Source organism: Clinocottus analis, unplaced genomic scaffold (genome assembly GCF_023055335.1).
Source record: "Clinocottus analis isolate CAN_PGR_092001 unplaced genomic scaffold, fCliAna1.0.p SCAF_3, whole genome shotgun sequence".
In the NCBI taxonomy this organism is placed as follows: domain Eukaryota; kingdom Metazoa; phylum Chordata; class Actinopteri; order Perciformes; family Cottidae; genus Clinocottus; species Clinocottus analis.
This window is the reverse complement of record NW_027176042.1, coordinates 14,960,610-15,021,557: the sequence shown is the minus strand read 5'-3', so window position 1 is coordinate 15,021,557 and position 60,948 is coordinate 14,960,610. Positions and strand designations below refer to the sequence as shown.

At 39.7% G+C, this 60,948-nt stretch overlaps 3 protein-coding genes across 6 annotated transcripts in view; 2 read left to right on the top strand and 1 right to left on the bottom strand.

The window, feature by feature from the left end:
- Positions 1-3,345: 3,345 nt before the first annotated feature.
- On the bottom strand, positions 3,346-35,533 carry LOC137796303 (SLIT-ROBO Rho GTPase-activating protein 3-like). Of its 2 annotated transcripts, none has more exons than XM_068594167.1 (22): positions 35,080-35,533; positions 28,271-28,466; positions 24,362-24,524; positions 22,028-22,090; positions 19,031-19,222; positions 18,592-18,720; positions 18,250-18,471; positions 18,037-18,138; positions 16,378-16,575; positions 16,203-16,287; positions 14,944-14,971; positions 14,042-14,144; positions 11,235-11,295; positions 10,287-10,364; positions 9,795-9,929; positions 9,598-9,703; positions 9,297-9,524; positions 8,234-8,307; positions 7,957-8,137; positions 7,104-7,250; positions 6,414-6,729; positions 3,346-5,989 (listed from the first exon to the last, which is right to left on the bottom strand). In XM_068594167.1, exons 1-22 carry the CDS (start codon positions 35,144-35,146, stop codon positions 5,528-5,530), a joined length of 3,336 nt encoding a protein of 1,111 aa, XP_068450268.1. In that variant the 5' UTR covers positions 35,147-35,533; the 3' UTR covers positions 3,346-5,527. The 2 variants fall into 2 exon arrangements, with proteins under 2 accessions (XP_068450268.1, XP_068450267.1); XM_068594166.1 differs by lacking the exon at positions 14,042-14,144 and adding an exon at positions 11,634-11,664.
- A 3,835-nt stretch (positions 35,534-39,368) lies between these two features.
- Positions 39,369-46,642, top strand: ptgis (prostaglandin I2 (prostacyclin) synthase). Of its 2 annotated transcripts, none has more exons than XM_068594171.1 (10): positions 39,369-39,410; positions 41,009-41,132; positions 41,551-41,717; positions 41,815-41,949; positions 42,062-42,174; positions 42,282-42,463; positions 44,253-44,415; positions 44,721-44,902; positions 45,357-45,529; positions 46,453-46,642. In XM_068594171.1, exons 1-10 carry the CDS (start codon positions 39,406-39,408, stop codon positions 46,613-46,615), a joined length of 1,407 nt encoding a protein of 468 aa, XP_068450272.1. In that variant the 5' UTR covers positions 39,369-39,405; the 3' UTR covers positions 46,616-46,642. The 2 variants fall into 2 exon arrangements, with proteins under 2 accessions (XP_068450272.1, XP_068450271.1); XM_068594170.1 differs by lacking the exon at positions 39,369-39,410 and adding an exon at positions 40,230-40,388.
- A 1,214-nt stretch (positions 46,643-47,856) lies between these two features.
- kcnb1 (potassium voltage-gated channel, Shab-related subfamily, member 1) overlaps positions 47,857-60,948 on the top strand; it is a 30,669-nt gene continuing 17,577 nt past the window's right edge. Inside the window, exons 1-2 of one of the 2 annotated variants that reach the window (XM_068594169.1) lie at positions 47,857-47,917; positions 49,989-50,643. In XM_068594169.1, coding sequence (XP_068450270.1) covers positions 50,068-50,643 — 576 coding nt within the window. In that variant the 5' untranslated portion in view covers positions 47,857-47,917; positions 49,989-50,067. Of the gene's footprint in view, positions 48,222-49,988; positions 50,644-60,948 lie in introns of both variants that reach the window. The other variant, XM_068594168.1, reaches the window with a different exon arrangement.

Below are 60,948 nucleotides of genomic sequence, written 5' to 3'. Positions count from 1 at the left end.
CCATGAAAAAAAGAACACAGGTTGTAATACTCACAGGGCATACATAAAAAAAAAGAAGGCAAACATACTCTAATAGATAACCTACTGTGATGTTACTAACCGAAACTAAATAAAATTGGTCATAGAGTGATTAATTACAGAAGCTGACGCTTCATCTGAAGTATGAATTATAATATACAGCAGACGTAAGCAGTGCAAAAAAGATACACACTGCTGATGTTGCTGTTTCGATGTTTGAGGAAGGCAGATGAAGTGAAAACAGGACATTTAAAAGTTTGTTATGAGTCACATTGCATGGTTGGTCTGTGGTCAGCAATTAGTTCAGCTCAGTTAAACCCGTACGCTCTAAGGAAACCTAATGGTGTGGAAGATGGTATGTGGAGGGGCTAGAGAACAGGATTGGTCCAGTAATTAAAGAAAGTCATGCGTAGTTGATAAAAAATAAACACAAAAATGCATCAAGTGACTGAATAATTGTTTGTTTCCTTGGTACACATGGTTTGAAATGTAGTGTAATTGCGTATAGGTTGGAACTTAATTTTGATTACTGTCAACTCGCTCGTGTGAATGGCTTTTTCCTGTCAGATCGAACTTGTTAGAAATGCACTGATCAAACAGAAACATGGAGTTAATCACATGTATGACCCTGAGATGAATTTGGGTTATTTGCACAAGTGACTGAATCAATGTGGGTGGTAAGAAGGAATTCAAACTGGAGCCATGTAATAAAATATAGTTAGTAAAAAAATAGTTTCAGATGTTTTCTACTGAAAAACATATTATTGATTATTACAACCAAAAACTCGTAATGTGTAAAAGTCTGTTCATTTTGAATGTGCATCTTATCAGTTATTTGCATGGGTTTAATCCAACAGTTTAACTTGATTTAACACAGTCCAATCGATCAAGCAAGCAGCTGCTGACAAACGCTACAACAAACCCATCAATCTTAGACTAACGCACAAACAGACTTGATTATACCACGGACAGATTTGTTGTAAATGGAGGAAATTAGTCTGCCTTAGGATTGTTTACAAATTACATGGATGAATATCGAGGGTTATTTATGTGTATCTCATGCTAAAGATAAATTAAATCCCACTACTTGTAATCAGTAGTGGTGATTCCCAACCTAAGGGTTACACGATGAATCTAATCACTCACAACTCACGTACATTGTGTTGAGGGGGCCCCAAGTAAAGCAGATGTTATCTATGTGTTATATTCACAATGCATCACTTTAAGTACTTGTATGTGAACGGACTGGGTCATCGTGAAGAACCGTCAGATCATGTATCATCTGAATCTGCGGTGTCCCTCACTTCTTTTGACGTCCTTGAGGTCATTATCTTTGGCTTTTAATTTAACTCTCCTGTTTCAGCAAAAAAGCGTCTTGAAGCTCCGTCAGCTGCAAGCAGTCAACTCAACTGTTGCCATGTTGAGAGCTGTTGGGATGCGATATATATAGGAATGCTTTACAGAACATGCAACTTAACATTTCAAGAGGTGCCACAATAAACCAGCCAGTTCTCTTCATCGACTCACCAGTTAAATATTGTGTTAGCTGCAACTCTGGTGGCCTTACTAATTATATCACAGCATCAATGAAAAGGCCTTTTGAACTAGTGAGCCATAGCCGGAAAGCTGGGTGTTAGTTCACGGCTGGTCCGTTTCCTTTTGGCCGCCATCCAGGCCTCGGGAACGTTTATAATCTGATTATATTCCCACTTTAACCTCAATAAACACACCTAAATTAATTAAATCTGGCTCTGAATGCTGACCATAGAAGAAATAAAACCAGAATTACCATTAGACAGGTGAAACAAAACAAAAGCAGTAAGACCATGTGCGTGTTTTATGTATTCATATTTATATTTCATTTATATATTTGTTTTTCTTTAATCTAAACCATTTATTTTAGTTGTAATAATCAATTAGTAATAGTTTCTTTCAGCTCAGGATTTTCTCTCGGGGCATTGACCTCCAAGTCATCCAGTTGAAATGATCAAAACATGTGTGGCTGAGCTGGGGGTTGGGGTGAGGATGGAGGGCTGTCGGTATTTCTCACAAGCTTTACAGATTAAAACCATGCATAAAAGCAAGGATTTGTTGAAAGAACTTTTAAAGGTGGGAAGGGAAAGAGTTATTAGTACAGGCATGAGTATTGGTCCTAGTATAATACGATGGTCTTAGTATATACTATGAAAAAGAAATTATATCGTATCATATGCAATCAATAGTTATTAAACATATATTTAATTTGTTTCACAAGGAAATCATGATACATGTAGTATTGCCATAAAAATGCAATGAAAATGTGATAATATGGCATACCATAAAAGGCCTTAAAATGCCATTAAATATGTAGAATATGCCTGTCAGCAGCACGAGTGTTCCATAGTTTGTTGGCATAAAGCTACATATTATTGATTATGCTAGCTAGCTGGCCAGCTGGCCAGCTCGTTACTGGTCCATAGAAAGGCACCGGCACGCACCACCTCAGTTGAAAGTAGACCAATCCAGATAACAGCAAGATACTCAAAATCAATCATTTCTTCTCCGGTTGTAACTGCTTACAAAAAAGCAGAGAAAACTCCTGTTGTGTTTAAAATGTTGAGTGAGTTTTTAGTTGTTCCTTTAACTATATGTCTCCTCTTAACTTCGACAAAAGTCCAGCTTAATTTTGAGTTGGCGCTCTCATTTCATGGTAAAAAATGCTTAATGTTCATTGTTTTAAGGTGTCAATGACTCCATCCACAGGGTACACAAGGTAACTGCACACTTAACACATACAAATAATAATATTTATGCACTAAATTGGCAACATTTTTATGTTGTAGGTATCATGAATTTGTCAATTGTATCTACTTCAAAATGCATGGCATTTTGTGTTCAAATTTATTTGGATGTAATGTTTAGAATCGGATATTAGAAATGTTAAAAGTGTTTTTGGTTGAGCACAGCAGTGTAACTGGTTGGAACAGATCCAGACGGATAAACCATGTGTAAGGTAACATAAGTGTTTTTTAAATCAGTTAATAATTAGTTAATAGTTTTTTGCCAAAAATTGTGCTCCAGTAACACCTGATGTCTTTTAACAGGAAGAACATAAAATACGTACTGACCAGTAGATGGCAATGCAAAACCACTCTAGTCAGTGTGTGTGTGTGTATAAATGAGATGTGCCGTTCATGCACATTTTCACCACAACTGATCAGTGTAGCAAGGACTATGAATATGGTGCATTACCATGAGTATCACTAGCCAATGTTCTTCTTCAGCCATCTACTTCAAACCCTTTTTATTGAACGTCACAAGACAATAAAACAAGAAGTTGCTGTGAGATTTCACTGATTTATTGTTTTGTTAATGCTTGTGCAAGGATAAGAGTAACAAAAATCTACAGACTAGACATGATAATATATCCTGTTCCTATCATACAATGTTATTTATACAAGTATCCTTTAACAGTATGTATATATTCAATCCAATGTACCTTTTACAGTTTAAGAGTTTGATTATCCTTTTAAGACAGACAAAAAACATCAACAGTAAACAAATTCATCTAAACATCCACACAGCCTGAACTGACCAAATGCATAATGATACTGATGTGCTATATTTCATGTTTCTAGTACAACGTCATTGAAATGAACAAACCTACAAATGCAGCACAGTTCCCTGTTGTGTTTCTAAGTGCATTATTCACTTGAATTGTAGGAGAACATGTCACTTGTTAATTGAGGTAACACATCTACTCTTTTTATATAGAGATTACTATTTTCATAAGAACATGTTTCTGATTGTATTCTTTATTTATGTGTATTAGTTATAAGGATGGCATGTCTATAAAGTCCACAAAATGTACCAATGTTTTATGTGTGACTGTGGAGCCCTGCAGCCTGGTCTACTTCTGTCGCCCATTGACCGGTTTTGAGATAAATACAAAATATAGTTTGGGCTGAAATAAGTTGATTTTTTTTCCTTCTAAAATGTACATTTTGGAACAGCTTGCATGCAGCATTTATTATTATCCGATATCAGTCAGACAGAGTTTGTATCAGTCCTGGTCCACTGCTGAGAAAATGCGACAAAGACAGGAAGAGTCTCAGGTTGTTGCTGATTGTGCTGCTGGACCGCTACCAGTTAACCTGGTCCGTACCCAATGGGGAGGAAACCACTGCCCCTGCTGGTCAAACTGGTCTCTCAGTGGCCAGACTGCAGCAGCACCACTTAGTAAGTTATTCTGGGAAGCTTTCTTTGGAACTTTTTTGTGGGGAAAAAATAATAATTAAGCATTTCAAGAGAGAAGTTGGAGGATATTTTAATTTAGTTTAGTCTAAATGTTTTTTTTATAATGTAGTACTTTTGGAACTTATTCTGTAAAAAAAAATGTTGGCGAAAGATTCCCAGTAATAGTTGGTGATAAGTTGTTTTTCAACTTCTGTACCCAGCATCCTCCGGTCGGATTGGTGTTGGCGTCACTCCCGCCCGACACGGTTTGTTTTTTATACTTCCATTCCTATTTTTTTCCATAAAAAAGTAATTCCCTTGAAGGCAGCCTTTACTGGCCATTAGAGGAGCTTTGACTACCCTGGTTTTACTAATCATCCATGTCTGTGTCTAAAATCATCCTCACTCAGTTACAGTTTACTCTGTAATGAGCAATAAATGTCCCACGCTTATGAATCAGCATCAATTTGCATTATTACTAACAGGTGTAGTATAAAACTGTATTTTTCGCATCGATAAAAAGTGATGCATTGCATTGTGGGAGTGTTGGAAGAAAACATTTAACATGCCATGCACACACATTTCTTTCATTCCATTATTCGATTTTAAGGGCACTACATACAGGAGATGTAACCTTCCCACGCAGAATTTAAATGCTGAAATAAAATGGCAGTCAGTTAATATAGTGCTCTACATAGTAAATAGAGATTGATTTTAGACACAGCCACCGTATCTGCCAGTTGCTAAAAACCTTATACTTGCTGGTTGGTATAGATTGGCACTGTGTGACAGGCTCTCTAAGGAAAATGGAGTTTGTTTAGTTTGAATAGACTACATCAACCAGCAGCACAGACTGAATGTCTAGATAATTAGTGGTGTAAGATTACCATAAGTGTCCCCTTATAATGGAACATAAAACCAAACCAAATCCAAGCTCACAGCATTTTTGTAACCTCAGAAAATGAGATCTTCATTGTCAGATTTCAGTAAACCGAAGCATCTTCCAGTGCATCCCTTTTTTTATCCAGCAAGGCTGTTTAGCACGGTAACATTCTATAAAATGATTCTAGTAGATTTATATCCTATTTCTGTGTAATATTATAATGCAGTTCATACATGTGTGGGAGCACAGTTGTCAGAAACCAGATGTAGCCGTCCTGCACTTCAGAAGATTATACAGACCGGGTGTCAATGTTTGTTTTGTGGTCAAAAAGAGGTGCAGGGGCATGATGTTAATCACAATCACTTGGTATCCACAGTGTTCTTCAATCACTTGACTTGTGACCGACTGGAGCTACATGTTACCTTGTTTGTCTGAGCACGAGGAGGAGGTGGATGGTGATGGGGAAGGTGGTTTGGGAAAGACCCTGTCAGTGGGTGTGATGCCTGGGCTGCCCAGACCAGAGGAACTAGAGCTGCTGGAGCGGTGTGGGCCCTGGCCCTGTCCAATCACAGGAGCAGGCCGGACAGGTCTGACAGGCGGGGGCCTTAGAGGTGCACTCGGTCTACGTGCAGATATAGCAGGTTTAAAAGTGCTCATGGTCTCGGAGGAGCTGCTGCTGCTCCGTCGCTGGGCTGCGTCTGGATCCCGGATCACCATGGTGTGGAGAGGACTGCCAGGTGGCTCCTGGGCTCCACCGGGGCGTTTGAGGGGCTCCAATGTGTCCAGAACAACGTCAGGGGCTTGTTTGGCTACATTCTGTCGCTCCAGCTCACGCAACTCATTGAGAGCTGTATTCATTGTTTTCTCTATGTCCTGAGAAGAAGGAACATGATATGTTGCAAATACTGTCTTATTTCTGTCAGGATCCAAACTCTAATGCACTTTAGATAGATAAAGAGCAGTAATGTTTGGGACATACAGTCTTACTGTCCAACCCTCCGATGGGTGTGAGGCAAAAAATACTAAAAACACGTCAACCTCCTCTGCACGTTTTCAGAAGTCATCTCATCTCTATTATATTTACAATCAATATACTCTTAAAAAGTTGCTGGAATTTGATATGAATCAAATATTAAATATCAGGCAAGATAAGGACAGTGTTCTTTTCAATAGAAGATCTACACACAACAGTGATCTAGGAAAGTATGAGGTATCTATCAGCCATAATTAGGGTAGGGTTAGTGTATAAATATTATGATATTACCATTTAGAGGTATATTCCAGTTGAAACACTCACCTCAGCAAGTGCTTCAGCCTCAAGAGTTTTGTGATCTCCTAAACTTGCGTGCCGAGTGGTGCTGGGTGAAGATCGTTGAGAGTGGCTTTCCAGGAAGGCCCTTCTGTCGGAGTGGTTGATGCAGCCAGCGCTGCCGAATGTGGCGAGACGCCGTTTCTCCGGACTGTCCGCTGGGCCCCTGCTAACTGCTGCTTTGTGTGGGCTGCAGGGCCGAGGCATAACCCGAGGGGGCTGGTCTGCACCTCTGGTGGGGCTGTGACTGTCGGCGCCGTTCCTGTGGCGCGGACCAGCAGCTCCATCTGATCGAACCCTCACCCTAAGAAAAATCACAGTTTTATACTTTATCAGTGTTTAGCTCTTGGCTCAGAATTTCAATTGCAAAGATGGATTTACTTTTTTTTTTTCTTTAAAAAAGCAAATACTACTTATATCTGCACTTTAGCCACATTATTTACATTCAACTGATGCAATATAAATACATTTAAATACTTTTCATTCTATCTGTACATTTAATATTGTTATTGTATTCTTTTTCATTACTGTTTTATTGTTTATTTATATGACTTGATTTGTATTTACTATGTGTCTCTTGTGTACACTGCTGCTGTAATCCTGCAATGTCCCCACTGCGGGACTAATAAAGCATTTTGTTTTCTTATCTTCTAGTGAACTGACTGTCTGTATCTCTACCTTCCCAGTGCCGCTCCAAACTGGCGCTCAGGTGTGTGTTCACATGGAGATCGGCGGTCATTTCTGGACGAGGCTCTTTCGTCAGGGTGAGTTCCACTGCTGGCTGCATTATCAGTCCTCTGGATGCTATCCGAGAATGCATCATCCCTGATACGAATGGACAGAATAGATTGATCTTGATTAATGGCTTCTGCCCTCGGGAAATGTTAATATTGGCTTTTAATTTGAGAGATTGAACTCAGAGGTTTAATCACTCAAACAGCACATACGAATCCATATCAATTAAATGTGTGCCACAAAAACAACACAAAATTGTCATCAGCACAGTGAGCCTCATTACTGTTACAGAATAAATCACGTATCAGTCCTTTGCTGCCAGTGCTGACAGCATATACGTCACTCTTCTTAATTTTGCTTTAATGTTGTCAGTAGCCCTGATGAAGGAGTGGTTAGAGGCCACAGCACTGAGGCTGCTTCTGAGGAGTGACCTGTGCAGCTCTACAGCTTACTGCTGATCAGGGGGCATTTGTTTTGTTTTTTATTGTTTTATTATTGCAACTAAAAACAGGATAATTTGTTCACACTGATGCTTGATGAGGGTACAGGTTTTTTAAGGCCAAGCTTTGGAAAACACAACACAGCTCGAGAGGATGGTGAGAATAGAAACATACATTTTGGGAAAATAGAGCAACGTAAATAATGACCAAGCCCAAAGTAGCTGTTGTCCTGCAGCAGAACCAGGGTACTGACTTCTTGACTAGGACACCTTTGTCATGCTGTTTTTATGCTAACATCTGTTTGATATAACAAAAGTTTTATTGTGGGCTTCACAGACCAAATGCATCTCACTCACATGTCTTGTACCACAATGTACTGATGTGGAATCAGCCCATCCACGCCGTTATGTCGGCCCTCCCACCAGTCCTCAGAAGCTCGCATGTAGAGTAACAGAGAGGCTCCCTTCTTGAAGGAAAGCTCTCTCGGACTTCGGCCCACATAGTCAAACTTTGCGATGGCCTCGATCTGCTCCAACTCTGCAATACAGAGATTACACACAAAGAAATGGGATGGAATTCAGTGTCAAGACAGTTTAAGAGTTTGTTCAGCTCTTACAGGTGCGGCCGACTCACCTTCATCGCTAGTGTTGGGTCCGGTGCCGTTGTCTACCTCGTCAAGAGTTCCTGGCTCACTGTGGGGGCTTTCACTGAATGGAGAAGTAGGTAGACCATATTTAGATTTGTGTAAGAGAAAGATAAATAACAATTTTGACCCACTATAGTTTTGAAAAAAAAAAAAAAAAAGGATTTATAGAAATTTCATCCATTTATTTTATCAAATGTTAAAACAAAAAATCAATACAGAAAACAAATTCAAAACCAAAATGATTTGTCAAATTACATGTGTGATGCACAACTATATTTTGCATCCAAATAATAAATGCACGATATCATACATCTTTGTAAGACCCAAACTAAATCGCTAAAAGGTATGAATATGGTTACGGTTATAAAATGGTTATTAAAAAATAAATAAAAATAAACACTTCAGTCACTTTGGTCACTTTAACCACCTCAACTTTGCATATAAATATGTTGTATTCAGTCTGTATTTATAATATTGTTATTGTGAATTCTTTACTGTTTTTATTTATTTATATTACTTTTTTTATTTTCACGAGCTCTCTCGTGTACACTTTACTTGTTTGCTGCTGTGATTCTGTAAATTTCCCCACTGCGGGACTAATAAAGGAATATCTAAGCTAATCTAAAGTTATTGGTTTCCTCAAACATAAAGATAACCAACATATAATAACATTCTGCTTGATAGTGTCCTACAAGCAAGACACGCAATAGAATAAAGTATAGAAAACAGGACTACTATCTACTAGACAATAAGCCGACATCCTGTCTTGAGTTTCAGTCAGCAGTGGGTAAAGTATCAGCTCACTTTTACTCTCTGACCAGAAGCACTTTCCACATAATCAATATACAGTTCACCATTGAGAACTGTGCAAATTGTATAAAATTAAACATACTGCCCTAAGAAATAAATTAATGGGAACAAGTAGAAAAAGTTATTCCGTTAAACTGTTATGAATTGAGAAAAATAGACAGATAATGGCTGCATATAAATAGCAGCGTTCCACAATTTGCCCCTCATTGACACATAGTGGACACCTTTTCTTACACTTACCAGTACTCTTCCCCACCAGCCATGCACTTTTCATACACAGGGCCGTCCAACTCGCGTTGGCCTGGGAAGATGACCTCGTGGTGGATGATAACGGTCTTAATGATCTCGTTAACATGCGCCTGGCAGGACACGGGGTCCTGGTCATCTGGTATTCGCATCAAGGTGGGGCCGAAGCAAATAGCCAGGTTGTAGGCGTCCATCATGTTCTCATCACTGTATTGAGCAACACTGGAAATCCAGAAGCAATTAGTATCACTTTGTGAGGGTCAAACAATGTGAGATTTGTTGTGGCAGGACTTACTGATCTAGAAATGCAAACAAGTATCTCATGACGATGATCACGGACCGCTGGAGAGTCACAATGATCTGCTGAAGGTGGTGAGCCCTTTCTGCGCCTGTGTCAAGCTCTGAAATAGAGGAAACAAAGAGAAAGTAGGAAATGACATGAAGCTACACTAAATAAAAAGCTTTCATGTATCTCACTGGAAGGTGACTCACTGGTTGTGGATATGAGGTCGAGGAAACGCTCTTTAGGGAAGAGCGCGTTTTCCAGCCCTCTGAAGTAAAGCTTGAGAACGCCGGCCACAGAGTTGATGTCATGATCAGACTGATCATCCACCAGTGGATCCTCTCCTATAGATGTAGCATACATTTAATCTCCTCATTAATCATTCATTACTATCAATTTTAATATATTACAGCACTGATGCAGTGCAGTGAATTTTTTTTTTTTATGCGGATTTCAAGTTTGGAGGTTAATATAAACATTGAGAGTGCAGTAATCTTTCTCATGTATTATTACTCCAAGATGCTGATCATTTATGTATTATGCATCTAAAATGGTTTACATGCCCATTACGACATTAAAAGTGACACATGGGCTCTTTATTTGCACTTTAGAGGCCTGTGGAAGAGACTGTGGCTTTTGAGGTGAACAAAATGCAATTTAAAACCAATCAAAAGAAGATGGCCAAGCGCACTGGGACTAACCTCTCTCAAATGCATTTTTAATATCGTTGACTTCGACATGGGAGCCTGGAACTCGAAATATACCTTGCTGCTGAAGACCTGTGGACAGATGGACCAGTTAGTGTACAATGGGTCCTGTCTGTGAATTTCTCTGCACATTTAAATGTCAAGAATGTTAACCAATCCTCACAGAATGTGCACAGCACATAAAGCCTGAAGGTTAAAGCACATAAACAAACAAATTATTAAAAAGACAAAACCTGCAAATAAAGGTATGACTGTATTCTGCTGCAAAGGGTAATAACAATAAGACAGAATTGAATTTGACAGATTTCACTGAGCCAACAAACTGATTTATCACAACATCTTTATTCTTCTTCTTCTATAATCTTATTTATTTAGGCTAATTTTAACACAAAAGTTCCAAGAACTATGGAGCCACAGGAACTTAAAACTGAACTAAATGTACAATTGACAATTTTCCTGTTGTTGCTGTGTTTCTACCATATCTTAAGAACCATGACGATTAAGCAAATACCAGTAAGTCTAACAGCTGAAACCAGTATGGCAGGTTTTGAAAGAAAAAAAGAGATCCATTGCGTTGTGTCCACCATTCGTCTTATTATTGATACAAGTGGCTTCCAGTGCTTTCTAATTCAGTGAAGGAAGTCCCAGCACTGGACTCTGCCCCAATAGTTCCTGAGCTATTACAAATGACGACCCTCAGGGTTTGGATATTTTTGGGCAGCAGGTACTATGACGGAGGTAATAATTTAGACCTGTGGGTTAGGTTCCTAGAATAGTTTGATGTGGTAAAAATGGGCTATTTGTAGGCTTAAGACATATTTTTCCGTTTGAAAACACGTTTGATTGTATTGCTTTGTTTAACACATATTTAAGACATAAACTATATGACTGTTTTTTCTTATTTCATGGAGAAAAAAACATGGACATTGCATAGGAACCTACCATATAGGTTGATGTATCGAATGCAGCTCTCAACCACCACTGGTATAGTCTGCCCTGAGTCCTACCGGATAGATTCAAATGATTATTATTCTAAGCACATGAACAGAAAATGATAGAAAACAAATGCCTGAAGGATGTTCTCATTAGAGGCTTATAGAGGCAGCCCCTCAAATTAATTTACTTACAGGAACATTGTTAATCATTTCATGTTCTTTTTTTTTTTAAATAACTGATGTTAAAGTGTACAGAAAGAAAATATGCAGAACAAAATTGTGTGCACCAACATGTTACTATTGCTACAGTATTTTCACAGGAATGCCAACAGGACAAAGGCACAGAAATGTTGGTTAGCATACTGAACACAGTGCGATTATCCCGCCCGGCTATTAGACAGAGTACCTGACTCCTGGCACGGACATTCCGTCTTCCCCTGGGCAGAGAGCAGAAAGGCCCGTGGACAGAGGAAGAGAGGCAACAAGAACCACAACAGGTTAGTGAGAGAGACAGACCGTACAGAGGCAGAGAAAAAGAGGAGGCCTGGCCTGAAAGAATAGCCAAAGCATCAGTGCCCTGTGGGGTTTGAAACGTGGTCCGACAGGAGGAGTGTGTGGGACCGAGGGTGCTACCTGAGTCGATGGGAGATGGTGGGGGGGGAGCTACATTTGTCAGGCTGCAACTAACCAATTATTTTAATCATCCATTAATATAACCATTACTTACTTTAATAGGTGGTTGAATCATTTGTTTTGTAAGATGTCAGAATACAGTGACAAACAACCTCCTTAAGCCACGCGTCATCATTTTCTTTTTTTTTCAGCCAACACTCTAAAAGCTAAAGATATTTAGTTTATTATCATCCAAGACAAATTTATGAAGAACATACTTTAAAAGCTAGAACCTGGAGCAATGGGGCATTTTGAATTGGTGCTTGAAAAATCACTTTAATGATAAATTGCTTTTTTTTACGTCTGCCAATTGACTGATCATTTTAGCCATAGTGCTCCACTGCTGTTGATGCACACTCGGTCTTGTCTGCCCCTGTTTGTTTGAGCATTAAAGTGGATGTGGCCGTTTGTTTATTGCATAGGCTGACATAGCTGGCACAGGGCCAACTGACATGAGGCCAACTTATTTAAGTGTCTGAAGACAGGGGATCATAGAAGAGAGGATGTTAAAAGCAGACCCGACACCGGAGCAGTGCTTCAGAAAGCAAAACCATCTCCAGAATTAGTTTAATTGTTTGTTTGTTTTTACCAAACCTGGTCTTCCCTAAAGAACAAGACTGTAAAAGGCAACTAGAAAATTTCGCAAGAAATTTTGAAAGTGTGGCTACTACTGCCGTAAGACGTCGCAATATATAGCTTTTGTTTCTGACGCCCGTCTCTCCTCCAAAGCACTTGAGTTGGTTTGTGTGTTAAACTGATTGGCTGATATGAAGCACCTGTGTGCTGCCGTCGTCATGGTGACCAAGTGAGCGCCAGCAGACTGATTAGAGGCAGACTGGACTGTGGACTTAAGGAAATAAACTACTGAACGTCCTGAACACACACAAACGTATATGAAATATCATATGACCTTATTAATGATCACAGTGTTGACAACTACACAATATAAAACACACGTAAACGTCTTTGTGTGTGTGTGTGTGTGTTTGTGTGTCTGTTTGTGTGTGTGTGTGTCTGTTTGTGTGTGTGTGTTTGTGTGTCTGTTTGTGTGTGTTTGTGTATGTGTTTGTTTGTTTGTGTATGTGTTTGTTTGTGTGTGTGTGTGTGTGTGTGTCTGTGTGTGTGAGACAAACAGACAGAGAGACAGAAGTCATCTGTGTTGTGTGTGCGTGTGTAAGTGTCTGTGTGTCTGTTAAACTGCCCTAACGAGAACACCTGTGGGTCGCTAGAGCAAAGGTTGCCATGGTGATGACTTCAAAGGGACTTCCTTACGCTGAGCTTAATAGACCTAAATACTGTGGAACTCCTTTCAAACTATTTAAAAAAAATGGTACTTTAAAAGCCACTATTGCTTCGATATCGCATATTGAGCGTTAGGAAGACCTGATGAACAGATACTGTGACTGGCGAGTCTGTACGACAAAACATGTGTCTGTACGGGCGATTTACAAATCAGGTACGAGCTTCAGGGGAGACGTGGCTTTGGAGGGAGATTTAACATGGCGGCGGATGGCAGAGCGAGGTGGACTTGCTCTCACATTCAGTCCGATTTCAAGACGTCTGAGTCCGTTGGATTCCTATCGACCGCAGTTTATGACAGAAGACAATATTTCCAACGTTTCTATCCAACAATGGTGTATGAAGAGTGAACATTGTGCGAGTAAAGACAAAATACGTTTTATTTTTTTAGCAGTTTCTGTCGCTTCTTCTCACTCTGTTAATTGGTGCGCCACCCTCTACGAACATTTCGTGAAATTTTTTTGACAGTTTTTGACGTTTTTTGCATTTTTCGGGAAAACGGCCGGGCGAATCTCTTAGAAAAGTCATACCTCACGATTCCCGCGCAAACCGCACGTTTCGATGTATTTTTTACGCATGTGCTGGCAACGCTCTGGGAGGAGTAGTGGTTTGACTATAAGAAGAATAATAATAATAAGCCCGCAGGAGAACATGAAGTGTGCTTCCAGCATGGGGTCTATGACCCCATGCGGCTGAAGCCACACTTAATGAGCAAGAGGAAAATAAGTGCATGAGTGAGCCAACATTTGGGTAAAAGAGTGGTCAAAGGCAAGAGAACCCCCAAGGACCGCTAGCGAGACAGCTGAGCTCATGGAGAGACAAAGAGCACAGATGGGCCAATACCTGAATGAAGGCCTCCATATTGCCGTTAAACAGCTTACGGTTAAAAACGGAGCGAGGTCTAGACTTCCGCATTCTCTGAGGTTTAGGGGGAAGAGTGGGGGGCCTGGGGAGATGATGGGGGGTGTACGATTGGTACAGGGTAAATATGAATGCTGATGCAATTGGTATACACATAAAAATCATCAAAAACACACTGTTTGAATGAGGTGAGCAGATCGATACCAACTTTGTTTCACCCGTACAAAAGGTGAGAACAATGACATGTAGTTACCAGGTAATCACTTGGTACTACTAGGTATTTCTGGCCAGCTGTTTTCTTTTGCTTCCAATTTTTATGCTCAGTTAAGCTAACAATCTGCATCTTCATATTTGGTGTAAAATCATGACAACGGTATCGATCTTCTAATGTAACTCCTGGCAAAAAGCAAAAAAGCATATTTCTCCAAAATATTTATTTGAAGTGGTCTTTAATGAAGTAGCTGTAGCAAACTTAATCAAAGTCAATTGTAATGACTACAAGGAATCATCACACATAACATTCAATAAAGATTTGATTGCATTTTATAGAATGTGATAAAGTTCAAAACAGGTAAAAGCTGAACCCTTTTCAATTAATCATGAGCTTGGTCAATATTTCTTCATTTTCACTGAATTGTTTATAAGTAGAACAACAGCAAGACATTATCCATCTCCCTGGCATTTAATCTAACATATTTTATAGATTGAAACTATGAAGAACAACTCAGAGCACAGTCTTCTGTGATTAGGGGCAAACTCTTTGCTCAACAAACACCAGAGAAGTTGAGAAAACTCTCATATCCCCAAACTGTGATCTCATTCCTGCCACATCCAGAGACACAGGAAGGATTTTTACACGCCATTGCCTACGTTATTCATCTTACCTTGTTGTTCCATAATCAGCCCTCTCCCCTAGAAGAAAAACAACAGAGAAAGAGCCCAAATTAGTATACACTGGTTTTACAATCACAGAAGTTAGCTGTACGGTTGAGTGCTGGCCGACTATACGAGGCTGGCAGATGGAGACGGAAAGGGGTGTTATGAGAAAACGGGCATCTATTCAGGCGGCCTCAATGGGGTGAGCGCCACGGCCGCATTTGACTCGCCGCCAGGCAGCAGTCATTCAGCGGTTGCCCTAGAAACAGCACAAGAGCCCCAGAAGGGGAGAACTCGTCTACTCGCTCTGCAAAGTGAAAATGTATCCAGGGGCAACAAGAGTGGGAGGTTTGTGGGAGCTGATTTGTACAGTGTGATGATTTCATGATATCGGCACCACATTCACACACACGTCTCACTTGTATGCAAACTAATTAGGGCCTCACATTGATGAGTCAATCAGAAATGTTTGCTCAAGGATCACATCGCGTGTAAAACCGCTTCACACATTACTCCATCCGAGAGCAGATGTTTGAGTCTGAAGTAGAAACCAAATAACACAGAATATATAGATTTGGATTCACTCTTTTTGTGTAGGTTAATGCATATTTTATATGAGGAATATATGATCAAAGTGTGGCCCCGAAGACCCCTCAGGTGCAAGTACTGCAGTCTTTTCTACCCATGACCCTTTTTTAGGTGAAGCAATTGTCAAGTCCTCAATTTATATATTAAACCTTTAGTACACATTTTTGGATTCCACTATGTCTATGCTTGTATGTTCACAAAGATTAGCACCATTAACAATATGTACTGTGCTATATGTATCGTATCCATAACTAAAAATATGCCCTGACCCACCGACTAAGTTATAACCAAAAGCAGATGCTTGCAAAAAAATCTGAAGTAGTAGCTCAATGACATACGACTAAACTGCACACATCCTTATTCAGACTTTTGGCTCAGGTTATTGTGCATTAAATATATAAACAACACACTGTCATAGCCTTTAGTCAAAGTACATAGCATCATGAAAGGTAGGGGCTTTTTTAAACTAGTGACTACGTTAGGTTAAAACATTGTCAAGATGATAAATGAATTGAACATAATTTGAATTATTTTTCTAAAAGCAAAGAGGTAGCTGAACTGAAATGAATATACAGCACTTCAGAACTTTGTAATTTATAGTAATATACCCATTTAATAGAAAATTCCCAACTACTACCATTACTACCCTTCCATTAATGTGTAGCACAATGAGTCTCACCTTCTCCGAGCGTCTGCTTCAGAAGGTCATGCTTGGCCTGCAGTTTGATAATGAGATTGCTGCCATTCAAGTACTCCTTGTATTTCTGCAGATGAAATGCATAAAGAGACAATTAGCGACAAGGTGATTTCTAGTTATAATGTACGTGCTGCAGTACTACTGCCTGAGAACTCACAGTGAAGTAAAAGCCCTCGGTCTCATGCTGATTGGCTCGTCGCTTCACAATGTTCGCCCTGCTCATGTAGGAGTCAGAGGAAGCCGATTTGACCGACTCTGTGGATTGGCTATGCTGAAAGGCCTCCGAAACATCAAAGTCCTCCACTGTGAGCATGTCCTGGATGGTCTGCATGGTGGCGTCGAGTGTCTTCCTCACCTGACACACACAAACACACACACATAACATACACGCCTGTGACTTGAATTCAGACTCATTTATTAGTTTTGTTTTATCTTCAAGTTTGTTATGTGCAATGATTTGAAATCCGTATGGAACTACTTGCAGATAAAAACAACAAAGAATATGAACTACACACAATGTGAATACTTCCAATACAACTTCTCAGTATCAGAAACAAGCTGGATGGCGTAAACAAAGCCATCAGGCCATTCTCACAGCAGACTGACTGACATGCCGTAAACAATAGAGTAATAAGCTACCGAGCATGAGTCATCATGACATGAACGGTTAACTATGTTCCTTCAATAAGAGGCATGGCAGGAAGGCAGTGTGCATTCCCATATTCACAAAAGACAGGTGTGACACGCACACACACGCCCAGGTAACCTTTAAACACGTCTGAGAGAGTAACCGCAGCCTTGGTGGCTTCATGCCAGCAGGCCAGGAAGCATGCTGAGGTGACCCCCCCCCGTCCACCCTCCCAGTTAGAGGCAGGAGACGAAAAAGGGATGATTAAGGATCAAAGACGAACATAAATGCAGGGTGTGACAGAGGTAAGGGTGTTGGCTGTCAATCCTAGTTTAAAAATGAGTGTAGCAAAGCCAAAAAGGTATTGAATCGCTTCAGCTGCTTCAAGTAAGACGCTTATTGTATTATAGACTGTCCTAGATTAAAGCAGCAGGTTTCTTTAAGACATGTCCCTGCTCTGCTCTCTGGGGTCTGACTTGATGGATAGTTTCAACGATAAGAAATTCATTTCCTGCCACAGTATATTGCGACAACCTGGTGATATGCAATGGCTTCTAAATTATGTGCACCTAATGTTAAGCCACAGCATACAGTTGGTCATTTATGTTGTTCATCAACATTCAAGGATTTTCATACTTTCACACATTATTTGACTCTCTTTAGAATTTCTTTGTGCATGGGTGCAAAATGGTTCTTTTAATTTTTGTCATGAAATTATTATTATTTTTTCCATTCCAATCACCATGTCACACACAGACACACCACCAGTTGTAACATTTCAGGGTTTCATGCAGTGTTTCCTAGCAGAAGTTGGCCACAAAGACCACTTCTTATCATAACATTATAAAAGTTAATACATTTTACTGAGATAAAACAAATGTGTCGTTTCACAGAGCAAAAACTACTACATATTTAATGAGCTTGACTTTAGGTCATCATCTACTGACTAAATAAATCACAAGATGACGTGTGAAGATTTGGGTTGCTGACCCACTCAGCTGTACTGGAGGGAATCCTGCGTTGTTTACGAGTACATGAGACTCAGTACATTTGGCCATTTGTCCTCTTTTGAGTCAGTAGAAAAGAGCATGACTGTGTACAGCACATTTAAAGTCAGCTTGCTATATTCTGAAAAGAAATACTGACACTAGCTGCCTTCTGCCCCGTGAGCCTTGTGTGCACTCTTACCTCTTCATTTTCTATCCTCAGCGTGGCCAGGCGAGACTGCAGCTGGTGATAGCGCATCAGGAGCTCTGTCTGGACAGGCTGCTGTGCACTCACCTGACATACCTGGGATTAAGAAAGAAAGGCAGGGTTAACATGAGATGACGAATTTTGTATGAAGAAATAAGACCTCTACAAAGAAATCATTCCTACAGCCCATTTTCCAAAGTGACTCACCTCATCCCCCATGTGTGGCTGACAGTCAAAGCGTGCTGGAGGACAGAAGATCATGCTGTGTGCGTCCATGAACTTCAGCTTGTCTCCTCTGAGGTCCATAGCGTCTACCGCTCCCTCCAGCAGGTCCAAACCCTCGTGGCGAGAAGTCTCCAGACTGTACTCTGCCGACAGGTAGGTTCTCAAAGTGCGTGCCAGGCTTGCATGGAAACCTAAGTCGCAACACTGAGGACAAGAATTAAAACATTTAGTAACCACAAACCAATAAAAGGCAGAGAACTAAAGCAAGAAGAGACTAAATGGTGGTTCTTTCAACATTTTTTGGCTCAGACAGTAGTTACTTACATCTATCAAGTCTGAAACATCGTGGATGTAGTATTTGGCAACCAGGGCATTGGTAGCTGCCAGATTGAGAAGATAGTCGTTCCGGGCCTTTGTGCATTTCAGCTTGTTTTCAGAGTACTTGGCTTGTCTCTGGGGAGGAAGAGGAAGAGAGAGTCCCATCAATGCCTGGATGTGAAATGGATTTCTAATATACTCCAAGAATCCAATACAACAATAATCAGATTTTATTTCATGTAATCTGTTGATATATGTGATACTTTGCACAATGTAGAGATGGGCTCCTTGTAGCGTCAAATGCTTTTTCTAGCGTAATTTGTACAAATGGCAACTGCTAAAGTTCAAGAGGTTCGTAACGAAAGCATTTGTACTCGAATGTGGCTATCATGCCTGTAATGCACAACACATTACATCATGTACAAACCAGTCGACTACAACAGACCTTCTCCTTCATTTTCTCCATCTTCTTGACGGAGCTCCGTCGCTGTGGACGTTCATCATGACCGTACCGCAGCAGGCTGGACCCGGTGTCATTGGCTTTGCCAATGTGCTTCTCTTCCTGTTTCTCTGCCTCCTTCAGCTTGCTCTCAGCACTGAGACTCTCAGTGTGGTACATGTGGTACGTCTTCATCACCTGTCAACAACAACAACAACAATTGTCAAACTGTACTTAATACCAAGGCAACATAGTCAAACTTAAAAGGGATATGAATTTGAGGTATATAAGATACATCGATGGCCAAAGCGCAAAACCTTTTACCTGCAAAATGATCCAGGAAATGTGGGGGGAACCTCCTATCTGCACTTTGTGTATTTTTAGTTTTGTTTTATGTATTGTGTATCCCTAACAAACAGCATTCTGCAGATTTTGCAGATTCAGGTTTCGCTCTTCGGCCGTCGATATGCAGAATTTCAAGCTGAAATGTTGTGTACATATCGGCAACATTACTACTGCTGGTAAAGAGGCAGGTTTTTTAATAACATTACTGGAAACTCTGACTGGTTATTGGCAGTGGCCGACCCATAACTGGTAAATGTGTCCAACACCATGAAGTCACATTGTGTCAAAAAAGGCAAATGTTTTCATCACTGTTACACACTGACCATTACACACACTGTAACAAAACACATTTCCTTTCTACAAAGGGGTGTGAAACAGACACATATGTATAGATATGTAAGGTATAAATTTCATGCTGCATGTAAAAGTTCTAAAAACAAGTTACCATGTATTCTCAAATCTCCTCCGAAGAAGTTTAAATTATTCAGAGGTAAAATAAAATGTTAAATATTCTGGCCACATAATCATGATATGGTTAAGTAATGTTTCCCAGGCCAAAAACAAAAACAAAAAAATATCCTCTGCATTCATTTCTAACTGAACAAATTGTCATTAAAATTGCTAATTTGCATTTTGTATATTACAAATGAGTTAATGTAACCCCAGAATAATATGTTTTTCATTAAACTCTGAGACATAAGGGAGTGTTTCATACTCATTCTAGCGTCACATTTTGATTGACATTCCCCTGCTTTGCTGCAGGTGTTGTGCTACATCATTGTGCATGTTTGTCTTGATCACAGAATGGTCGTTGGTTTAAAAAGGTCAATGCACTGTAAAGCACTGTGATGTGTACTACCTCCAGGTGCACCACTGTTCCAAATACAATCTACTCTCCTTCTGATTGAGACAGATTGCTAAAGATAAATTTATCATAAAGTGTCATGACAGATTTGTGTTCAACAACATAATCAAAAGAGATATAAATGTTTGACTAAATACCCTGAAAAAAACGGTACACTTAAACAACATCTGGTCCTCCATCGCTCACTCTCAAGTTCTCGTTTCCTAGCAACCCTGACTGAAGCGTACGTGCAAAGGACAGCAAGATTGATCAGCAGGGAGGAAGGAGGTTACAAAGAGACCGAGAGCAACCTTCCTGCTGCCCGTGAAACTAGAAACTACTTGATTTCCACAAAAATCCTGCAGCAGATCAATAGTGGAGTGCAGAAGCCGGAACAAAATGAATCCACCTTATAGCAAATTTGACATTCAACTCATAACTGATAATACAAACTAATTATACAAGTTAATTTAAACTGTATAACTTTATCTAGCCCACATCTTAACAGACTACTGCAATTTCCTATGCTGCGCTCAATAGCTGCAGACAGACATTTAATAATGCATGAATCCCAGAGAGGAAAAATCAATATGAGCAAAGCAGTAAAGTGCTGTATAATGTTACATGTAAGAATATCAGTATTAGCGATTCAGAGTATATTCACTTGTACTAAACATTTTTTTTAAAATGAGTGGGACTCCTTGTCAATAAAAACTGCACTGCAATTAAACAGTTTCCAATAATATTATATCTTTCATAAGCTGTTTTTGCAACCTAATACAAACCATGTCCCAAAATCCACTGTAAAGTAATTTACTTCATTCAGCAAAAGATAAACATGTTAACTATGTGCAGTTATAGCATCGTCAAAATGAATTGCAAGTAAAAGACCTAACCTCTCTTGATTAATAACTTTCAGTATTTACTCAATATCATGCGAGATGTAATGCAGATAGATAGCTGTGCAGCAAAATGATGAATTAAGCCAAAATAGTCGACATCAAGTATCTTAAAATAAGTCTCTGGTCTTTTTTTTTACCTCTATATAATTAATTGATCTCAAAAGAATCAAGTTAAAATACATCTGAAAACAAAAACTCTGCATGACCATTGAAGTGCTCGATGTGACTCAGGAACAGTAACTAACGATCATGATATCACTGAGAAATAAGACCCAGAAGGAGGCACCCTGCCGTGTTTGTTACACTGTGTCCCACATACAGGAGATGATATCAATAAATACATCAGTTCCTTTTCTTCTTTTCGATGTCGGGGCACTGAACACAGCGGTTGTCCATCTTAAACATTTCTGTGTGTCAGATTCCGTGTGTGCACTGTTTCCACATGGGGTCTACTGTATGTACAGTACGACAAATAACAATAGACAGAGTGACAACACACAAGCAGCTGTGTGTGATGACATATAACTTCAGTTGAAACTACTCCAGCAGCTTGTGTTTGCGGTGAGCACGGTGCACTTCTGCAGCACAGACTGCTGAGTCGGCTCGAAGCACTGCCAGGGGCAAGAACGTTCTCCCCTTCAACTGATGGAGAAATTCACAGTGGGAGGAAGAATGCAAATGTTCTCCTTTCACGACCTCAGGAGATGGAAGAAATGACCTGTTAGAGGCTGCATTGCTGATAAGGCATATCTGCCGTGTGCAGTGTCAGGCCAGCTGTTTCGCAGGTCTGAAAAAAGCTCTGGCTCAGGATTGACGCTATACAGACCAACAAAGGGGAAAAGCAAAACGGGCAGGTCGCTGTGGGCAAAGACAGTTTAGGCATGAAGAGGCCATGACAACTGTTCAACTCACAGTGTAGAGCTCATTGGTGACTTTCACTAACTCCTCGTGCATCTGCACCCCGATGTCTTTGCTCTGGAAAAGAAAGAAAAAAACAGTTGATAGTTTCATTTTAAGGACAAATCAAGGCAGGTATTCAAACATCTAAGAGCAAGAACTGAGTTATATAATAGAATTGCCTTCCTACAATTGAAAGACTACAGTACTTGTGAGACAGTTATATTTTGTGTGTGAGGGATGTCAGCAGGCGTTGAAATGCTGTCATTACTTTGCACCAGAAAAGATCTAATACAATGCCCAAAGTGCACATGCAGACAAAAATAGAACAGTGCGGTAGCTGCAGAACATTTCCCAAGGAGTTGTGTCACAGTTTCAGCTCAGTTACAGGGGCTAAGAGCCTATGATGCATTGGCCATGTCCCAAAACAGGGCTTATAGCCCAAGAGGAGGAATGAGGCCAGTGGAGAGTGACTCTGGAAATCCTGTAGAGAGAATATGGAGCGACGCTGAGCCCAATCAATCCTGTTTTTTGTCGCCTCTCAGGGACCATTTGTCAAAACAGCAACCTTGCCTTTTCACGTGACAATAATTCAAATTCCAGCACATTCAGTCCAACTTTGACTTAGCAAATGGCAAAGTTTATTCATTTCCGTTCCCACGTGTAATTCTACAGCAGTGAGACTGCACTGCAGCTGAACCAGGATGCTACAGCAATAACAGGATTATTGTTTCTGAGATCTCTGTCACAATTTCAGTTAAGTTTCTGCGGATACCTATTGGTCTTCCTCTTTGTGCTGGCCTCAAGCCATCCCAGTCTCATAAAGGTTCCCATCGTGACAGTGCAGAGCCCCCTAGAGGGCATAAATTACTGCAGACTCCTGCCGCTGTCAAACAATGCTGATCTAGAATCACCGAGGCAGATTGTTCATCCCAGCCCCTGAATCTCAAGCACTCAGCTATTCTCACACGTACCATACATTATACACTTTACATCAGCCTTATGTGATGTAAAAGTCAGACAAATGCATTCTATGGTGTTAACGTTTGAAATAAAAGACACAAATAACACAGCAGGTTTTTGAATGAGTCCTAGTTAATGTGCATTTGCTGTGAAATGGAATGAGTGGGAGTATGGGCGACAAGAGCGACGAGTTGCAAAGCGCATCAACAAAAGGTTAGTGATCTAAATAGGGAGCAAACTGAGCGTGCTATGGAGAATGACAATACACATGATGAATGGGGGAGGTTAAAAAGAGAAAGAAAATATCTTGCCAACTGTGTAAAGCTTTACTGGAGACACATGATCCTCACAGTAGCCATAGTCTAGTGTAAGGCTGAAGTGCATGGTGCAGCTAGGTAACTAAAACCTCAGTGATGGGTAGATCCAATGATCAATAATTCAATGTTATCGATACAAAGAGAAAACGTTGATACATATTGACTTTAAGATATGCTTTTATTTTGAAATTCCCATTGTATGTCTGTGCCACCAATTATCATCAAAGTGCACATCCTTCCTCCGGAGCCCAGTAATACAATTGTCAAATCCTAATTACTTGCTTTTGTGAGTGTAAATGGGACGGATTGTGTGTTAAATTGGCGTATAATATTGTCTCATAATGATCGCAGGCCCCTCAATTTAATCAAAATCGTGTTGTGGTAGACTTTGTGATATTAGCAAATATGTATCATTGTCTAAAGAATCAATATAATATTGGATTGTGATGAAACTTGAGCTTTACATTCCTAGTAGATCCAAGATTCAAGATGTTTTTCTGTCATATGCATAGATAACAGACGGTTATTCTATACAATGAAAAGCTTATTTTGCTTGGTCCTCCTAACACAGAATTACAATAAACTTAAGGTACAAAATAATAACAAATTGAAAAATAAGGCACAAAATATAAAAGATATAAAAGTATTGCACAAAAATATGATAATAGTATTGCTATGATAAAATATGAATAAAATATTAATTGTATTTGGTGGGATTAGCCAACTAATGGCCATTATTTGAAACCAGGTTGTAAAGTAGCTGAGAGAACCTTGAACGCATTAAACCTTGCATTGAAATACTGATTAAACATTATTATTCACGAAAAGAGACAATGACACAGCAAAGCGCGTCAGTAGTCAGAATTGCCCTCAAAAGGAATGCTGTATGAGATCCATACAGCATGAAATAGACTGTACTGACTGATCATTTTCAACATATCTTTACATATTTTTGTTGGTGTGGCGTCAAGTTCCCAGCTGGGGGGCATTAGTCATGCGATATGAGCTTTGTGACTGTGTGCGTTACGGCTGGGTTACATGCCCTCATCCATTTAATTCCGATTCTGACCTTTTTAAAGAGTCTGATGACATCCTCGCCCACGTGTGCCAGACGGACAATGACGTTGTTGTTGTAGAGGTCGCTGAGAGTGGCGTGGTCTCTGCTCTCCCGCCTTGTCTGGTCCAAGACCAAATACCAGCAGTTAACAGTGGATAAGAGATTCTGGTCCTTCCTGAAACAGAGAAGGAAAGACTTCACAAAGATGAAGACATTGATTCGATTTCTATAAAGCTGCCTGACGTAAACTAATACAGCTATGACATTAAGACCACCCCCTATAGTGCCCAGAAGTAAGACCATTGTGTTCACATATTAAACACACAAAAAAACATGCCAATTGTTGCACAATTAGTTTAACTCTGTGTAACATAAAATATGATGAAGAGTGGCAGCTTTTCATTTGATCCGTCAGTACTGGGGCTCAACACATTAGAGATCAAGGGGTCACTTCACATGTTGTAAGGAATCAGCAATAAAGGGGAAAGCTGTACACAGACACACACACACACACACACACACACACACTCACACAAACACGCTGACTGCTTTCGGCTGCTTGCTCGAGGGAGCATGTGAGTTCAATTATCCTCACACCGAAGAGTTTTCTTCCTCTTTGGTCTTCAGAGAGCTTTTAACTGTTTTTTGACCTCCAACAATTGTGACTGCAATATAAAAATGCTGCATCATACTTTTTGCACACCACCTGCTTAAAAGCTGTGTGTAAAAACCTTTTGCTCTTGGCCGATGGTTGACCTACACTGGGATCCAATCCAAATCCAACTTAATTCCAATCCAAATCCAACTTAATTTCTCCTTTAATGACCGGTGATAGTCGAAGAGTGAAGTTGAGATGAGGAGTTGTATTACAGGTAAGAGGACATTCAAAGGGCAGTTCACACACTGATAGCCATCTCTGCTGATTACCTTTGATCAGATCACACAAGCAGTCAGTAGCTACCGAACGAGCAATGAACCGCTGACGTTAGTATAAATAACAAAGCTGCCACGGTAATCTCTTTAAGAGAAGTTTATTTCACAAAACAAAAAACATATATAGTATCTTATTTGTCGTACTGAATACCATTACGTTGCTTGTGATTTGTAAATAAAACTTGACAAAGCTCCACAAGCGTCAACATGCCGACCATCACAAGTATGATAATGATATCATGTTTGTAATAATACAATTAATTGATTCTTTCTGGTTCCTACCCAATATACATTTAGTATGTTTATTCTGCTTTTTACATAGTGGGTCATAGTACCTTTCACAACTGAATTTAAGGAACCTTTTGTTGCCCCAAAAAGGCTTATTTACCATATTTATGTTGGACATATTTCCATACAACCAAATAACTGTGCATTCTCCATTTCTATTTTTAGGCACGGAGAAGCACAAAGTTACATTCTGGGTCCTTAATTATTCTGTATCTGCTGGTCAAATAATTCATTATAGCTGCATTTGTTTCTATAAATTGTTGCATGCAACTTTATGTGGCTGAACAATCCTACACCATTGAGAATATGAATCCTCTTTTAAAACTAGACGCTACAGTATTAAATGCTGTCTCAAAATCAATGTCTCATAAATTATTCATATAAATGTGTTGGAAATCATTGTGGAAAAACTGAGCATCTTCGACTGTAAAGTCAGAAACACAGCAGTTGTTTTGAACTCGTATTGAAAGAGTAGTCCTGATTTGTTTTCTTATAACTGCTTCAACACTTCAATCATTCTATCATTGGAGAGGTTTATTCATGCTTTCATTTTTTTTTTGAAGTGAATTATGACTGTTTTCTTATCTCTGTAAACTCCCTCTGATCTTAAGCTATGCAAGCTTCCACACTATCACAAAAGGCCACATTGTAGCTCCCTCCATGTATCCAAAACAACACTATAATTAAAGTGAAACTGCCCTGAATACCAAATAAATAATGTTATTGATATTTTATTTCCAAAGTCAAAACCACATTTATATATAAACTATCATTTATATGAACTGGATCTGTTATTTATTCCAGGTGTGAATACTATATTATCTGTAATTACTGTTAGACTCTAACGCATAGTGTTGACTCTCTAGTTGAGTTAATAACTCTCTCTTAAAGCAATCAGAAGCGTTGATGGCAAGTTAAAAGAGTTGCACGTGTGATGCTCTAGGTAATTCAAAGTACTGAACATTAGCATATCTAAACCTATTATCTTTTAATACTTTGATAAAAAAAAGAAGAAAAAAGAACATGTGTTTGATCCTGTCCATGTGATACCAGGAACCTGACTGTACATCTTTGGCTGTTGGCTGCTCTTGAATACGGAGTAGACTGTAGTAGTACTCAGGACACAAAGGAGTCAAAGCAGAAATGCTCATGAGAAATGACAGAAGAAGCTTTTCTACACGACAGCCTTCAAAAAGTACAACAATACCAGTTTCACAACAACATTTCTCTGCATCTTAAAGTGCCACCAGCCAGCTGAACTACAGTGAACTAACAAGACAAACACATTCTGCATATATTAACTATTGTATAACATATTGGATACAAATTGTCTTTTCAAAACGTTTTCTTATAATTCCATTTTTGATGCAGATGTTTTATTACAGACAGTTTAAAAAATGTTCCTTTACAATCTCCTGCCAGCCGTTTTACTAGATCCGACATCAGAAATGGAAATCTGAACGTACCCTGGATCAGAAAGAAGGGCACTGGGGTTGAATTAAACGAGAGCGATTGCAGAGCCAGAAAGCCGCGTGGGATTATTAATTGTCCATTGTTGTCTGTGATTGTGAATCTGGCCTTTGACAGATAATAATGACGACCATTTAATGTGACGGGGGAGAATCTGGGACAGCAGGGTGTAGAAAGAAGTCATGCAATGTGAGTCTCTTCCAGGGGTCTCTCTTTGAGGGAACTCTCTATGTATCAACGGGAGCTCTTCACCACCATTACTCTTTACGTCCAATTGGCCGGAGAGACTTAAAGAGGAACGGAAAGACCAAAATAAACCAACATGTTTGTTGTGCATTAAAGGGTGTACTGTGCAGCCGCTTAAGTATCAATTATACCATCTTTACTATAGTGCACTACTTTAAGGTAATATTGATTTCCTGCAGTGTTAATTCAATACTACGACATTGGGTGTTAGAGAAGAGCAGATTCTTCAAATATAAGTTAATTTCACACATTAATCTGACCTCAATCTCAAACTATTTGCTTTTTCAGGATGTTTCAACCACATTTAGCAGCCCTAATTGGTCAATTTCCAAGGCAAAACATTTTCATTGAATGCACTGTAATGTAATGTGGATCATGCATTTCCTCTTATTTATGAGCACTGATTCAAATTAACCACATGGCCATGGGCAGTGTATACAGTTAGAAAATGATCTGAAAGTCACGGCGAGCTGCAGGCTGGTCAGAGCAGTTAAGCAGCATTTCCTCAACATACCGTAGGGTATGTTTGTTTCATGACCACAAACATTTAAAACAAGTAAAATAACCCACATTGTTGCTTTCAGACTCCTCACTGAAGCTCTAATTTGTTTTCTGTGCTCATTGAGAAAATATGAGTATTAGGCTAGCCGTCTAGCGTGAAGTGCAGTGTGAGAATGGAAATGAAATGACAGCCACGAAGAGAGGACGAGGGGTGAGAGAGGAGGGGTGAGGGGGGATCGGTCGTCTGACCTAGTTGGGAGGAACACAGCAGCCTAAGGCCACGAGCCTCCTTGGCCCTGACTTCATTTCAGGTCATTTCTCCGGCTTTATCCCTTGTTTCCTCTTTGTTGTGTATCACTCCTCTGCCTTCCTCATTCTCTTTTTCCATATCTCTGTGCCGTGCCAGTAACCAGTATGAAATATGTAACGGTTGTTTATCTGTCAAACCCATTTGACACAGACGTTCCGGTGCTTAGGACTCACTTGAAGTGATGGTGCTCTCTTGAGGTTCGGATCTTAGCAGAGTAGCGCTCGGCCAGTTTGTCCAGGCCTCTGGAGTACTCGAGCTGGAGCTCGGCCTTTCGACGGAAGAAGTCCTGCAGGTCCTGCAGCAGCTGCAGCCGGGACTCAGACTGCTGCTCCAGACAACGGAACTGCTCCACCAGCTGGTTACGGATCTCTGGATATCAACAAAGGAAGAGACCACCTTCAGAATAAACAGAGCCTCTCTGGGGGAGCGTGCTTACATACTGGGTTTCACTTCTGCATTCAGCATTCAACCCACGGCCCTTTAAAAGTAGATGAAGTAAAGACAAAGATGTAACGGCACAGTCAAGCATAAGCACTAATAAAAAACAAAGTCATCATAATTGGATAAAACTAGATGTCAGAGTGCATTCGTCTGCATTTGTGTGCATGTGTGAGTGAATGTGCGTGTAGTGGGAGGAAGTGTGGGGATGTCTAGATGCTGGGGTAGCACATGCACGTGAGATGCATGTCTGATGATTGCAGGAGACAGGACGGAAAATATAAAATAGGTCAGCTTCTCAAAATGCATTGTGCCGAGTGGGCCTTTGGAGAAGTTTGTCTTGAAAAAACAAATTGTGGGCATTCTTTTGATTATAAGATTGCTGTGGTTGCTGAGGTTAGGAAACTCACTACTCACTGCTCCTAGTCTGAGAATGGGGAACGATTATGTTTTGATCAAAATTTAGAACATTTAATTGGTTGATATGGCATTTACAAATAAAATATTAATTATTATTTGATGAATATTTCCCTTTGATGAAATAGAGTTGTTGCCGTTTTTATTTGTATTGTTCAAGTAAAGTCGGCTTAATGAATTACCATGTTTGTGGTTGTTAATTGTTTATTACAATGTTTGTGTATATAGAATATAGTTCATTCATCTTTTTTTCAAAATGGCATGAATACATATCCATAGATTCCCATACTGGGCAGCTTGTACTGGTAGCTGGCTGTTCCTATTGACCTCTGGGATATTAGGTGATAAAAATGTCCATTGAGGTAACAGTTTTACATGAACACTGAGAAGGAATACAAATAAATAATAAATTGTGGCTGCTGCATGTGTTGCTGCAGACAAACCATGAATCATATCAGAGCTTAGAGCTGAGGATCTGGAGCCATCAGTAGCTATCAGGATATTGATCACAATATGTTCATGTGGTTGACTCCCGTCATCCCTGTACATACTCAAAGCAGGCTCAGAGTCAGGTCCAGATTTGGTTCTTGGCTTCATCCATTTTTAAATTGCTGTTTTTTTTCCCTCCCAGTATATGCAATTATCAATGTGCTACAAGACTAAACGCTTCATATATAACTTCAATAATTAATTATGTTTATAATTTGGTGGATAGGAATGTGTAGATCAATAGCACCATTAGATCAAATTGTCACAACATAGTTTGGAGCTCACATCTGTGGATTATACACACAAACACACACACACACACGCGCGCACACACACACACACACACACACACACACACACACACACAAACAGGGAAACACAGCTTCACTCTCTTCGAGACAATGAGAAGCAGTTGAGCAACATTGAGATGGTTTCAACCATGCACATTATTGCTGCTCACTGAAAGAAACTCTCTAGAAGTGTGTCAATGAAAAAGATGGTCCAGCAGAAGAAAAGTCCCCTTGTTCAGTTTCTGTATGTCCAATAAAAGGATTTCAAACATGTCTCCTCCCAAGCGTCTGCAAGTGTGTGAGCGAAAATGTGAATGAAAGGGCGAGAGCGAGAAAGACAGGGTAAATATGTAGTCCCTTGCTGTTTGGAGATGTACCCCTCATGGTCCCCATAGTGGCCCAGTTGCCTGGTTACGCCTCTGGAGGCATCTCAATGGGAGCTGGCCAGTTCCCTGTTCTGACAGTCACAGCAGTCAGTCTGTTTAGCATAATGGGCAAGGACAAGGGCAACTTTCTCTGCTTTGAAATACTCAATAAACTGCCTGTGCTGATGAACGAGGCAGCAATCAAGTTTAAAATAGAAAGATCTGTCACTGCAATGCGCTCCTGTGCTAAAATAGACCACTTGGACAACACAATTTGCTGGCCTGTGTGACTTTAATCTTTCTTAATCATACAGTGGCAGTGTAAAAGAACAAACATAAAATTTAATGGGCAGATTTAAATGGGTTTAACTGCATAATTTTTTATCAGCGAGACATCAAATAAATTCATGATATTTGCATTTGCTTTCCTGTGAGTATGTTATTCTTAGAGCTTAAACTGTTACTCAGGACTGTGCAATACAGCGCTTCATTTGATGAATGATTCAAGGCTTTGCAGAGTAATGCATAATTAGGAGGAAGCTGGTGAGGAGTTCAAGTGAATAGTATGCAGAGAAGTAAGCCACAAAATCTAAGTGCAGCCTCTTCTCTCTCTTTTCATTGATGACACAATGGTGCAGATGTCTTTAAATGAAAGACAGTCGTGTGCTACATCAGGTTCTCTGCCTGGGAACAGTGCAGCCAAAATGAATCAAAAGCTCCACCTCTCACAGGCTTGTGGAAATTTCACTAATAGGACTTTACTCATTAGTAATGTTTATTTTCATTCTAATCCATATGGTTAACATCCTGTTATGTTCGGGTGACTTTAACAAGCCTTTTAAGGAGCGTAACGTATTTACCTGAGACCTGAGGATAACACTGAAGCAAATTAAAAGAACTTCTCAAGATGCTTAATCTGGTAGTAATTGAGCATTGGGATATTTTAGTTGTTTGAAAACACAAAACAAAATTTAAGCCATCCGAATGCTGTACAGAATGTCCCGCAACACCATTCAAATCACCCATGTTGTTTAGTCATGTCTGAACTCTGAAAATGAAAGTACCTGCCTGAGCTCGGCTGTGGCAATGCCTTGAGCTCTTCTTTTTTTCCTGCACATTCAAAACGACAAACTACATCCGCCCGCCAAGTTCAAACGCAGCCCGTCTGTAGAGGCTACATGCCTGAATCTCAGATGTAATGAAATAGGGGGGCCTTTGCAGGGTTGCCAGTAAGGCCCCTGAGAGAGCACTAAATTTCACATTGTGAGAAGTCTTTGTCACCAAGGTAGCTGAAATTAACCTAACACATCTCTTGCAACGGCCAGCAGCAGTCTCTCTGCGGCTGTGTCTGCAGTTAGCCATGCGTGGCTAGTCACATGTGGCCTAACCTCGACTGACACGTTGACTTAATTTGGTCCAAATCAAGGCTGTGTTTTGTGAACACTCGTCTTCTGAACGCAGTGATGTCTATGGCTCTTTACTGCTTATTTGCTAGAGTTCACATTTCTTCCCATCTCTCGCTCTACATACAAATATCTCGAGCTAGAAAAGGCATCGCTCTTTGTGCAACCACAGAACAGGAATATCCAGGATGTAGTGAGCAGAATTCAAAGCTGCTCCCTCGTTTAAATCTCACGTCGCTCAACTCTTGGTATGTACCTGTTATTACAACAACAGGAGTACCGAAACATGGAGACAAAAGATATTGTTCTGCTGTCGCAACCCGGACATTTCAAGACCGTATCAGTCCATGCATTCTTTTATAATGATGAATGCACACAGAGGGCTGTGTCTACATGCTGCTGTGGAATGCATCTCTACGGTAAATGTGGTGGCAGTAGGAGTGAGATGCGACTTTGTGACAGGTGGACTGTCACCAAGCCCGTACACCCAAATCTTACACCAGCTAAAAAACATTACAAATGGAACAAGTATCACATGCTTCCTTATTTAAATCTTTTTTTACTTTAGGGACAGATATCCATGCAAAGTCAATGTTACACAACTTCCACATTTCCACATGTTCCCTAAGCAACATCAAATCTTACAATGAATGGTTTCCAATTTAGCCTATTAGAGCAATGTGTGCATCATACTTAAATGGCTTGGCTCCAGAAAAGATCAAGTGGCATTACAGATAATGTGCCCTAGAGCTAGAGTACAGTATGATGAATGATATCTCTTGTTTCCTTGTGTTTTATTTTTTCGGGGTCAACAGGATGCTAAGAGATATATCAGGCTGGTCAACTACACTCGTTAGAAAGAGAAATATGAACTCAAACACTGTAAAAGCAAACCTGCATTCAGTGCAATTGAAGAGTGAAAATCATGTTTTGGTCACAAATAAGAAAAACAAGTTCAGCTTCTGGTAATAACTAAATAATGATATTGATGATAATTGTTGAGATACGAAGCAAACTGACTATTCAGTCATCAATAAACTTGTAAAACTTTGGGCCCACAACACACACCAACAAGCATTGTTTCAACATGACTGCGACCCCGCTGTTTTGGAAAATGTGGCAAGTTGAAAAACACTGCAAAGTGCATTAGGTTTGTGTTCCTGATTGAACTGCTGTGCAGTCAGCAAGTCAGCATTATTGGAGGCTATAGTGTCAGTGTTAGAGTAAAGCCCCCACAGCTCCAAACTGATCTAAGCCCAGTTTGCAAATGAGCTTAAGATGTCAGCTTAAAAGCTTTTCCTGAAACTGAGACGAGAGACTGTGATGGCTCTCTCACAGTCACTACGCTGGTGTGGAGACCGGAGAGAGGGGGGGGGGGGTGAGAGAGAGAACTAGAGAGAGAGAGAGAGAGAGAGAGAGAGAGAGAGAGAGAGAGAGAGCGAGAGAGAGAGAGAGAGAGAGAGAGAGAGAGAAGGAAGTCAAACAAATAGACAGACAAAGAGAAGACAGGGAGAACATAGACCACACCTGTCTACAAAATGCTAATCATTCCAGACAAATGCTGGCAATGTTTGGTTACTGCTAAATAAAGTCTAACGGACTATGATACAACTTTTACATAAATTTGCACCAATTCTCTATAAGACTTTATCCCTAACAATATTGCCTTCAGTGTCGTCAACGTGTTTCATCAATTTCGACATGCTTTCATGGATTGGAAATAAATTCAAACTGTTTTGGACACTAGTATCATTGATTTTAAATAAGAGCTGTACAAACAGATACTGTTTATTGTGTATTTATATGTAATATACAATTTATAAGAAAATCTAATTGTAGTTTTGAGAAAGTAATAGTTGTAACAGCCAGATGTGCTACAGTGTTAGACTCAGTACATTTCTGTCCTTTTCTGTCTTTGTTTGCAGTATTTTTCTACTTACTTAAGGAGTCTGATAAGTTATTATGATATGTTATCATGTAAAACAAGATCCCCTGACTTAGATGAGATGATCGATACCCCTCCTCTCATGTCTGGATGTCCAATAGGCAGTGACAGCCAGCAGCCATTTAACTTAGCTAGCTTAGCTTAGTGTAAAGACTAAATACAGCTAGCATGGCTCTGTCCACAGACAACAAAACGATATGCCTACCAGCAACTCTACAACTCACTAATTAACACATTAGCTCTTCTTTTTTAAGTCTGTAGAAAACATGAAGTGTTAAAACAACAAGTGTACATGTAGCTAATGAACCATAGCGTCGCGGCCTACGGAATAAATACTTGGCCCTGCTTTCAGTGTTGTGACACCTTGTAAACTATTGGACCCGGACACACACCATGAGTTCACAATGGACGTCTTAATTGGTGTTTTTGATGTCAAAGTCAACTGTTGTGTTTGGGTGTTTCAGAGTACTGCGGTGGTGTTGGGTGATTTTGAACCAAAGTGTGAGCAGAGGCGGTTACTTCACCCTGTGACTAAACAACCTACTGTATAATGGCCTGTTTTCTACTGAAACAATTAGCTTCATTCCAGATAATCATTACTACTTCCAACACTAGCATGCATAGCAGTTATTCTGGTTTGAAATGTTAAAGAAAGCCTGTCTGTGTCTTGTGAATAAAACCTGATAGTACATAACACTGAGCAAAACCATGACTGTGAGGGGGTGATGCACCAACGTGTTAAAGTTCACACGACCTGAAGTTGTCTCAAAGAGGCTGAGAGGACAACCCACGGACACATCCTGCAGTCTGTTCCTTTACACTGTTCCTGACTCTCTTCTCTCACTGGGTGGTTCATCTAGTCACATATTTAGCGGCAGACAGTAAAATCCTTTCATGGTTCATAATTCATACAGACAGCATACATTATTTATGACCTTTCTGAACTGTTTGCTGTGTGATCTTCTCAAGCATTCCCTTTCCTCCCTGATACGATTAACATTGTCCTGGAATGTCAGGAAAACACATAGCTTGTATTGTCTTTTTAAAATGACACGGGCTATACCATAATACCATGTATTGGATTCTTCAACCTTCATTTCTAGAGAGAAGTTGTAAAATGTACCCTGATCTCAAAATATGCAGTATGAGTACCTGAGGTGCTTGACCTCCAGTGCATTGGGAGGGTTGGACAAGGTGAATTATGACATTCCCTTGTTGGGTGGACAGCATTAGAACAATCTCCCTGAAAAACCAGCTGCACTTTAAAACAAATCATGCACGTAAGCTGCATCTCCACACATGCAGGGCTTGGCATGTTTATGAGCAGCAAACATACTTCAGCACAGAGAAACCAGTTCAGCCAAGTTGCATCTAAATCAATACATCTTTGGATTTAAGTATTACCCGTATCCCAAAATGACAGTTAATGACATGCACGTATGAGACATTTATAAGAGAGATATGTATAAAAAAAAAAAAAAAAAAAAAAAAAAAAATGGCTGTCATCTATAACTATGCTATCTGTCCCGCCCCACAGCACTGCACACTAGAAGCCATATAAAACGTGTGGTAAAGTTACGCAATAGCGCCTTGACACACAGGATAACAACACGGTCCGGCCTGCACGTTACCAACCTTTCACTTGTGTCTCATACTCGGCAATAATCTCTTTGTCCTTCTTGACTTTCGCATGAGATGACATTTTGGGGGAGAGCGGATTGCGCAATCCTCAGGCAAGAATCAGCGTCTCGGTTGCCACAATGCAGCGTTTTGCCCGTCGGCAGTCCTCTCCGGATAGTTGAGCAACGATCAGATGCGGCTCATCGCCCGCTGGACACAAACTTCGGGAATCGACCGCACGGCACTGGAGGCTCTGCGATGTTGCTGCGATGCGTACACAAGGCGACGTCGAAACCTAAAAGTGCATCATGATCCCCGTGTCTGACCACTCCTTTTCTTTTTCACCAGAGCTTGTCAGTAAATCAGGAAACCAATTCACGTTTGATGTGCATTGCATAAAGCCTGGAGGAAGCAAAGAAAGAGCTATGGCAGCCTCGGTGGTAACAACACCGAGCTCCTTCTGCAGTCGGTCCAGTCTCTCTCTCTCTCTCTCTCTCTCTCTCTCTCTCTCTCTCTCTCTCTCTCTCTCTCTCTCTCTCTCTCTCTCTCTCTCTCTCTCTCTCTCTCTCTCTCTCTCTCTCTCTCTCTCTCTCTCTCTCTCTCTCTCTCTCTCTCTCTCTCTCTCTCTCTCTCTCACTCTCTCTCTCTATCTGCAAGTTCAATGCTGCTGCTGCTGCTGCAAAAAAGGCTGAATGGATGTGAAAGTCAATCCGAGACTCCGCCTCCAACCCCCCTCCCTTCTCAACCACTTTTCTCCTCATGGATGATTCAGATATGTTTGAGTGAACTGATATGCAAAGCTTTTACTATTGCTGTTATTCAACAGCTGAAGGAATGCAAACCATGTGTTGTTAATTGCAATTTTAGAGCTCTGTCTCCAGGACATCAGTTTTTATAGCGCGCACGAAACTAACTGCTCAGAATAAATAAACTATATATATATATATATATATATATATATATATATATATATATATATATATATATATATATATATATATATATATATATATAAATGTTTGACGTGTGTGTGTGTGTGTGTGTGTGTGTGTGTGTATGTGTATGTGTGTGTGTGTGTGCGTGTGTAATAGATCAGGTCATTCATAACATGGTTGTGAGACATATAATGACTGTTAGAAAATAGATGACATACTGGCCAATAAAAAGACACATGGCATTATTGTATTTTTGAAGACATATGTCTTCATTTGTTACTGGAACAATCATCATTTCATCCGTGTCCGTCAGTCTGACCAACGTATCTACAAAAGTAGGATACTGTATGATTATGAAAAATGACAAGCACTTTATCTCATGATTATACATATTGATACCAAGGGCTTGAAGACTGCAGAGGCAGTTGAGTTTCAAAATGTGTTACAACTGACCAAACACTGTGCAGCAACTAAGAATTATATTTGAAATAGGCAGTTAATCTGAGAATGATTTTCTCAGATAATTAATTTGTTTTGGAGATTAAAATGTCAGAAAATAGTGAAAAATAATGTTATGGTTTCCGACAGCCGAAGGAGACATCTTCATGTCTTAATCCCAAAAATATTCACTTTACTCATCAATACATACGTAACAGTACAGTACAATTACTCATCACAGTATTTTTGATATTACTGTGTAGCCTGCTGTGTAGATAAGCTTCCTATTACCATCACAAAATCAACAAATTATAGAGGAAATATTCGTCAAAAAACCCAATTTAGTCTTTAAAATCAGCCAAACTTGAGTTGTGGATTCTTCTTGGGTGTGAACGAGACTGGGTGGAAGAAACTGAGACGTTATAAATGACTGGCTGAAGCCATTCTCAACTCCAACACTTTGATAAAGATGACGGATAATCTCCCCAGAGAAAATCACAATGGCTCAATGTGTCACTCTGCTCTTTCTCCATCTCAGTGTTTTTCGGACAAATGGTGTCAAATAACTTCCTGTGGCTTCCCAAGTGCAACTGTGTGCCACGTCCCCCATCTTACCACTACACCAAATGTGTTTCTGTCTCAGAGCAATGTAAACTTGTTATAGAGCAGGGATAATTGAGCACTCTCATTTTGAATTGTGTCAAGAAACCTTGCTCTGCCTTTGCACCCAATTTCTCAGTAAATCTGTGGGCCTCTGTCACCCTGTGACAACTGTTCTAGCTGGGGGTGAGCCCTGCAGAAGTCTGCAGGAAAACCCTTCAGTTGTCACGATTCAATCTCACAGTAAGCCTGATAAAAAGTTGGGGTCGACTTGAACATAATGTGAAAAGGCTGTGTCAAACTGGGCCGTGGAAACTTTAACACGATCCACTTAAAGGCCTTTACGGGAGGAATGATTATTACATGGTCCACCTAGAAAAGATTAGTTTCCTTCAGGAGGCTAATAAAGATTCCTCGCTGTGTAAATGTTAAAATTACAGCAGTCTTTGTCGAGTTATTCAAGAATATACCCAATGTCCTCTATGTCAATTCTATCATTTTAATGATTGATGACCTTACACTGACTATGTGTTTAGCATCCAATTATAAACTAAAATATGATTAATTTAGTTGAGGCTCTTGTAGAACCTCATTTACACTTCAGGGTTTTTGTGGATAGCATCAAATTATACAGCAGACACATCAAGTACACATTTGAAAAACTTTGACAAATTGTAAATTATGAAATACAATATTATTTTAGTTTAAGATAATTCTTCATATTCTCAGTAATCAAAAGTAACTGAGAGAGCTCGTTAGAGAGCCATCTTAAATGGTTCAGCACTTTATCTGCTTAAATTTTATTTTACACATTTTTGTTGCAGTTTAATTAATGGTTCGAATCTAAAAGTCAATATACTAAAGTACTGTAGGTCTACTTTTTTTCTTGTGTATTTTCATATGCTTTATACTTCTACTCCACTACAACTCATGAGGCTTAAGAGTAACTCCACTGCATTTGTCTGACAGCTGTACTTTTTCATTTTCTCAGTAATAATCAGTCCAATGTGAAAAAAAACAGGATAAAGTACCCTCTATAGGGCGCCCTTCTAGTGTGGAAAATGCCCTATAAAACTTTATGTGTGCTGGTGTTATGGATGTGAGAACTGGATAAAGTGATCAGTGGCGCTTGTTTTTAAAAAAAAAACTGATTCATAGAAATATTAATAACTGGCTTAAACATACACTTGCACACCTAACTTATTAACGATTGGTTTTGAAAGAGAAAATGTGTATGTCCAGGTTCAAATCAGCAGACATTTAAATATGGGGGTAAATATTTTGAGCAAACTATTTCGTAAAACATTTTGTTGTATGTGAATTTGTATGTGATGTTTGTTTATACCATAGGCTGTTTGTTTAAAGTTGATTGGTTTCTAGTGAACCACACCTCTCTGTATGAAACAGGCAGCTTACGGTCATCAACACAATAACACCATTATTCCTCAGACGCTGGCTTTTCTGGCTGGCAGTATTCCTGGTCCCTTCCCATGGGAGATGTCTAAAAACTATAAGTCTGATTTAGACTTGAATAGAAAGCATTAGATAGTGAATGTATCCATTTTTTCACTTAAATAAACATAAATGTATTAATATATTCTGAAATTATTATATGTTGATATTTAAATAGTACTGTTTTTTATGTGTGTGTTGAGAAGGTGACGGGAGGGTGTTTGAGTAATGCTTTATGAGATCATATCTGATCAATGTGGCTCCCTTATCATGTGTTATTTAAATTAATGTACAAATATTATACATAGAATATAACATTTCTAAACAGTATTCAAAATATATTTTAATAAGCACCATGATTAAATTAGTTTTATTTGATCTTTACTGATTCATTTTCAGACGACAGACGGTTTGTGTGTGTATTTTGTGAAACGAGCAAGGACATTATATGTTATATTTCTCTTGATTACATTTAACATATGTTGTTGTTTTCTGTATGTTATGTTATGTTGCATAATACTTTTAAATTGTAATCTCTTTTGTGTAAAAAATGGTATTGAGCTATGGTCAGAATGTGTAAAACATGAATACAGACATGTTCAGCAAGTTGTCTTGTACAATAATTAGAGACTGTAATGTTTTTATTTATATTCATATTTTAACAATAATTTGTGCACATTTTGCGGTCGGAACGGAAGTTACGGTTGTTGTTGCCGGTACGGTCGGTTAACGAGGAGCACACTTGATGTCAACAGAAGCAGCGGATTAGCTGCAGGCGTTTTTTGTGTGTTGAAATTCAAAATAGACTTTAAAGGCTTCAGACGTAATGTCGTAAAGTCTTTGTTTCCTCTTAATTTATTCGGCTTTTTGCTGTAATATTATGGACTTCCCTGAAATATATTATACAGAATAATATATGATGTGAGTTCTCAACTCATGTGTATTTAATTATTTTTTTAAAAAGAATCTAGCACCGAAAGTCAAGGTCCACCACGTTGGCGTTAACGTTACTTATAATTTTACTGTACGCTTTTCTCCTGCAATAATACATCGTGGCCTGCCCTCACTTTAGTGTCCACTGCTTGACTTCTCTCCACTGTAAGTGCATGACTTCCCTCTGCTGGCAGGAACAGTGCCTGCACCATTCTTCTTTTTGGTGTAAACTGTGACTCATTGGCCATTGCTTCATTTGTCAGTAAACATATGAATAGCCTCACCGTATCTCATAAACCAATCTGGTGACAATTATGGAAATTAATCATTGGTTTCAGTGGCAGACAGCGTCATCAGTAGATACTTGTGCCTGTGACTGTCTGGAAGTCTTCTTAAAGGAGGTACAAAAAAAATATATGTTTCACAATGTTAAAGAGAACTGAATGTTGTCATAGGAGGATTCAAACAAACCATGAGAACTTAACTTAATGACACCCTCCATGAAATATGTGTGCCCTGACATCACCCTTCACGACGTGCAACATGAGTCTTTTCACTTTGGTGATGTCATAGCTGGAAAATGTTCTGCCAGGATGGCTTTTCTGCGTGTGAACGAAGGATTTTGTGCAGGATCTTTAATCTTTTTCTGGAAAACGTTAAACTCTTAAATAGTATAAATAGTGAAGTGTCACTTTGTGTCACTCAGAATGTGATTTTTTTGTGGCGTGGGACGATGAGTACTGTTGAGTGTTGTGTAAGACTTGTGGTTCCAAGCCACACCTTAGCCAAACCTCCTCAAAAGTAGGAGGTTGCAGAGCAGGGCTCAAACATAAAACAGAGTTGCCAGCAGCTATGGAATAAATGATCAACGGGACAGGACAGACTCTACTAAAACATGCTGTGGACAATATTCTTAATTCTGAATGGACTGCTTATAATAGTTTTCCTTTACTCCACTCGCACAAGGTAAAGACATTGATATGTTCGTATTTGCAGATATGAGATTGTAAACAAAGGTGCATTTCAGAGATTGTGATTCTAAAGTTCTGCAAAAAACTGCAAAAACAGTGTATTGTTATTTAGAAAAACCTTACTTTTGCTATTTTTGTAAGTTAAGTATATTTAATGTTACTTAAAAACATTAATGCATAGTAATTATATTACAATACCTCTTATTTCATATTATTATCCCACTGTGTGTTTGATCAACTTGGATTCTCTGCAATTAGTTGTCCTAAAACGACATCAGAGAAAAAACTAAAAATGATTCTTATGGTTTACGCTGTGGCCTTTGTTTCAACCTCATGATAGTAAGTTCTCATGACATAACTTCATGTTGCCTCCAAACCTGTTAGTTTAGATTCATGAGTGTATGAGAGCTAGATAAACTACTCACATTGACAATGTCAGCATAAAGGTCAGAGAAACGACCAGCAGGAAAAGTCTGTGTGAGGAAAGTGGAAAACATTGCTTGCTCTACCTCAAGCTACCCTAACCTTAACTGCTCCTGTGGGTCCAGGCTGTCCTGAAAAACATTCGAAACTTCTTACTGTCGTAATTTTAATGAGTTTCTTTATACTTCACAGGCGGAACCATGAGCCTCCTCTGGACAAAGGCTTCTTTCCGTGGTTGGGGCACGCTCTTGAGTTTGGAAAAGATGCTGCAAAGTTTTTATCCCGGATGAAAGACAGATATGGTGATATTTTCACAGTAAGTTTTGTTAAAGACTGTGGAGGAACTGTGAAGGAACATTTGCCAGCCAGATAAGAACAACAAATGAATATGTAATGGTTTGAGATAAACATGTTCAAAGATGTTTTTGCATACTGGAGCAGGAAGTCTGTCAGCTAATCAGATTTATGATCTGAAATGCAAATCAGGTTTTCACTCGACAGCAACAAACCATATGTTTTAGCAAGACATCATTATGCATGTGTGGTGGAAGCAAGTTCAGTCGTCCTGCTGATTATTCTAATGTAAAACATGTTTCACTGAATATCGTCGCGCAAAACATGGACCATTCCAGATTTAAAGACAAATTATTTTTGCATAGAAAGACCCCTCCTAAGTTGTGTATAATATTATAATTTAAAATAATAAATATTGGACTAAAATGGTGTCCTTCCAGGTCTGTATTGCTGGGAATTACGTGACGGTGATGTTGGATCCAAACTCTTTTGATGCCGTGATAAACGACACAGACTTCACCCGGAACAGAGACCTGCTCATGAAAAGGATCTTCAGTCTGCAGCTGCCAAGTATCACACCTAGAGCCGAGAGGAAGTGGATGGAAAAGTAAGTAATGCATCTTTCAGACAGACTTCATGCCTCGCGAAGAGAAGAGAAACTCTGACAGATTGAAAATCTCAATATCTTTTTATTGTTTCCTCAGGCATTTTCAAGATGACGGTCTCTCCAAGCTCAGCAGCTCCATGAACACTCACCTTCAGAACCTGCTGAATGACTGCAGCCAACTAGAGTGGAGACAGGATGGCCTCTTTAGCCTTTGTTACAGCCTACTCTTCAGGTAACGTACAGTGTTTTACACTCTGCAACATTCTGTAAATGAAATGATGTCATTGTTTATACAACCAGGAAAAAAAGACAGGAAGATATTTAACTGTATTGATGTACTCCAGGGCCGGATATCTTACATTGTTTGAGAGGAGAGACAATGCATCTTCAGTCTATAAAGAATTTCGCAAGTTTGACGATCTTCTCACCAAACTGGCTCGAGGCTCACTCAAGCGAGGTAAGCTGCACAATAACGAATAAAAGTCAAGTTATTTTACTTTTGCTTTCCTTTTTGACTTCATGTGTGTACAGCCCAGTAAGTATGAAGTGATGTGTCTTCACCAGGGGAAACCAAAACAGCCAACTCATGCCGGGTTCGACTGTGGGAGCTGCTATCCCCAAACTGTCTTAACGGAGGGTCAGGGTTGAACTCTTGGCAGCAGAGCTACCATGGCTTCCTGCAGGAGGAGGGAGTCGATGCAGAAATGCAGAAAAGAGCTTTACTGTTGCAACTCTGGACCACACAGGTAAGAGCTGGTTTCATTGTCTGTTTCTCCCCCATAAACAAATCTCAAACACAGACAAGGCCACTCATTGATGCCAAAACATACAAACCTTCCACGCCCGTACTTCATGGTTTAGATTCATTCTGCATGCTCAGGCTGCAGAGTTACTCAGAGCCACCTGCCTCAACTTGCAACTCAGAATGGAGTTTGGATAGTTGTGGTAATGTGAATCAGTTTCCATGACTCCTTATCTGGTTTGAGGTTTCATAATCACATGATAGAACATTGAGAGAACAGCGTTAGTCAGCTGACGTTGCTTCCGCTTCTTTTTAAAAAAAATTATTTCCGAATGAAAAGTTTCTTATAAACCGCCCGGTGTGAGTACAGAAGTTTTGCTTCCTCAAACTTCCCAGTTTAGAGCAGCATGGTGTAATTGCTCTGTGCTGCCAAATGGGGGAGATAGCAAGCTGTTTGCTTGTCCTAGTGTCTGTGGTTTATCTATTCTACATTTATTTGAGCTGTAATAGCTTCAGCCCTCTATTTACCTGCCAGTCTCACTGGATCAATAATTGCTCACCCAGTAACAAAGAGAAACCTTTGCCACTCCACCCACTACAAGCTCTTAAAGATGCTCTGCTGGTTTGGGAAAGACCGCTATTCCCCCAGCATGTGTATTTGTACTTTATCATGTCTGCTGGGATATTCAAGCACACACTCTCAGTCTGAGAAGGAAACTGGAGCACCACTGCAGAGAATAGAGGCATTAGATGCGAGTCCAGTGGGACGTGCCAGAGTGAATGTGGCTTATACATGTGTTACAGGCAATGCTGGGATTTCCCCAAAGCCACCTACTAGTTCATCCTGAGTACCGCACAGGCTGGAGGTAGCGTTTTTTTCTTCTGTTTTTGAACAATCATTGATATTGAATGAAACTTATATAGACTAAAATGTATTTCTTAGTTGCTTTACTTTTAGAGGAGAGGGTGATTTAATGTGTCCGCACATGTGTTTTATTGTAAAAATATTTAATTAGTTTTAGTGAGTCATACACTCACAGCTTTTCTTATTATACAGCTGCCAGTGAATCAAGTTATAGCCTAAAGAATTAACAAATTAGGAAATATGCCAAGTCAAGAGTTGCTAAGTGTTCAATAAGGAAATTTACCCCACTCTCATGTCTATGCACTAAATATGAAACCGGAGCCAGCAGCTGGTTCACTGAGTTTAGCATTAACACTGAAAACCAGCACTTCTGAAATTGATTGTTTGTTAAATCTAGTCTAACAAGTTTAAAAACTGCAATACAGTAATTACATCTTAAGTGTACAGACATGCAAGTGGTATTTCCTCTATCTCGCAAAGCATATTTCCCAAAATGCTCAACTATTCCTTCAAAAAAAAAAAAAACACCCTGGGTTTAAGCTGCCAGGCTCATGTCATTATATGAGGTAGGTAAATAGGTTGACCTGAAATCTAAAAGGGCAGGAAGTCACCGTGCTGCCCCTCAAGTCGCTTTTGGGCATTTGCCCTGGCTGTCAATGGAGAGCTGACCTGAGGTGTGCAGAGGTTAGGCAGCTCCCTTAACCCATAACAATTACTTCCTGACAGGCTCAGGTGTCTCTTCTCAAGAGGCTGAGAGCAGTGTCTACAAAGTGTTTGGTCTGATTCAACATCTCCTCCTCACATCAGTCATATTCAGACAGCAGCATTACAGAGATGCATTGTCCACGTATACAAAATGTAAGTTTTTCATAAAAGCTGATATTAAGAACTCAGTTTGTATTAAGTTTTCTATCTGTTTTCCTTTTAGTGCAATGCTGGACCTGCTGCCTTTTGGCTCCTTGGCTTCCTGCTCACTCACCCTGAGGCCATGGAGGCTGTTAAATCAGAGATCAGAGGCCTTAATCACCCCGACACCACCCTGCAGCATTCTACCATCACCCTGCTGGAGGCACACAGCACACCTGTGCTTGGTATGCAACAGCTGCTAGCGACCCTTTACTCTGATAACAAGAGGCTTAGCTATTCCATTCAAATTAAATCAATTAAGGGTCATTTGACTTGTTGATATGAACTAGATAAGTGCAGCATAATGAGCACAATGACATTGTCAATACGAGTTTTAACCTTTGATTCAATTAAATTATGATTGTCTTTTCCATATATGCAATTTTCGTGCAAATGTTTGTACCTCTCCAAATTACGCCCGAGGGCTGATTTAACTCACACTGACACCCCTGTGACATCATCCACTCTGCTGTCCTTTCTCATTCTGCAGATAGCGTTCTGTGCGAGACCCTTCGGCTCACCGCTGCGGTAATGATAAGCAGGGAGGTGGCGCAGGACAAGATCCTGCACATGGCCAATGGACAGGACTACCACCTCAGACAGGGGGACAGAGTTTGCCTGTTCCCTTTCCTAAGCCCTCAAATGGACCCACAGATACACCAAGAGCCACAGGTACTTTACTTTTACTTGTACTAAGAGCTATCACTCAACATTAAGTGGTATAAGAAGCCTCCACCGTCATAATACAGATAGTTGTGTACCTCCATTGTGATATTTCGAAGCCATATTGTGGGGCACAAAGCAATCTCGAGGAGCTAGGATTAAGCAGCGTGATTTAAATTACTAACAGAATGTATCCTTTGGGATGAGCTGCTAACTGCCTACAAATGAAACAAGTAGGAGTTGACGAGCAAGAGGGCGAGATCAATTCCCAATGTTCATTCGGTTTATTTGTCTCCAATGGGTAGAGGTGATAATTACATATTAGGTAAGTATGTACGAACATTCTTTGTATTTATAAAAGGTACTTCTATGTTATTTGTGAACAAGAAATAGAGCAAGAGCCATTGGATCAAACCCATTTGCAAGATATTATAATGTATACATTTTATTGTCTCCTTAACAGCTTTTCAAGTATGACCGCTTCTTGAATGAGGTTGGGTCTTCACCAGGGGAAAATAGGACAGTGAAGAATAAATTCTACAAAGATGGAAAAGTACTGAAGTACTACAATATGCCTTGGGGTGCAGGGAGCAGCATCTGTGTCGGGAAAGACTTTGCTGTTACAGCCATTAAACAGTGAGTATAAAAATCCACAGCTTTTCAATCTCTATATTTTTCAATGATGCATTAGTGGTTTTGAAAATGATAGATAAATGAACAAAGCATTTCCTGCAATTTCACCCCAATTACGGGAGCCGCAAAGTATATCTCCACATAACATTTCCTCTATTCTTTTTCAGTCTTGCTTCCTTTTTCTGTCAGTATTGGCAACATGCTGTAATATAATATTCAGTTATACTCTGTGATGAACTGCAGGATTTAACAATAAGGATGACATGCTTACCCTGGGCAAGTAAAATGCCACGTCAGGCTAGTAAATCTTCAAAGTCACTTGCCTGATCGAGTAAGTGGTGAAACAAAATAAACAGTTTTTTCCAGAGCTGATGATGGATGTAGCTAAAAAAAAAAGAGTCACCTAGCCGGCTTTTCCTCTCTGGTGAGAGCTGCACGTGTGCATTAACTATAGAGCACTTGCAAGAAAATGGCAGCCAATTAAGACATTTTATGAACTGAAGTGTCAGCGAGTTGTGTTGCGTTAGATGTGGACAAAACTCCCGATTCTTCTTAAGACTTTGTTACTTGAGAACCGCTAATAAATCAAATAGAATATGGTTTATCTTTAGGCCCAAGTATAAATTGACATCGACCTGTAGGAAAAAGGAGTAGAGTAATCATGGACATTTGGGAGAGCGTATCTTTTTCAGACATCAGATCTAGTAGCAAAGGTTAAAGGTCAATCTTTGTAATGCACAACACACACTAAAGAGCGGATATTTTTTAAAAACTTTTTGCTATTTATTTGAGATTGGTCGATTAACTAAATGTAATTTTCACATCAGTTGTGCATTTAACCGAACGAGTGCAACAAAATAATATTATTGGCTTATAAGTTGTGTTTATCAGTTGTACTAAACTGCTTTTGCTTCCTGTTTCTGTAGATTTGTGTTCTTGCTCTTGACCTGTCTTGACCTGGATTTGTGTGACCCTGAGGCTAAACTGCCACCAGTTAATCCCAATCGGTACGGCTTTGGGATGCTCCAGCCGGACGGAGATCTGCAGGTCCGATTCAGGCACAGCGTAAAATGTGACTCAAAAATTTGATTGACTGTATATAATTGTTAAATTGTTTATTGATGAATCATTTGTTTTATGTATTGCAGCACTATTTTTTACCATTTTATATTTACTCAGTGAATACATATATATATATATATATATATATATATATATATATATATATATATATATATATATATATATATATATATATATCGTATTTAACTTGATTATTCTTATTTTCAATAAAAAAAAAAAGATACTGACATAATCTACTTGTTAATTTTTGCATCCATACATTGGGCAACCTGAACATTTGTTGGCTTTTTGTTCCCCCTTCACTCAGGAAAAAAATCACTTTAAATGTTTTTGCCATATCACAAGTTAGTTTGGAAGCACCAAGGTCCTATTTGGATCCTTCAGAAATGGAGAGGGGGATGTTGGGCTTTCAATGTGAAGACCAGGATGTTGGTAGTTGATCGTCAGCTGGGAGACAGGAAGCCAGTGGAGGTTTTTGAGGAGTGATGTGTAATATGGTGCCAGGATTTGGTTTGACTTAGAAGTCTGGCGGATGCTTTCTGGACCAGTTGGAGTCTGTTGACGGAGCTAGAGCACTGAGGCCATAAAGGAGTGTCGCAATAATCAAGCCGGGAGAAAATAAAGGGATCATAGCAAGCAATATAAAAGTGCTTGACGGACAATTTTGGAATTTGGAAGAAGGAGGATTTGATGATTACAAATACACTGAAAATGGATTTGAAGAATGAAGATGAGGCTCGATCCCTTGGTCGGGAACCACTGAACTAAATTATCCAAACTTATAGTTAAAACTATAGCTCCTGCTACCACCGTCTTGTAACGCTATGTATAATGTATCACTCAGAAAGGCCATTTCCAGCAGAATGAGTACACATTGGTACATACTTTCCCTTGTTTGATTTTGAATGCAGGACTTGTACTTGTACTTTAATTTAGGGGATCTGATTTCCACAACTGCATATATGTGGAAATAGGAGGAGGGCAAACAAGTCATCCTTATCATATTAATTAAGCAGCATTACATAATTTTCTCCGAACATGTACCATGTGTATAGGTTCTTGTTATTGGCTCTGTGCCTTCAGACCGTCATACATTTACTCATTCATCTTTTATGTGCTCTCTCGTCACATGGGGCTTCTATCTCACTATACATGCCGGCCTGAACTGTGCACGTGAGTCTTTTTTATTGATACATGCAGACGCGGTGCTGAAAGAGTTAATCAGCCGTGGAGGACAGCGCTGAGCTGCCATGGATCCACTTTCAGGGAGATGCGGCGCCTCCTCACAGAGCTGACTGGGAAACACAGGTAGTCTGTCCGAATGGGCTCTGGGCATACTTGTTGATCTTCGAGGCGAAGCATTGGCGCGATATGCAGAGCAGGAAACCAGCGGGGAGGCAGTGAATCGTGCCGAGGATCTCTCTGCCATGTCGGAGGCAGAGGAGGGGGAAATGGATTGGGTTAGACCATGGCAATAGTAAACCAATAACGTCGCCTCCTTTTTTTTTAAAAAATGCTACTGCTTCATCGCCGTTTGTGCCAGCGGATTGATAGTTCACACATCGTATACGTGCTGGTTTGATTCCGAGCAGGATGACAACAACTCACTACGGTATTTTTTTTAAAGCTTATTTGACTTTGAATCATATGCAACCCATCAAATGTAATATATTACCAGTGGCAATAGGGGATATTCTGCATTGAAACTGCACCAATATGGAGCAGGCAGCCTTTGACTAAAAGGAAAATGCTTAACGATGGGGCATTTTTATTCACAACATTGCAATTGTAGATGATTAAAAATCACTTATTAGCGTATTCTCAGTCACAATTTAGATGCGCACAACAGTACAGTCTAAAAACAGGGGTGACTATTGTTGTGTAGGCTTAATGCTAAATTATTGTATCGAGACATTGACTTCAGGAGAAAACAGGAGGGTGGAGGCTTCTTCAAATTAACATGTATTTTTATTGCTTCCCCGCAGTGCATGTGAAAAAAACCGGCATGTCAATGTCTCCATCCTCCATTATACACCCCGTGGTCATGTTTTTGTTTTATCTTATTTATGCGCTTTGTAATGTATGTTGACATAATGATCGGCCCTAATTGTGTTTGCGAAGTGTTAGAAACTTTGTGTGTCATGTATCAATGATCACATCTGCAGGCCCCGAGGTGTCGTTGGGTTCCCTTGCTCTCATCACACGGACATAAACAAAACAGCTTGTAAAAATGCGCGGCTCGTGCCATGTCTAAAGTCAGAGATGGAGGACAAAACGTTGGACATCTTTGGTCAGGTGATGATGAAGGCTATATATGTTCTCCTCAGTGTCAGCCTGCCTTCCCCGAGGGAGCTCGCCGTGATGTAGCGAGCGAACAGCGCTTCCTGGTGCTTCAGCACCATCGGAGTGGACAGCGCTCACTTTGTACACTGTGGTGTTCTGCGTCCCCACCCACAGGGCTGCATGGGCGTCACATGAGCGGTGATCAACCAACTACTATACATTTTGTATTAATGATAATAATAGTATGTCTCCGAATCATTGCAAGTCATTGCAAGTTCGTTCTAAAGTTATCGAGGGAAGTATTTTGTCTTTGCCTCAAATATATATGTGTGAATCTGCACACTGTTGGGAGTGGTGGGAGTCATCTCAAGAACCCACGTAGTATGTTTATTCTTGATTCAGGACATGCATCTGATGGTATATTTATTCTTTACTTAAGATTTAAACTCTGATGAACTTTAAGAAAAATAAATAAAGATAGGATAATAATTGACTGATAATATTCCCTCGGTCCTTTTAAAACAGTATTTTTTTCCCATTGTCTTTAAATCCTTATTAGTTTGAAGTGGTTTTCTGGTGGGAAATTACGTTCAATTAAAAATGTTTCTCTAACTATTTTTCTAATGGCAGATCAATACTAAGCACATATAATGTTAACAGTTTCGTATTACCACAACTTATTGTAAGTTGGTTTAGAGTATGGAAGTTAGCCTTCTACAACGGCCCAAATGTCAATGATGCGCATAAAAATGGCTCCGCTCCTACCATCCTGCTGTATTGAATGGGACTGTCCGATCTACTCATACTGTATTTCTAAGAGAGCACTATAGTTCTTAAAATAATCAATATTAAAATATCATAAAATCATGATAGTACAGTTAATTTGTCCTTTATTTCACATGTTTAATATTTTCTTTAATTCTCAAGAACTCCCATCTAAGTTTACATTTATGTTATTAAAAATAATTCAAGCAAGATAATACTACCAGGCCTAAATATTTGATCACCATGTGATATGATTGGGTGTGCGCCTTGAAATGTGGGGCTAATCCTAGAATACTAATGATCTCTTCATGTTTGTTTTTTAATCCTCTAGATACAATTATGAAAGAAAACAGGACCAACTGTAGTCCATAGCCCTGGATGTTTGCCTGATCCCTTATTTTGAAGTCATCATGGAGAAATCCTTGGCAGAGTTGAATAAAGCCGGCTCCCACTCAACATCATCGCTGCCACCTGAACCGGTGGACATCATTCGCAGCAAGTCATGTTTCCGCAGAGTCCGGCTGAATGTTGGGGGTCTCCCGCATGAGGTTTTGTGGCGAACATTAGATAGGCTACCACGAACACGTTTGGGAAAGCTAAGAGATTGCAACACCCATGACTCTCTGATGGAAGTGTGTGATGACTACAGCCTCGAGGAGAATGAGTACTTTTTTGATCGACATCCAGGGGCGTTCACGTCCATTCTGAACTTCTACCGCACGGGTAAGCTCCACATGATGGAAGAAATGTGTGCCCTGTCGTTCAGTCAAGAACTCGACTACTGGGGCATCGACGAGATCTACCTGGAGTCGTGTTGCCAGGCGAGGTACCACCAGAAGAAGGAGCAAATGAATGAGGAGCTCAAACGAGAGGCCGACAATATGAAGGACAGAGAGGGAGACGAATTTGACAACACTTGCTGTGCCGAAAAACGAAAGAAGCTTTGGGACCTCCTCGAAAAGCCGAGCTCATCTGTTGCAGCAAAGGTAACCGTCTTTGGTGGATGGGTGTAAAATATGAGGTGGGGATTGCTTGGAGCAATCTTCCACAAATATAATAATTTGTACAGGCACACACAAACAAAGAAACATGCACCGTGCCACACTAATGACATTCCCGTTGTTCGTAGTGCAACTAAACAAACGTCAGCATGCAAACACGCAAAACTAAAATGATGAACATGATAAACATTATACATGCTCACATCAGCATGTTAGCACTGCCATTGTGAGCATGCTAGCATGCAGACATTAGCAATTAGCTCAAGGCAAGGACGCGTCTTGGTGGGATCGGCATCTCAGGGTGTTTGAATTGCACTAACATGGGATGCTGTAGTTTTTAAACCACTGCATCTGTATCAAAAGGCAGACCATACAAACTAAACAGGAAAAACAAAAGTTTTACACATACGAGAATTGTGCAATTTTCAGCTTTACTAGACATTCAGAGTTGCACAAAATGAGTCAATTAGGACATCTCTGTGAGTTGTGCTTTGGTGTTTACTCATGTTTTGATTGTTCCAAGGTTGGAACACAAACTAAAGAGTAGAAATTATGGAAACAGACAGCCAGCGGATGTGCTTTATCAGTGTGGATGTGTGCACTATTATCTGCCATTAGTGTTGTTCAAGAATTAGGAAAAAAACATGTATTAGTCTCAGTGAAAGCCGCTCAGACATTCAGACAGATAGCACAACCATCCAGACATGCACACATGCATGCTTAAGCTTTGTCTCACTGTGTGGACATGGTCATACATCCAGTCAATCATTCAAATATCACTTAAATGCCTTTGCTTACAACATGTAATACATACAAGTAAATGATTTTGTTTGTCTTCTGTAAGTTGTTGGTTTGTGGAAACTCCATCATCCTGAGCCAATTTAATTTGAGATATACTGCTGGAGACGAGGATAGGGAATTAGATCCTATTTATTTATCTTATTTATTAAAAATGATTTGGAATTGTTCGAATTATTTGCATTAAGCAAGGCTTGGAAGGAGCATTTCCTGGATTTGACATGGAGTTATTGTGAATATTTCAATATACAACTACTGAAAAGATACATGTTATCAACCTAGAAAAGGTTAGTTTGTAACTGTTTAATTCATCTCATAATTATTTCAGTTAAACTTGTAAAGTTGTCAGACCATAGCAATTATTTTCAGTATAATTTTGGATCTCTGCATTTGTTTGCAACATCTCTGTTGAATGTCATCAGTAGGTGTCAAGGTTATCATCCTTCTGCACAATATTTTTGTATCCTAAAGGTATGCCGTAGCGTGCTGACTTCTATCAGGTGTGCTCACCTTTAGTCTTTGCCAAAAGACAGAGTTGGCCCGCAGCCAAAACCTGGGAGGCCACAGCAGTGTTAAACACGAGCAGCCTTTGATCACACTCTTCTATATTGGCTCGGTGGGATCAAAGAGGATGCCGTCTCTTTTCCATGCGATGTTTAAAGGGAGCGGGGGGCCTTGTTTGGAAAATGTGTACCAATTTAAACTATTAGCAGTGTGTGCTGGCTGATGCTTTGCGGTGAGGATTTGTTGAGAACTGTCAGCGCCAGCCCACAAAGAGACAGAGAGAGAAGGATGAGTGCTGCAAGTCTGTCAGGGAAACGTCTTCTTCATAGGAATTAAAGAGGTGTAAAATCAATGTTTATCGTGTTCGAGCTAAAGGAAGTGCAGCAGCCTAGAAAAAGGAGATGATCACTCTGAGTCGGCCATACACTGCTGTCTCCATTATAGCACCATGATATCTGCAATTTATCAAAACATCCTACTGGAGAACAGTTTTGAAGTGCTTTTACAAAGATGCGTGATCTTCCTGTTGAATAATGACACAGCAAAGTGCGTGTGCATATTGTTTCCTGGTAATCTATAGGTCTCAATAACAACCAATTGATGAGTGGGTGCAGTGCTTGCTTGCCATTTAAAACAAATTTCATCATCTCTTCTCTTGGCATAATTATGAGCCTATAGCGGAAGATGGTGTGCAACCTTGACACAGCAAGAGCCAGAGTTGACTAATTCCTAATTAGCTTTAAAGGGCACTGTGCAACCACAGACCAAACTACTAAAAGCATTGATAGGGGTGGATGTAATGTCTTAGTCTTTTTTTACAGTCTGGAGCACACTGTGGGCTTGTCAAGCGGTCCAGCGCTGACCACAAATTGTTCCAATGTTCATCAGCTGTGTGCTCCTACCTTGGGTCATCGATGGAAATGTATGTCTTACAGCTGATAAACAGATGGTGTATTGTAGTGAAACCCAAAACAAATGGTTACCGAGCAACAAAAGTATAATTTTATCACTGAAGGAGTGGGTACTGAACATAAGAGCAAGTCTATTTGTGTTTCTGTGTGTGTCCTCTGCTTCGTTTCCATAATGTCTGCACAGAGCAACACAAGGAAGCGCGTAGTAACTGAATTATTTGTTAAGATGTGCAGAGAAAAATCCTGTGTTCTTTCTGCCCCGTCATCCTTCCTGTCTCTCTTTTTTACCTCACTGGCTCATATCTCTGCTTCCTTCCTCCCCTCTTCAGGCTCCTCCACTATACCTCCGACTAAATGTCAGGGAAATGTCACGTTAATTATTCTCCAGGAGACTCCGGGCCCAATTTGAAGCTTCCTTCTCTGTTTACATTCTTTGTAAGCCACAGCATTGTCTGTCTCTCGCTCAAATCAGATTTGAGTCATGATAAAACAAGATTGTGTCTGTCTGCTGGAAAAGCAGCGCAATTGGCGCGAAGAAAAGCCCTTTTCCCCCTGTAGTGGCATTTATGTAATGTCATGTGTAATTTGCTTGATCTCTTGTCGTTATTAATATTAAATAATACCAGAACTATTGGACGTCACCAGATGCTGAGAATATCACTTAACAACCAAATAATTGTTGTTGTACTGTCACTTCAAACAACAAAGCATTAACATTGTTAACTAAAGTAGTGATGAGACTACATGTATGTATTAATTATTAGCTGACCATAGTAGAAGATTTACACAAGTTTTTTTTAAGAGTTAAAATTGGAATTTGGAAATCGTTTAAAATATTTCCCTCTCCCAGTTCATGCATTTTTTAGATATTTTAAATAATTAAATGTGATATATTTTAGCAATCTTTTAAAAAAAAAAAAAAGATTTTCTAATCCAGTAACAACATCGGTTTGATTTGAACCAATTTACAGAAGAAACCAAACATAAAAGTTTTTGTTATTTTGTCCTCCGTAAATCCAAACATTGTCGTTAACAGTTCCTGTTCTGTCCGTGGGTATCGTGCATCTGACGGCAGGCAACACATTCCAGTTATGCTTGCATGTCACATTAAAGATGACATATACATGAGGTTCGGCCACATTCCTACTCATTAATCAAGACAGAATCCAAGACACAAAGCACCCAGACTAGAATCAATCACTATTCCTTACAGCTGGAAAGTCTCAGTCAGTCAAATGGATGAGGATCTACTGTACAATATAATAAATTATATAAAAGAATCACTAAGAATGCTGTGTCCCAATTCAGGGACATCTTGAGCCTGAAAGGAATCAACACATATTCAACCCAAACCATGAAGTTGTTTTGGTGCCCAACCCCAACCGATCTGAGACCGGTTTGAGGGCTTCTTGTGTGGACCCGAGGCAGACAGACCTACCTACGACCAACAATTCCTGTTATGCAGAAATCCAATAAATCATTTTGCACAGGTCTGAGAGGCAGTCAGGCAATCCTCATTAACTTTTTTTTAGTGTCTGGAAAGTCAGGCGGCGTCATTTGGAGAAGAGGCACAGTTTCAACCTGGCTCTCACAGCATTGTGATGATCCAGCCCTGTATTGTTTTAAAAGTCATGTTTTACAACCAATGCACTGAGATAACATTTTCAATGCCACTAATGACTGTCTTTTGTCAGATAGTCTTAATTTATTTCTTTTGATAGATTTATCTCAATGCTTTCTCACATCACCTGGAAACTTGAGTCAGTCTTAAAGGTACAGTTTTCACCCTGTTGCGTTCCCTTCATACCTCTATAACATAAATGTCTCTGTTGTCCGAGCAGACTCCTGTTCTGCTTTCTTGGCACGCTGTTGTTTTATTATTTACATACTTTCCTTCTGTTGGTTGATACAATAATACAGTTATTTGTGTAATCCAATAAGTCCAGCCATCAAGCTAAAATTTCTAGTGTGTCTTTATGACATCAATTGTCTTAAAAAACTTGACGATGTTAAGCCGGTCATTTTAACATATTCTCAAACAAATGCGTCAGAAAAAAACGCTTAATCAGTGCTTCTGAGCTTCAAACTATGATGCATTATGTAACTATGCCAGTTGTGTAGGTCAACATGCAGTGAGTGAAGTTCCTACATGTACATTTTACTTTATGTTTCCCAGAGTGCTGCTGGAAGCCCGGTTGTAATGCTGGGCTCTCTGGCAGGAAGCTGCAGAGTGAACATGCAATACTGAAGTCACACATTTGAGCTTGATAGGGGATTTGCAGGAAAATAACATATCAGACATTTGCAGGTTCTTTGTCAATGTTGACAGTGTTTGTGTGGTGTTGAGATGTAAGCTAAGATCATGTAGACTTTCATGATGTGTAGATTTAGTCCGCATTGCTTTTGAGGCAATGTCCGCCTGTCACGGAAGAGCAAAAGGAATATGTGTAAGAAACTAGCGAGATTATATCAGATTTTAAAAAATCATCCAGCCGAAAGTGCTCAGTGTTGCCAACGCTTTTCCAGTGATAATAGGTGGCAACACTAGATCAAGAAGTTGCTAAATCAGACAAGAAAGTTACTAAGTCTGCAACACGGTGCCTTCATGTCTGCCTCCAAAAAGTGTTGGTAGGAAGATTACCAACACTTCCTTTAATATGATATCAATATTTATTTTTGTGGAATATCTGAAAATGTTCTACATGATAATGTTCTACATGATATATATCATCTTTCTGTAATGTCCGGGTTCCGTTCTGTTATGTCTGGGTTCCAGAATGTCCGGGTTCAGTTCCGGAATTACAACAGACTCTCCAACGACAACAAACAAACAATGCAACAAAGCAAAGTCACTACTCAGATATATAATCATCCAACATACCCTTTGTTGACGAGAATGTATTAACTCTATTTGAAATGAGTGGACTAAAGGAGCCTGCACTCCAGTGTTTCTTCTTCTGAGAAAAAACATTTTCCACATCAAATTTCACTCGTATTGCGTCACAAACAAATAAACAAACAAGGGAACAGAGATGGGATTATCCTTTGATGTGTTAGGCGTACATCAGTGCAGACCCAATAATTGAGAGGCCAAGCCACAGATTGTCAAGATTATGATCATCAGTCATGTTATTTCTTTGATTGATATTAATTTATAGAATAAGTTATTGTTGGATGGATGTTTTGGAAATAGTTTGGAATTATTTGGCATCTGTTTTAACATTGGGCTGCATATTTCAACACTCATTCACTGTTAATGTGCAGAGGACTGATGTGCAGTTGTGCTTGGGAGTATTTTACAAGTCATGTCATGCATTTTGTATTGGATAGTTCAGGATTTGTAGCGGCATCTCAGCTTTTCTGGCTTCCATTAGAGACAGTTTTGCTATGTTTTTGCTGCAGAATAGGTTTAGTAAGGACAGTGTGTTCATTTTGCTCTATTTACGATTGCAGAATTAAGTTCAGTGGACATTTTCTGTCTTTATGGTGACTAAAATTCATAAATGTGCAATAAGTTACATAACTGTGGTCATCAGAGCAACAATCCTGAAGTTCATGCAAAGTGATTGCAGACATCTGCTGAAAAGAAGGAATTAACAAAAATGTAATGCTTTTGCCATGGATGAACAAAATGTATCGTATTTCCGGAGGAATGGCTTTGAGATTGTGTAGTGGATGACAAGGAAGTGACAATGGTCAAGAATAGCGCACTGCCCCTGCAAAGCGGGACGGCTCTTTTGTTCGTTTAATTTAGAGTTGAGCTGTTACGTGAGCACTGAGTGAAAGACACTAAGACTTCCTTGTCCCCAGGAGAATGGAAGCTGAGGAGCAGAGACTGTGAAGGAAATAACACAGCAGTAGATCAGGAGATCTGGCAAGTTGTAGACTGGTAATGGAAGATAACATTAATGTGAGACAAGGAGGCTGAGTCAGTTAATATTGTGTTTCTAAGTTTGAGAGCAGGAACAAAAGTTTAGCATCGAAGACCCATCATTTCTAAATTAATTCTCATCTGAGTTGTCTCAATAGACACAGGTTTTGCAACAAAGCCAAACAGATGCTCCCCTTTTCACTGGAAAAATATAATCAGAAATAAATGAAGCATTTTGAAAAAGGCTGAAGAAATTGGAGCATGGACAAAAATGGTTTATATAACACCTTAAAATATTACCTTACTACTACTACTACTACTACTACTACTACTACTACTACTACTACTAATACCATTATGTCTTTGCTCAATTTTCTGCACAGCAAAATGCGTCATAATAAATAACAACAGTGAATCACCTGTGTCTCCTCAATGTGAAGCCATATACTTTATGAATCCTCTATGAAAACGGGAGACTGAGCTCGGCAGGGTTGATGTTGGTGTTTAGTAGTCGTATTTGTACTAGTATTCGTAGCAGTATTTCTAATAGTAGTAGTATTCCTAGTATTCCTAGTAGTAGTAGTAGTAGTAGTAGTAGTAGTAGTAGTAGCAGTTGTATATTTTAAATTTTAGTCAGTCAGTTAGTCAGTCGTAGACTTACAAGTACGAGCTTAAGTCAGTAAGGCATCTCAGACATGCCTCGCATCTGAGGTGGGAACCGGAAGTGCCGCTATGTAATTAGTGGCAACTGCTCTCAGATGCCGGGGCATCTCGAGGTGGGAACCAGACATGTCGTGACATGCAACTGGACATGCCTCTATGAGGTGCCAGTGCCACGATTTGAGCGTGCCCTCTCTCACCAGCAGCCCGAGGTGCAGCAGCAGCAACAGCGCTGTAGTTTGTTTATGAGTAAATACGACTGCAAATGTATAAATCAGTCAATTCTGATATTCTAGCGTCTAAATTTGAGATGGTAGCTACACTGACCAATAACAGCTCATGTTAATGGTCACGCAGGCCCTGTGATCAATCACACGTCTAGGGTCTCACAAAGGCTCTTCCATGTTTTTTTACCAGGCTAATTTTACATAGAGGAAGACAGGTGAAGTGTGATTGGATAAAAAATGCTTTTAACCAGGTCCCAAGAAGCCTGAAGAGGCCTGAAGGAGCAGAGGAACAGATGAAGGCTCAGCTGTGCAATGACAAAATAAACAAACATGCAAAAAATATTACAATACACGTAGTGTATTTGTGAAAAACAAGTACATTATAAAATAGTTATAACTTGTAATTATTAAAAATATAAAATAATACTAAATAAATACATTTCTTTTGAATTTAAAATAGTTATTACTTTGTGATTCTGTTTAGGCCTTCAGAGAAGGCTTAGAAGGCCCTGACGGCCCGCCACTGCTACAATGTGAAAATCATCTACTCAGTCAGGTTAATCATGGGGGCTCAGTTGGTGAAGAGGCACACTGCTGATGGCTGCGTATATGATCCAACTGTTTCCATTGCACTTGAAGTAGAAAATAACCACTTCATCCAAACAGTATATATGTCCTCTGAGTGGATGTTTGGTGTCCTCTGAGGTTTATATCATAACCTTTTATGTCTGGCCTATGCAATTTATTGGACATATAGTACCAGCTATATGTGAATTCTTCCTTTTTTCACCATTTCTTCCACACACAACACAGCAGATTGGCCTGAGGCAGACATGCAGCCACATAACCATCACTGTGATATGCAACCCCCTGCACGCTATATCCAATACCCAGCTACTTATGCGGGCACAAAAGAACAGGGTCCATAAATCATTACTCTCTGGTCCAGAGGCTGCTCCACTTGTAGCTTTGCTCACTGGAGGGTTTCACTCCGCTGTGCAGGTTGTGTGGTGAGGTGCAGAAACGACTTTGAGGGAAGTGTGAAGGGCAGAGGCAGAAATAGAATCCACTAAAGTGAAGGAGAAACCTTCATCAAGCCCACGGGTGATTCTGTGAGAGAGGAGAGAGCCCTTGAGCACTGGTGTGAGACGCCTTTCACCTTGATGAGCACATTTACCTGGCCTGGCACTACTACTACAACAGCAGACACACACTCTCAAACACACCACTTACACATACGCATCATGACACAATTTATTTTTCCCAATCTTCTTCAACATTCAAATTGACTGCTTCCGAAGCCCCTCACCCAAACAGTGCTTGTCCAATCACAGCTTAGTCTGTCAAGTTTGAACGTTCTTCACATGTCAAAGCATCAACGCAGTCACTTCACCAACCGCAGCCAAACTCCTGATCCAAGATATCAACCAATGAGTCTTCATCTCGATACTAAAGGTATTTTGATCTGATGGCAGCTGTGTATGTTGTTTTTCTGTGAACAGACAAAGTTTGATATTTTCGTAACTTTTGTAATGTTAAAAGTGAAACATACTAATACAATAACATATCCTTTGTTTTACTTCGCCAAGTATATAAGTTAGGCAGCTAAACGCTATTGAGTTAGAACTAAATAACACTTTAGTCAAACTTTTTTTCTTACTTCGCTGTTTCTATATTTTTGTGACTTCAACAATGTTCATCTCCTCGTGAGGATGATGACTTTTTGCCTCAGACATGCAGAGGCCATGCACATGCCGCATTTTTTGCGCCCCTTAATCGATTGTTGTCTATGTAGACGGAGGCGTGACGTCTGCACCCCGAGATGAAAATATGTAAACTTTTGGAACGCTGCCAGTGAGTGTGTGCAGATCTGGTTGCTAAGTAGCTTAGCAACAGGCGCAACCGGAGGGCAACCTCTCAAACACCTTGGACAAAAAGAGGAAAGAGGCACGGCTGGTGTCAGCCACACATTTCAACACGCATGCAATGAATAATATATACGTATATGTATATATGTATATAGATAGATAGATAGATAGATAGATAGATAGATAGATAGATAGATAGATAGATAGATAGATATGTATTCAAATATATATAGATAGATAGATAGATAGATAGATAGATAGATAGATATGTATTCAAATATAGATAGATAGATAGATAGATAGATAGATAGATAGATAGATAGATAGATAGATATGTATTCAAATATATATAGATAGATAGATAGATAGATAGATAGATAGATAGATAGATAGATAGATAGATAGATAGATAGATAGATAGATAGATAGATAGATAGATAGATAGATATGTATTCCTATATATATATATATATTTATATATATAGGAATACTTTCTGTCATATTCAATAAATGTGCTGTAACTTTGTTACGTAATTCACTCTGCACACATGACATTAAAGAACATCTATTGCTTCTGTCCGTCCTTGGGGAGGAATCCTCCTCTGTTGCTCTCCTAAAGGCTTCTTCCTTTTGTGAAAGTGTTTTTCTATTTTTTGAGGGTGGTTTCTATGATCCGATGTGAGGTCCTGGGTCAGGGGTGGCGTATGTGTACAGATTGGAGAGCCATCTGGGTCAAATTTGTAATTTGTGATTTTGGGCTCTACAAAATACACTGAATTGAATTAAAGGTGAATGGCCCCTGTCATGTACAGTTGTAGCCAGTGCATTTTTAGATTGCACTTCTTCTTGTAAAACGAGTCACCTTAAAAACTGAGATATCATTTACAACCACAGAGCTAACGTAAGCTTGACTGCCCAATGGCCAGCTGATCAAATCCTTTTCCTCAAAAGCAAACTGCTTTTGTCTAACTATGTCTGAAATCATAGATATGGGTAATCACTTTTGATAAAATTACAGAAGAATTATGATAAGTTATTCAGTCACTGTTTTCATTGTAAACTTAGTGTGAGAACAGAGAGGAAAGCAGGACAGTCATGGATGCAGTAACTGAGAGGGGTGGGCTGTTGTGATTGGTTAATTACGTATATGTATGAACATTAGCATAAAATCATGCTGCTAGAAAAAATGTTCACGATCAATACAATGGAAGTACAAAAATGCTATGCTTGTAGCCAAGTGTTTGCTCTCAAAGGGATTAACAGTACAGATACTGAGCGACCACAGAGCTGCATGGACTCAGCACATTGTTACTCCCTCGGTACAAATATCTGCAGTAAGCATGTGTTGGACTTCAGGATTAAGAGTAATTTAGCTGTGTATTGCTCTGTGAATACAATATGCTAAATTCACATCTTCCAGTCCAAGTTGTTTTCGTTCTTTCCGTTTCTCT

Bases quoted from the DNA above. Each gene is read 5' to 3' on its own strand.
- LOC137796303 (XM_068594167.1), bottom strand. From the start codon at position 35,146: ATGTCATCTCATGCGAAAGTCAAGAAGGACAAAGAGATTATTGCCGAG. The intron at 22,091-24,361 runs GTCAGAATCGGA...TTTCTTTTCCAG, and splicing joins TCATCAGACTCTTTAAAAAG to AGCAAAGACATCGGGGTGCA. The intron at 11,296-14,041 runs GTATTGGCCCAT...TCTATCCGGTAG, and splicing joins ATATGGAGGCCTTCATTCAG to GACTCAGGGCAGACTATACC.
- ptgis (XM_068594170.1), top strand. From the start codon at position 40,318: ATGCTGTGGACAATATTCTTAATTCTGAATGGACTGCTTATAATAGTT. The intron at 40,389-41,008 runs GTAAAGACATTG...TATACTTCACAG, and splicing joins CTTTACTCCACTCGCACAAG to GCGGAACCATGAGCCTCCTC. The intron at 41,950-42,061 runs GTAACGTACAGT...GATGTACTCCAG, and splicing joins TGTTACAGCCTACTCTTCAG to GGCCGGATATCTTACATTGT.